The sequence below is a fragment of the Chenopodium album genome, chromosome 20, assembly GCF_948465745.1.
Source record: "Chenopodium album chromosome 20, dcCheAlbu1.1, whole genome shotgun sequence".
In the NCBI taxonomy this organism is placed as follows: Eukaryota; Viridiplantae; Streptophyta; class Magnoliopsida; order Caryophyllales; family Amaranthaceae; genus Chenopodium; species Chenopodium album.
Window position 1 is genome coordinate 5,346,517 of NC_137853.1, and position 62,696 is coordinate 5,409,212.

Genomic DNA, 62,696 nt, shown 5'->3' on the forward strand with positions numbered 1-62,696 from the left:
AAGATGGAGAAAAGGATCAATTCATTCAGAATGGATCAGAATTTTCCATTTCTCGTTTGTTTGAGAGCAGACATGGGCTGGTTGTCTCAACTGCAGTCAAAGCTTTAGCTTTCGTGTAATTTTTAAACAACTAATGGTACAATTTCAAGTAACTTTGTTGAAGCAATTAGTAGCATTTTTGTGATGCTAATTTACAGAAGAATATTTTTGTATGCAGCTACCTTAGCTTCAATCTGTACAATCTACGAACAAAAGCTATTTTGAACGTGAAGAGGTAAACTTCAGGTCTTTCTCGTATTCTGACATTTATTATTACCTTGAAACTTAGATTTCCTTAACATGCTTTCTAACGATACTTATAAATTTGCCATTATATAAGATATAATCAACAAGTTGCTCTGGTTTAATACTCATCAAGAAACTCCGTAATAGATTTACTAATTATATCATTCACGAAATTAGCAACATATACTGTCTTTAAACTTGTTTGAATTATTCTTCTGGTCTCCTAGTGTTTGTAATTTTAATCTTCACAGGTTATCTAGCTAAGGAATTTCGAAATGATCGTAGCTATAAAACTTACCAGATGATATTGTTGAAGCAATATTAGAAAAGATATTCTCTCTCATATTGACATGGAGCTTCATGGACCATATAGTTTGCTCCAACTGATACTATATCAGCTTTTATATTTTCAATGGCCAACAGGGAATGAGATTTATATGGTGCTGCTATATATGTAGGCCTTCATCGAAGCAGATTCCAACCTAAATGGTAGGATTGACCTAGATGAATGGAATGACTTAGTGTGTACTGCTGAAAAACATGAAGCTTCCTTATTAAATTAATGTATGTCTTTATTCACACATTATTATAATCATAGTCAATTTTCTTTATAATAACATCAGTGTTGAATTTTAAGCATCAGACTGATAAAAACTAAGAAGCTCGACTTTCATTTCTATATCTTTTGTAGGGGTGTTATGAGTCTTACAACTACAGCATTTCCAAGTCTTGTTTAAACTAAGAAGCCAAGTAAGATTGAGGCTCCGAAGAAATTTTATCTGCCTATGCCTGAGAAAGATGATTCCAGGGGACAGCACAATTTGGTATCATACATTTCTGTAGTCTAACTGTAATGAAAAACCGTGCTTAAGCTTGGAAGATCACCGGGCCACCGGCTACTGTATAATAGCATCAGGTTGAAATCAAATCCTTACTCCTTAGGCAGATTTTGTTCAGAATATTGCCATGCATGGAAGCATCATTCCATCAACCTAGCTATTGTATGGATATCGACAACAATTCAGATTTTTACATGGCTGTTTGTCATCAATCGACTATCAGTTGGTTATATATCTGACTATCTGTACATATTCTTTGTCCTGAAATTGTGATCATAGATTTGGCAAACAGGAATATATACCAACGGAATCAACATCACTAGTTGAAAATGTTCATTGTGAAGATATACAGCACATCCCTACATTTTTTAAGGGTTATAAATGAAAGTGAAAAGATCAAGCATGAGCTGCTAAAAATTGCTACAAGTCTACAACATTATGGATTCGATGAAGAAAAGGGAAAAAATTGCTATAAAGGGCAAGAATCAGATTCCTAACTAAATCCATATGGACACGCAGCAAAGTCACCTGGACACAAAATATTAGGAACATTTTGATGTTCAGTTAGAGGTAATAAACTAACCATGTCTACCTCATACATAATGACAACAAATTACGAAAGGATAGTTACCAGAAACATACTCCCTCCGTTTTTTGATTGCAACACTTTGAACCTCGCAGAATTTTATGTGATTGAATTGAATTTGTAAAAAATTTGAGTAAGTGGGATTTGTCGGAGGAAATGAGGATTTAAAAACGAATAAAAAAAATTACGGTGAATGACTAGTTTATGTAAAAGTAAGGGTGGATGTGAAAGATTTTAAGTGCATTTTTTTTTTTTTTTTTGACACATATTTTAAGTGCATTAAAAAAAGTGCATGTTTACTTTTTCTCTTTAACAAAAAAAATGTGTAAAATTAAGGATTGAAATGATTTTACATGAACTATATAACAAATGGGTCATTTGTATTATATCCTTATCCCGTTATGAATAGAGGCGTATAGGCATTCTATTAATATTTCATTAAATTACTTGTTAGGGCATATAACAACTTTTTCTAGACATTCTAAAAATCTAAGATAGCATATCTGCGTATGTGATAAATTATTCCAGACGGAGGGAACAATTCTCTGATGATCTCCCTTGGGCAAATACAAAAAAGAGTAATAGAAAGATTTACAGTCCCTGTACATCAATTAGCAATATTTACTGTAATAACCCATAAAGCCAAATTTCTGACTTTCCATATATTCTGTATATAATTGCTGCAGATACCACCTTCCTTTTAAACAACAACCTTTGTATCTGCTCCTTTTCATTTGAATACTTGATGAAAAACCTCTGAGCCTTGTGCTACTATTTTCAACCATCTCATAATCTTACCAAATATACTGCACTGCAAATGGTCTAAGAGTTCATGCTACCAATTAGGCATTAGTCCTCATCACAGACACAAATTTTTCTCAATTTCGCAATCTTCCTAGAGCAATCAGCCAACAAATAAGCCAATGGGTGGCTGTTTCATGAAAGAGAGGAGTAGAAGTAAAGATTCAGCTGTTTTGGCAGCTCAAACTCACTGTAAGCTACAAATTTTCTCTTACTCTTTTCAATCATATATATTTACATACCCTCGATGATTCTAAATTTGATAGGTCACATTACAGTTAGTGTGACTGAGGTGGAGAACTTATACGAGTTATTCAGAAGGTTGAGCAGTTCAATCGTTGATGACGGCTTCATTCGCAAAGTTAGATTTACTTCATTCTATTCAGATGCTTTGATTTTCTTTCAAAGCACGAGTAGAAAGTGTATAAAACATCTTCCATTTTTTCTTTAGAGGTGATGTAAGCAGTTTTACGTGCAGGAAGAATTCCAAGTTGGGCTATTCAGAGACAGAAGAGAACAAAGTATTTTCACTGACAGGGTAACTCTTATCAGTACTCACCCGCTTTTGATAAGAAGAAGAAGAAGTGCATTCAGCATTGCCAAGAGCCAGTTACTCATTTTAATTTTTTTGCTCACTTTTAGCAGATGTTCAATCAGTTTGATTCAAAGCATGATGGGTTGATAGATTTTGAAGAGTTTGTTCAAGGTTTAAGCATTTTCCATCCAAATGCACCGCAGACTGAAAAAGCTACCTGTAGGGTTGTCAGTTCTATCTCCATGATCAATTAAGATTATTTGTTCCCTGCTGCATGCATTTGGTTGACAGGTTTTAATGCTTTGTTCCAATGCGGCAATATATCAGTCACATTTCAGCTATACGACATATGGGAAACAGGTTACATAGAGCCTGAGGAGGTTTGTTGCTGTGAATTTCCTTACAGTTCACCATCACATGTCTGCAAGCATTATATTGTAGGTTGATTCTGAGAAGTGCACAAAACAATCACAAGAATTTAGTTTTTATATGGCATAATGTGCAGGTGAGAGTGATGATTTTGGCTTTTCTAGACGAGTCTGATTTGGTCCTTTCAGACGACATCATCCAAGGAATAGTTGACAAGGTTATCAACTTATCATTATGCTTGCCAAATAGTTAGAAGCAAATGATGATATCACAGATCTAATATGATTTTCATCCTTCTGTTTCCATAGACATTTGAAGAAGCAGATTCTAAAGGTGATGGGAAGATTGATCTCGAAGAGTGGGAGGGTTTTGTGGCTAGAACTCCTTCCATACTGAAAAATATGACAGTTCCATATTTGAAGTATAGTTTTACAGTTTGTTCAACTTTCACCATAAAGATTTAAAGTGTAGCATAGCTACCAGAAATCATTATATGTGTTTTCATTTTTACAGGGACATTACAACAGCATTTCCAAGTTTTGTGCAGAGAAATGATACAGACGAAAAGATTTACTAAGAAGCATATATGAAGAACAATATTATCAATTTATCATATATCTATGTAATTCTCAAGAAACTATACAAAATTTTCTCCCATAGGAGGATGTTGGTGCAGAACTCCAGAAGCTATACAGTATACTATACTTTTACCAATTTTTGTCACTTGGAAAACAAACACATGTATCTTGAGGTTGCAGAGAGAAGCACTTTCAGAGCAATATATATCCTCCGTGCTTATCTATCCAGAAGAAAGCATGTCCTTCATGTTCATAGGGTAGCACATATTTGAATGCAATCCAGACCAGATGTTATCAGCCAATATCGAATTCACTGCAGCCGTTGGATGAAATTGATCCCACCAAATGTGGGTAGAAGCATTATTGCAAGCCATTTCAGGAGACAAACACATAATCCAGCCCCTGTATCTTCCTAACCCACAGCATGCATCAGTTGTAACTTGGAGCCCTACATTAACCAATTATTTATGGTTCAGTGTTTTCAGAAGCATATATGATGGTATTGATCAATCAGAAAGATGTAATGTTTACTTACCATAATGTTCATGGTTCTGTATGATATCCATAGCACCTTCATACATATCACAGAAAATGATTTTGGAATCAGAAAGTTCCTTGTTTAGCTCCTGAATCATGTATCTCATCACAAAGTTGAACTCCATTATCATGTTGTTGATTTCTTGGATGCACTCCCCGTTCTTGCTTCTATACCGCCATAGGTAGTGAGGAGCACATCCCATAGGTGCAATTCCCATTACCACCACTTTCCTCACATGTGCAGTGTGTAGATTCTTTTAAACCATATGTTAGGAAAAAAATCAGTATGTGAAACTACTATGATAACATATTTTATATGTATATGAAACTCTAGTATGATGATAATCAGAATTACCTTGATTTCCTGCTTTAATGAGGTTGAAAGGAAATGGTTGAAACTCCAGGGACTGTACACTAATTGGATACCCGATACATTTTGAAGATAGAAATGTATGTAGTCATTGGTTCCAATAGAAATATAGAAGATTGAATCAGAGATTAGACGAACTGCAGCATCTTCTCCCATGCTCATCATGAACAGCTGAAATGTATCAGTGGCCTGCTGTATTTGCTGAGCTAAGGAGACGCGCTGTCCCTGCAAGAATTATTTCAGAAAAAGATCAGTGGATGTCAGATATCAGGATGCAGTAATTTGGACACTTAAAGACCTATGTTTCATGACCCATGAAAATCCATAAATTTACACATGGTCATGTTTACAACCTGTTGATGATCTTTCAAGGAAACATTACAGAGTAGTAAACGAATATACTAACAAAATCCTAGGAGCATCATCTGTATCATACCAAATAACACATACCTTACAAAATCGACTCAGGTGACAATACATATTCTACCCTATTCTATTTGCCATATGATTAATTACTTGACTGCCATAAATCACTGCGATTTGCAACCACTTTTGTTTTTGTAAGAAACTTAAAAATGCATCCTAGATTCCTAACATACCACTAACAGGTCTAATACAGAGTAGCATACCTTAGCTTCACAGAAAACATCTTTGTTATGACATTACTCAGTGCACAATACATTTCCAATGAAGAAAATATAAGTCACTGTACAAAGTAAATGTAGTCACATATTCATTTCCTTGTTAGTTGATCCATTTAGGCGCCAATGTTTCCTAGATTACCTAGACACTATTTCAGCAAACATGTTTAATTTCATCTTATTTTAGCATAACAGCAATGAATTATTAGTCCTGCCCATTAGGGCCTAATATATGTTCAACCAAAAAAGCATTAAATAATTAGTTTCAAAGCAAATTAGCCAGAAAATTAAATTTGTATAGGTTTTTTACCAGATCTGTTCCACTTGAGAAAATAATTCCAGCTCCAGCAGAAGCATAATTCACCCCATGAATCATATCATCAATGCTCCCTGATTGTCCTAGATAACTTGGCACAAATGGAAGCCCTAATCGCAATGCTAAACAACACAATAATCCAAATCAATTAATCAGTAAAATGAAAGGATTCTAAAATTTCAGCTACTAAAACCCTACAAAAACTCCCACCAAATAAATTTCTTCACAAACCATATAATCCCTCAAAAACCCAGAAAGTAAGCATGATTTATTGATGAAAAATTCATGAAGAACCCCATGATTCATAAACACCCAGAAGTGAATTTCATCAAGAAATGGAAAATTACAGAAACCCAGAAGCAAATTTCAGCTTAAAATCAAAACCAAGAAATAACCCAGAACTTAAAAGTAAAATAAATAAAACAATCATGGGTTAAATTGAATAATAATACCTAGAAAATCAACAGGAATTCTGCCATTACAGAATCTTCCAGTAGGTTGATGAGTATCAAAGTCTCTGCCATAAGGAAGGCGGTCGGCACGAGCAAAAGTCCCAAGAAAGTTGTTGTTTCCGCAGTCAACAGAAGAATCTCCGAGCACGAACAACGCCGGAACAAGCGTGGATCCATTGGCCGGCGACGGCGAATTGGGTGGTAAAGAAAGAGGGAAGTGAATGTTCATGTTGTATAAGTCTTGGAAGTAAGTTTCGTCGATTAGTTGTTGTGGGTATTCAAGGGAGTTTGCTGAGAGTGTGAAAATGAGGAGAGTGAGAAGAGAGAAAATGGAGGTTTTGAGTGCCATTGTTGAAGGAAGAGAGAGAAACAGAGTAAGTTCTTGGCGGGTATGTTACTATGTTTAGATGATGATTGGAAATTGAATTTGTTGTGAAGAAATGGGAAGAAAAAAAAGGGTGGGAAATTGGGATTTTGGGGTTTGTTTTGATGTTAGAGCTAATTACCCTTAATTTTATTTATTTATTTATTTTTTTTTATAACGGTAAGAGAAGAATCCTACCGAAGCTCAAGTCAGACACTTTGAGAGTGAGGGAAAAGGGTAAGGGATCCCCACCCCCAAAGTGCCTCTGGTGGGGATTGAACCCCGAACCTCAAGGTTGGAAAAAAAAAACCAAACGTTAGCAATATTCAATTAATTTATCTGGCAAGGGGGCCCACAAAAGCAATTGATTAACAAAGTTTCGTCAATCAAGCTGATTTCCTGGGGCGCCATCTTATTGCTGCTACCGTGAACTCGTGAAGTCAAACAAAGGGCGATAGGATAATTCAATTAACAAAATAACTAAAAGGGTTCATTTGACATCACTTCGGTTTTCTTGGCTTTAAAAAATAGTTTTTTTTTTGGCTTTAAAAAAAAAAAGATTTTTTGGACTAAATGCCGCCGAAATTTATTATTTTTACCAATTTGTCGCATATAATCAGCTTTTTTTAACCAAATTGTCCATAAAGTAATTTTTTTTTACCAATTTGTCACTAATGATTTTTTATTTTTTTTTATTTACCGATCTAATCAATTGACGGAGAGTAGGAAAAGAAAAAAAAAAGTACTCGTACAAAACTACAAACCCATGGGCCGATTATGTAATTTTTCCTTCCCTCTTAAGGCTTTCTCTCTCCTAGGGTTAATGGTTTTATTTATCTGATTTGGTCGCAATAAGAGAAAGGGTTGGAGAGAAGAAGGAAAAATGGTGGTGGAAAAGAGAAGAGTATTGAAGAATAAGATAATAGTAGAGGGGTTGCTGATTGAGAACAAAAAAGCAAGCGAGAGTGAGAGTGTATATACTGAATATAAATCTGCTAAAAGTTGGGATATTGTTTACAACGTTTTGGATCTCATCAGTGGTGAAGTTTCATCTCTTCCTAGTACCACCATAGATTATGGTACAATGCCTTCCATGGCTGCTGTGGGATCTCGTCTTTATACTTTTCAGAATCGCTGTGTTGGTAGGAAAGGTAATCGGGATTATAATGAAACCACTAACCCGAAACCAACCCCAACCCAAACCCCTAAAACTAGGAAAGGTAGGAGGAAGATGATTCAGCAACTAAAGGGGTTATATACATCTTATTGCCTAGATCTGACCAAACCTCTGCAAGGTTGGAAGCTAGTTAATCTTGGGGAAGATCCGTTGCTGCCAATGTCTGTCATCACGTTTGGTGGGAAGATTTATGTTTTTTCAAACCCTAAATTCTCTTTTATTTGCGAGGTTTTCGATCCTAAAACTAACGAGTGGCGTCGCTTGAAGTCGCCTCCATTCCCGCCATCACATGCCAGCGGCAACGGTGGGAATAAGGATAAGGACGAGGAGGCTCTCAAGCACCCTACACTGATGGAGCATCCAATTTTGGCGGATTACAAAAACAACAGATTGATCGCTTGCTTCAACAATATCTCAACGCTTTATGCCTACTATCCGAGTTTGGATCGATGGGAATGTGTGGTTCAAGGCTTTTCAGGATGGTGTAAGGGAAGAGACCCCGTCACTATGGCAGATGATGGGGTTATCTATCTTTATAACCCCGCATGTAAGGCATTCTTCAGGGCTTATGATACAGAAACCAAACAATGGTTGAATGTTGTACTGTCCCCTGATGCTCAGGCTGCTCATGGCGACTGGAAATCTTTTCTCCATTATCGATTTTATCATATACTACATCGGGGCAATGGCTTGCTATGCTTGGTCGCTTCCTCCCTTGATACCTCTGTTCATGTTGTCCAATTCAAAGTCAACATAAATGACTCTAAGGAGGTTCTTGTCACTCCTTTTTCTTTCCAATACTTTCATCTCAACTCTCGCTGCTCTACTTCTCGCTACCTCCCTGTCTAGGTAACCGCTTATTCTGTTTTGTGGGTTACTTTATCTTGAATTAAGCAAACATTAAGAAATGTAGAGTTGAGTGTATATGACTTGTGATGGATATTGTTCGATATTGGCATGACATCCTATTTTTGAATTTCTCTACAATTTATATGTATGAGTTCTAGCAGCCAACACCATTGATTAAAGCATCCCCCCTAACTTTTCCTATTTCATCCAACCTTAGTCAAAAATCCATCTTGTAATTGAATTTGTTTAGATGATGATTGGAGATTGAATTTGTTGGGAAGAAAGCCAAAAAGGCGGGAAAGTGGTATTTTGTACGAGTAATTGAATTGTTGGGATTTGTTTTGAAGTCAGGGTAATAACGGTTAATTACCTTATAAAGTACTCATTCCGTGCCCTTTTGATAGTCCTTTATGGGCAAATTTTAGTCCCAAAATATTCGCCCCATTTGCTTTTTCCAACAACCATGAATATTAATTTTTTTACCAAAGTTCCCTTCAATTTGCAACAATACTTGTGCAAATTTATATTTCCCATGTAAATTTGTTTTCCCATGTACTTTTATTACTTTTTCTCTCTGCTTTTTTGCATATCCAATGTCAATTTATTCTTTCAATGTACTTTAACTATTCTTATTTGTGTTTATTAATTCCCGTGAAAAAAGGAGGTAGTATAAACGTAGTAATCAAGTATTTAAATGTTATACCTTACCGAGTATGCCTTATTTCAAGTTGGGTCGTTTGGTCATTGTAAAACAGGCTTTTCTTGGACATGACTCTAAATGGACAATGTATATTGTATAAGGTTGATATAAGCCCAAAATAATAGTCCAATTCATAGAAGAAAAATGATAATTTTAAATTTTATATAGTTAAGGGTAAAGTTTAATCTTCACGAAAAAAATTAATATTCACATATCTTTTGTCTCTCTTTATTCTATTTCCTTACTTGATTATTAGTTTGCCGAGTAAAGCACACAACTCCCTAAACTTAGGTAAAAGTGTAGTATAAACGTAGTAATCAAGTATCTAAGTGTTATACCTTACCGAGTACGCCTTGTTTCTAGTTGGGTCGTTTGGTCATTGTAAAACAGGCTTTTCTTGGACATGACTCTAAATGGACAATGTATATCGTATAAGGTTGGTATAAGCCCAAAATAATAACCCAATTCATAGAAGAAAATAGATAACTTTAAATTTTACATAGTTAAGGGTAAAGTTTAATCTCCACGAAAAAAATTAATATTCACATATCTTTTGTCTCTCTTTATTCTATTTCCTTACTTGTTTATTAGTTTGCTGAGTAAAGCACACAACTCCCTAAACTTAGGTAAAAGTTGCAGATCACTTACTAAACTTTCCAAAGTTGCAAATCACTCACTAGTCACTATAACAAATTTTACCCTACAATAACAGGTAAATTACATGAACTCATTAAACTCTCTGACATAAAATAAAATCAAGAACTCCCTAAAATATTAAGACCCTGTTTGGTTTAATGGAAAAGGTTTTTTTGGAAAATGATTTTTCCATTTTTTACCCATTTTCCTTTGTTTTGTTTGTTGGGGGTGGAAAATAATTTTTCCAAGGGTGGAAAATTTCATCCTTAATGATGAAAAACATTTTCCTTCACAAAACAAGGGAAGCTACATTTCCCTCTCTCCTCCTTACCTCCGTTTTTACTTCCCTCTCATTCATCCTTACATTTCCACTCCTATTTTTTTATTTTCTTGAATTTTTCTTGTATGCAACTAAACAAAGGAAAACTAATTTGTAATTGAGTTTTCTCTTGAAAATATGTTTTCCACTGAAAATGTTTTCCATTAAACCAAATAGGGCCTAAGAGAGATAATAATTAGTGTCATAATTAGGCACTAACACCACCACCAAAACCACCCACCCACCCTAATATGCAGCAACCAATAGCCTCGCAACCACCCAAAATCCGACCAATTGCAACCTTGTAACCAGCCTCCACCAAAATATGACAAGTTAATACCTTTACATCATCCATTAGGATTTTATTTGCCCAAATTTGACCATAAAAACCTCAAGAGCTTTAATGGATATGATGACTTGTAACCAGCCTCCACCAAAATATGACAAGTTAATACCTTTACAAATATGTCTGCTCATGGATATAATGCGGAATTAAGCAAACATTACAAAATGTAGAGTTAAGTGATATGACTTGTGATGGATACTATTTTGAGAATTATTGCTCAAGAAAACAAGGTTAAATTGTTCGATATTGGCATGACATCCTATTTTTGAATTTCTCTACAATTTATATGTATGAGTTCTAGCAGCAACACCATTGATTAAAGCATCCCCCCTAACTTTTACTATTTCATCCAACCTTAGTCAAAAATCCATCTTTTAATTGAATTGAATTTGTTGATGATTGGAGATTGAATTTGTTGGGAAGAAAGCCAAAAAGGCGGAAAAGTGGTATTTTGTACGAGTAATTGAATTGTTGGGATTCGTTTTGAAGTCAGGGTAATAACGATTAATTACCCTATAAAGTATCAATGCTTGGTCCCTGCAGGCACCGGTACTTCGTACCGTACCGACTTTTCATAAACATATACGAAGTACTATGAAACAAAAGAACATGGGTGTTTAAAGAACATAACTCTAGTTTATAAAGAACGCGAAAAGGAAGGAGGTAAAAAGTAAAAAGTAAATTATTTTTTTACAGTATAATACTTTCTCTAGAAGTTTGACAAAACAATGTTTTTCTCTCTCTAGATTTTTTCTCTCTCAAAAAGTTAAAAAAAATCCCAAAAAAACTTCAAAACCCTAAGTAATTTTTGAAGTAATTTGTACTTCTAAATCCAAAATTCTTGAATATGGCGGACAAAAACTGCAAGTATAATTTTCGCAATGCCTTAGTGTTTAATTTGGAATTTGATCGGGTTTTTTTTTGCAATTCATACGGAAAATTGTTTGTTTCACTTTGTTACGTTTATTGTTGTTTGATTTTCATTTTTTTTTTTGCAATCCGTTTGATATTTATTGTGACTTTGGGTTCATTTGTTTGTGCTACAATGATAAACAAGTTGAAGATGGAGATATTGAAGACAATCAACCCATTAAAATATATAAGAAGAATGGAAAAAAGAAAAAAAAAAAGTGAAAAAGTTGCAAAGAGTGTTGAAGAAGCTATTGTGGACCGGAAAATACAAAGTAAGCACAGAGTACATTATATTATTTGTATATAATTGACTTTAGGTGAAGTTACTTTTGTTGTAATGTACATACTATTATATTGAAATGACCATATACCTAAAGAAAAAAGAACATATTTGCACCAAAAAAGAGTAGAAAAAAAAACATATGTCCATGCTCTTTGATTGTCAGTATAATGTACTTTTATTTGTATAATGTACTAATGTACTTTTATTTGTGATATGATGTTCGTTGCTTATTGCAAAATGTTCTTTGAATTTTGTCTTTAAATTATGATGGGTATATATAAATAATGTTTCATTACATAATATATCATGTTCTTTATTAATATTGCAGATGTTCTTTATATATTAAAAAACAAAAACATAAAATTAAATGTTCTTTACAATATAGTATATGTTCTTTACAAATAATTGTATGTTCTTTAAAAATAACTACATGTACTTTTCGCGTTTTTTGTCTGTACCATGCACGGTACCAACGCCTGTACCTTAAAATTTTCAAACGTAGTAATCAAGTATTTAAGTGTTATACCTTACAGAGTACGCCTTATTTCAAGTTGGGTCGTTTGGTCATTGTAAAACAGGTTTTTCTTGGACATGACTCTAAATGGACATTGTATATTGTATAATGTTGATATAAAGCCCAAAATAATAGCCCAATTCATAGAAGAAAATATATAATTTTAAATTTTACATACTTAAGGGTAAAGTTTAATCTCTACGAAAAAAATTAATATTCACATATCTTTTGTCTCTCTTTATTCTATTTCCTTACTTGTTTATTAGTTTGTCGAGTAAAGCACACAACAACTCCCTAAACTTAGGTAAAAGTTGGAGATCACTCAATAAACTTTCCAAAGTTGCAAATCACTCACTAGTCACTATAACCAATTTTAACCTACAATAACAGGAAAATTACATGAACCCCCTAAACTTTATGACATAAAAATCAGAACTCATTAAACTCTCTGGCATAAAATAAAATCAAGAACTCCCTAAAATATTAAGGCCCTGTTTGGTTTAATGGAAAAGGTTTTCTTGAAATATGATTTTTCCATTTTTTACCCATTTTCCTTTGTTTGGTTTGTTAAGGGGCAGAAAATTTCATCCTTAATGATTTCATCCTTAATGATGGAAAACATTTTTCTTCACAAAACTAGGGAAGCCACATTTTCCTCTCTCCTCCTTACCTCCTTTTTTACTTCCCTCTCATTCATCCTTTCATTTCCACTCCTTTTTTTTTTCCTTGAATTTTTCTTGTATACAACCAAACAAAAAAAAACTAATTTTTAATTGTGTTTTTCCTTGAAAATATGTTTTCCACTAAAAATGTTTTCCATTAAACCAAACAGGACCTAAGAGAGATAATAATTAGTGTCATAATTAGGCACCAACACCACCACCAAAACCCACCCACCCACCCTAATGTGCAGCAACCAACAGCCCCACAACCACCAACCCGACCAATCGCAACCTTGTAACCAGCCTCCACCAAACCCAAACCGACCAACAGCCTCTACCAAACCCACAACCCGCAACCTCGTAAACAACCTCCACCAAACCCAAAACTCGTAAACCCCCCCCCAAAAAAAAAAAAAAAAAAAAACAATCTACACCAATAACACCACCACCATGAATCATACCCACTCCATATTTGCCACAAAAAACAATCAACAACCTTAAATATGGACAAAAAAGATATATATGACAAGTCAATACCTTTACATCACCCATTAGGAATTTATTTACCCAAATTTGACCATGAAAAGTTGAAAACTCTAGATCTAGAGTTTTCATTGTCAAATTTTGGCCATAAAAACCTCAAGAGCTTTAATGGATCGGATATGATGAAATAAAAAAAAGAGAAGAGAGAGAAAAGGGATTCGATGGAAAGGAAGCGGCGACGACGACTTCTAGCCAAGGTAGCGGTGGTGAGCTCGGGCAAAGTTCGCTGGAGAAAACAATTACAGCTTTATTTAATGAAATTTACAACAAAATTTTGCAAAGAAATCCAAAAACCTGGTTTGTTGGATTGAAGGTGAGACAATAGGGCAGAGAAATGAAGAAAAGAAGGAGTAATTTGAAGAAGAGCTACCGGTTTGTTGGATTGAGAGGAGAGAAGGAAAAAGCTTGTTTATGAGAGACCCACAATGGTGTTGGTTTTTGGGAATCTTGTGATTAGATACTTCTATTAAAAAAAAAAAATCAAAAGTTTAGGGAGTTTATTACCTGGGGTAACCGGTACCACCGGATTTTTTTACCTCCGATGATCGGATGAGTGAGTAAGTTGCAAGTTTTGTAAGTTTAGGGATTGAAGTGCAACATTTAGCTAAGTTTAGGGAGTGAAGTGCAACATTTAGCTAAGTTTAGGGAGTGAGTGTGTAGTTTACTCTTAGTTTGCACATCTGAAATATTTTATACACACCCGTGCGTATTATGCACCCAACTAACCTAAATTTTTAGTTTTTTGCTATTCATTTGATGATTAAATCAAAAACAATGATTAAAATGAGAACAAAATGCTCATAAGTGATACGTACACCCGAACGTATATAACAATCTCTCCCGCACCATCTAAGATCCACATTGATTCAACTCGCTTTGAGCCATCATGAATTCATTTTTTACTATTGAACGTCCGCACCTGACCCACCCAATAACCAAGGATAGCCACAAGGCTACAATCAATAATTCAAACAAACATTAATAAAGTCCTAAAAATTCGTAAAATTGCTTGCCTATAACAGGATTAGTCCAAGACTTGGGCCATACATGTATATTGAAAACACGTAAAATTGGATCAGGTCATGCAAAAAAATAACTAAAATTCGTAAAATTGCTTGCCTATGGCTCACGGGTTTAAATCCTCTGTCCCATTTTTCATGTTCCATTTGTGTTCCACTTAATATTATTGGTTGTAATAATTACAAGGTCCCACTTCTCAAATTTTAAAAGGCAAATAAATATTTTAAGAACCAATCATATTTAATGGAACATCAGTGGGACACAGAATATGGGACAGATGATTTTCTCCCTGGTTCACCTAAAAAAAGGTTTATTTTTTGTCCAAAACCGAGATGGGCCAACGGGATGAGCTCACCTAATCACTTCTGTCTTATTTTAATAATATGATCATTATTGGAAACATTAATTATTAGGTAAGACCAATAATGAGTCAAAATATCGAGTAAAGAGAGTTCAAATTGGTGATCTAATATGATTTTTTTTTTTTTGTTGAGTCCTATTTTTGTCAACCAAACAACCTCACATTCTTCTACAAGATCCAACATAAATATATTATCACTTACAAATTAACGACAATCAAAGTTTTAAAAGTTTGACCCATATATTTGTCATGGGGCAAAAAAAGGGGGGGGAGGGGGGAATGGAGGGAGCTGTAATGGACCTGAGATCATGGTCAATGTAAAAAGGGTTTTTCATTAAAACATTATGGTAGTCATATTTCAAACAACTGTAAAATTCTCACTTTTGCTGGACATGACTCTAAATTGACAATGTATTGGATAAGGTTGATATAAGCCCGAAATAATAGCCCAATAATTTCATAAAAGAAAATAGAAAATTTTACTTGGTTAAGTTTAATATCCACACATCACTTTTTTTAAAAAATAGTTTTATTATTCGCATATCTTTTGTCTCTATTATTTAATATCTTTTGTCTTTATTCGCATATCTTTTGTCTCTATTATTTAATATTTTTCTTTTTTTTAACTCGCTTTGATCCATTACTCGATGGTCTACTTTTGAACCATATTAACCCACCCAATAACCAACAGCCGAAGAGGATGCGACCACGACCGAGGAGGAGGGGGCAGCCACAGCCAAAGAAGAAGCAGTCTCGTAATACAAAAGTTTGCTAGTCGTTTCACTTGCAACTTTTTCCAGGTTGAACTTTCGATTATATTTTCTCTATCCATTGGTCACAATTTTAGAGCATTTTAGCATTTGTATCCTCGAAACCACGCACATATTTATAAAAGTTATATGATTCCATTTTTTTTTTGTTGCAATGCAAAGCAATTTTAAAATATTAATTATGTTAGTATAATTACAAATTACTAACAAGTGTATACAATCAATTCAAAGATCTTGTAAAGTTACAAATATATATAAAAAATATCAAAAACTTTTTAAAGCGGGAAAAATAAATTACGCATATGTCCACCACACAGTAGATGAGTAGAAGGCAATGTTTCATTCTTATGTCCAAATTTTTGTCGACGATTTTTGCAAAGTTACTACCTATGATCATACAAAATTAAACGAAAATATTAATATAAATGAAGTATAAGATAAAACTACAAAATTAACCATATAAATATGATTTCACATATGAAATTCATGAGTAGCACAATCGAACATACTAATTATTTGAATTGTTGTGTTTGAAGAGCAAATTCTTATTGATACAAAGTGTTACTAATAATATCATAAATACAAAAATAAAAATTTGAAATGAAAAGGATATTAAAACTTCTTATGTGATAGTTTATACTTGTCATTATGTTATAAGCTATCACGATATAATTTTACCTTCATAACGTGATAGAATTGTTAATTATAATTGGATTACACTCACAAGTATATTCATTTTCGATACCTCAAATATAAAAATACAGATATTAGACTTTAATCCTCATCACACAAGCACACACCTTGACATTACAAGATGTAACATTTTTTAAAATTGATTTTAAATTATACAAACAAATTATATAAAATATATTCATAAATTAGCAACTTACGTAAAACTGTACATTCATCAGAAGAGGATGCGGGCACCCATAGTCAAAGACGAGGCAGCCTCATCATCCAAAATTTTGTTAGTCGTTTCATTTGCAACTCCTTCCAGCTCTGGTTGAACTTTTGATTGTTTTTTCTCTATTAATTTGTCACAATTTTAAAGCATTTCGGCATCTGTTTCCTCTAAACCGCACATATTTATAGAGGCTTCCAAAAAAAATTATTTCTTTCTTTTGCAATAACTACAAAGCAGTTTAAAAATATTAATTTATGTTAACATAATTAAAAATTACTAATAATTTTATATAATCAATTCAAACATGATCTTGTAAGTGTTACAGATATATATAAAAAAAACTATTAAAAATCTTTAAAAAAAAAATGGACTTACGCATATATCTAATATACTCCAGAAGACAAAATTTCATCCTTATGTCCTAATTCTTGTCATCGATTTTGCAAAGCTTATACCTTTAATTTATAATCATGCAATTTTTACAATTTTCATTAGTAGCACAATTAAAATACTAACTTGTATCATAAATACAAGAAGAAATTCGAAAAGAAAAAGATATTAAACTTCTGATGTTATGGTTTGTGTTTGTCATTATATTATTTGCTATCATTATATAATTATTCATGCATTACTTGATATATAATAGTTTATTATAATTGGATTACATTCATAAATATATTCATTCTTATATCTCAAATATATAAGTAGGTTTAAATAATACAAACAAATTATATAAAAATTATTCATAATTAACAAACTACGTAAAATTATATATATTACGTAAAATTACGTGTGTGTGATGTATTATCAATAATAATTTGCCTTAAAGAGAGAGAAGACAATGGATGAAGATGCTAAAAAGCAAGCAAATAAGAAAAAAATAAAATAAAGAAGTTGAGAGATGTAACAATCAACGAAGTTGAAAGTTATTTGAATGAGAAAGACACCAAGAATGTTTTGGATTTATCAATTATCTTGGTGAGAAGTGGTTGAAAAAAGTAAGGTATTGTTTGGTTGCACATAAAAAATAGAGGAATTGAAAATTCCCATGAATTTGAAAATAAGAGGTTTGTTTGGTAGACCATAAAAAGTGAGAATGTGGGAAGTGTAAAATCATGAGAATTTCCAATTCCCACAAAACATGGGAATTTATTTACCAAGATCCTCCTTGGTAATTCAAAATTCCCATGATTTGTAAATACCAATATAACAACCAAACAAGTTTAGTAAATTCCTAGGAAATTTGACGTGGGATTTTAATTCCCATGAAATACAAATGCCTATAGGAAATTAGTTCCTTTGTCAACCAAACAAGCCCTAAGTCTTTTTAGTGAGAGTTCTTGCACTTGGATTCACTAAACTGTATGATGGTGAGTGGTAAAAAGTGATTGGAATAAGTAAGAGTCTTTTTAGTGAACGTGCTTGCACTTTGATTCATTATACAATACGATGATGAGTTTATTTTCCCAAATCTTATAGACCACACCAAAAGAAAAGAATCAAAATACTATATTTAACTATTGAAGGAAAATAAACTCACCATCGTATTGTTTAGTGAATCCAATAGTCCAAGCACGTTCACTGAAAAGACTCTTACTTATTCCAATCACTTTTCACCACTTACCATAATACAGTTTAGTGAATCCAAGTGCAAACACTTTCACTAAAAAGACTTACTTTTTAAAATTATTTCTCACCAAGATTATTGATAAAGCCAAAGCATTCTTGGTGTCTTTCTCGTTTAAATAAACATTCATATTCGTTGATTGTTACATCTCTCAACTTCTTTAATTTTCTTTTTTTTTATCTTATTTGCTTGCTTTTTAGCATCTTCATCCATTGTCTTCTCTCTCTCTTTACAAGGCAAATCATTATTAATTAAATACATCACATATAAGTATATAACTATCATGGTGACCGAAAAATACGAAGAAATCATCTTAAAAAGGGGCATGCGACTGTCGCAGGTTTCCTACAACATGTCATAACATGGCTCTTGCCTTTTTTATGCAAATTGTTGAAAATGTGCGACTATTTCAAAAAAACGTGCGGTTGTCGTACACTTGTTGCGAGTCTGCAACAGTGGCATGCTTGACGTGGCTGCCACCTTTCAATGCTATCTTAATTTTATCATGTTTTACCTTCTAATCTGATTTTTCTTGCTATCTTGTTGACATTCTAGAAGTTAGATAAGACACTTTTACTAGTAAACCTAATCGGGCCTTAAACTAAACTAGACTCAATCGGGTTGAGTTTACTTAATTAAAAGGCTATTAATAAAAGTGAGGCTCTAAGTGAAGCTTTGGGAGTATGATTAAGGGCATGTGCTGATTGACTGAACTTAGCTGAACTGAACTGAACTGAATATTTTATAAAAGAAGGATATTAGGAACAAAACTGAACTGAACTAAATAGAAAATAATCTGAAGTGAACAGACCCTAAAGTCTTTGTGTGAGATGACTGAAACCTATGAGTCAAAAGAGAGAACTTCAGTGTCTAAGTCATACTAGATAGATAACTAGAACAACACTAAAGATAACAGGAAGGGAAGAAGAACATAATTAAAAAAAATACACTAAAACTGAAACTTAAAGGCAACTACAATTAGACAACTATCCTTCTTGTCAAGGCTACACTAGAGATACCTTTATGAAGAATGCGACCAATCTCTAATGGTGGAACTTGGATTAGTTCTTCTTTTTCCTCTTGAGCCACTCCTTTATCGGCGATCCAATTTGCTTCTTTATAGCATGTTGAAGCTTACCTCACAATATCCATACTCCATTATTCTACAATCTGATGTGTGAGCATTCACCTCCATACGGTTCAGAGCTTTTTAGAGTAAGTATGGCAGCTTGATTATCCATTTGAATGATGATTCTTCTCACCTTCATCCTCCTTTCTAGCTCAATGCAAAAGAAAACTGCTCTAAATTCTGCTCCAAAGTTGACGAACTTGAATTCGTGGGGGAATTTAAGTTGTGCTACGAGAGTTAATATGTTATAACATAGTCATTTGACCTATTATTAATGATAGAGTATAAAAACATATTCATGCCCTAAATTGAGGCTTAGAAATATGTTTCTATACTCTATCAAGATCTATGAAATGGTGATAATACAAATTTAACTTTTTTTTTGGCCTATCAATGAATAGTTACTTCAGAAGTTATGTGGATTGTGTAATTGATTTGCAGCCTCGTGATGACATGAAATCTTATTAGAAAAGTATGACTTGCATGCTTTAAAACAATAGTACTTAAATCAAGTGGTATGTGATGACAAATAGCAATGAAACTAGTTTTGACCAGGGCGATGCCCCGCATCATCATAAATTATAAGTTTGATCAAATTAATTTAGAAGAGTTAATGTTGAACCATATTAATAATTAAATGAAAATGTAATAAGAGGTCAATATGAAAAGTTTTTCAATTAAATTAAGGAAAATGTTATAAGTAGCCCTTAGGGCTACATATAAGCATTTAATTTACTCTAGAAAATTGTTTAAATTTAGTAAATCATCATGGCAAAAACACACTAATTACACTGATTTGCGCGTGTTTTTGTTATGAATTCCCAACTTTATACATTTTCAAGAGTAAATTTAATGCTTATATATAGCCCTAAGGGCTATGTATAACATTACCCTTAAATTAAACACTATTATATATATAGCATTAAAGTTAGACTAATAAAGATTTTTTGTTAATGACTAAACATTAATACAATTCAATGGTGAGAGAAGAGGGATGCCACATAGGATATGAGTGACACATATCATTAGCATGTTGTCCCTATGAGTTTTAATAATTTTATAGATGAGAAAAAGGGATCAATGTGTAGGCCAGGTGACTGTTACTATGTTTCACTATGTATATGCCCATCAATTTAACACCATTTTTGACAACATTACTATGGCCTTGTTTGGCAAGTGGTTGTTGGCGATTGGCTGGTTTACTTGGCTTGTTTGACCAGCTGGTATGTTTGGCTGTTTATAATGGCTATTGAAATTGGCTGTTTAAGCTGGCTGTTTATTAAAGTGTTTGGTAAATTAATTGTTGGTTGTTGGCTGTTTATTAGATAATTTGTGGGCCAACAAGCCAAAAGCCAACAAAAAAAGCTACTCAAAGCAGCTTTTTCATTTTGGCTTAAAAGCTAGCTTTTCCACTGGCTAAAAAGCCAATTACCAAACATATTTTTTGGTTATTTGACCACATAAAAAAGCCAAAAACTAACAAAAAAGCCATTTACCAAACATGGCCTATATCCTGCAACTAAAACCATCATAAATTTGGTTACCTGATCAACACATGCAATTCACATGCTCACGAAGAGGATTGGAGTGTGTTAACAATACACAAGATTTGTGAGGTGGCAAAAAATGTTTAATGTTGACTGAATCAATTTTAAATACGAAAGAAGCGCCAATTAAGAATTTGAAAGTGTCAAAACAAATTGATAGCTCAAATATATCCAAGTAAGCAAAAACTTAATGGCGTACTCACTATGGGTTCAGCTCAAGAGTACACCCGCACAACATATCTAGTCATCTATTAACACGAAATATTACTCCCTCCGTCCCTTTATTACATGCTTGTATTCCTTTTTGGGGTGATCACAATTCAGTGTCTATTTTTATTTATAGGTTGTACTTTTTGCCAATATTATTCTTGTTTTGATGATTTGTCATCATTTTTTCTTTTTTTTTACTCTACCTCAATTCCCAATACTTTCTCCTAATTCTCAACCACCTTTTTCTTTCTCTCTCTAACCCCACATGCATATTTGTACTCCCAATCTTTAGTTTTAAGGAATCTTTAACTTTCTTAATTTCTGTGCAAAATGAGAAATAAACATGTAATAAAGGGACGGAGGGAATACTAAAATCTGTGATGAATTCTCAATCAACATATCTACTTTTGAACTGCACTGCCACTGTCCCATCCAATAACCAAGTATACTCACAGCCACAATCAATTTGTCATTGTTTGTAATTTTCTGTAATTAAGGGAATTTCAGAGAGAAAATTGAGAGAAGAAAAGCTAAATAGAAAGGTGTTTTTGTATTATGATTGAAATAAATGAAAAATACAGCATAAAAAAGTATATATATCATCTATTACATCAGGAAGAATCTAGAAGAACTTGTAACAAACTTCATAAATCAGCTGTAACAAACTTTGTATGACATGGCAACAGTGGCGGAGCCACGTTAGAACATTGGGGGACAACTGTCCCCCCATTTTCGATTTTTTTTCTTTTTTTTTTGCTTGTATGATGCAGTAAAAAGATATAAATACAATACAGATATGCAATGTATCACAAAAGTGAACATGGTCTAGTGGTTAGAGTGAGTGAATATAGGTGTCACCCCTCCTTATTTTTTTTTTTTTTGAGCTTACTTTTGAGATTTCATTTAATAATACTGTAGTTTTTTTTTTTCGATTTCTTTTTTCTTTTGGATTTTATTTAATACTTGCTTTATTCCATGTATTTGGATTTCATTTTATAATTTATATAAAGTATTATAACATGAAGTTCATTACCACTCTCGTTTAATTATTTGATTAACTACTATTTCTTCAAAAAAAAAAAAAAATGATTAACTACTATTTGTTGATCACCAATGAGTTGGTTCATACATTTCATTAACGAATACACATACACCTCCATAATTTATAATCTATTTTATTATGTGTGCCTAAATTCTATTTCATTTTTTTTAATAGATTACCATTTATTAATACTTTGTAACTAAATTTCCAAATTTATTTATGTACGGGGTACAGTGTAATCAGAATCTTCATTGTGGCGTTTATATTTCTAGAATGTAATCCTATTACCCAAGCCCCTTCATATCTATAATCAAATTATTTGAAGGTCGGCTAAGTATTTTATTTTATAATAAAGTAACTGATTTGAATTTATTCCTGAGTTATGTAATCCTATTATGGAATTTTTAACTTCTCTTTTCCATATAGGAAAGATTGTCATATAAAATTTTAAATAATTAAATATTAAAAAATTTATGTGAGCAATTTTTTTATTGAGTTTTTTTGTCAAATTTTTGAACATCTAAAATTTGTCCCCCCGGAGCAAAAATTCTGGCTCCGCCACTGCATGTCAAGAGGCATAACAAACTCTGGCTGACGTGGCATTCCTCATAACAAACTTCAGCCACCTAGCCTTGGCTCTACTGCATAAGCATTAGTCTCAATATTGTTACTTCCCTTAAAGTGATCCAATTGTTCTAAAATCCAAACAAACATTAAAAAAGTATCCATCATATAGTACAGATGAATTTGGGCTTAGGGAGTTAAGGCCTCTTAGTTTAGCTGGCCATTAGACGTTTATTTTGCCTTACATAAAGTCGATCTTCCATTAAATATCGAATATCCTTTTGCAGTTGATATGCCTGTCCGAGGATGTCACTCGTTCACTCATATCAGTGATTTATTATCTGTTTAATCATGTTCGCCCGACAACACTTTTATATTTTAATTTGTATTATTAAAGATGATTACATCTATTATTCATTTTCAACATTTGGTCGGTTTGGATTTCATGAGCTTATCTGCTTATGTTATTTAATTAGGCTTGTCAGCATTAATTATAAAAGATTATTAGTAGTATACCACTACACGTGACATCTCTCTTAAAATAATCACTATAAGAATTGAGAGCATTTTTTTTTTTTTTTTTTTTTTTTTTTGAGCTGAGTCCAGTTGTCCAATTAACCATTTGGGCAAAGATAAGAAAATAATTATTTTTGGGAGATTATTACTAAATTAGGGGTCATAATCTTAAGTTACTCCGTAGAAATTTAAGATAAATAAATGAGAGGATTTTATTATCCTAACCCTAAGGAAAGGGAGTGAGTTAAATTTCAAAGTTGCATGCTTTTGAATGATTACAAGTATATATTTAAATGTTTTGACAAAAGTTATGATGAGTTTTAATAAATTAGATAAGTTCGATTTCATATGATTCATAAATTGAATGTGCCGTTACATATTTATGTTTACAAATAAAACGGTACAAAGTATTATTTAAGCATTTGAATTTTGAATAAATATTAGATTTAAAATCTTCAAAATAGGGGTTCAGTTTAGAGTCATGACAAAAATTATGTATGTACGAGTAGTCAAGTATATATTAAGAATTTGATTGAATTTAATTTATCTAAAGTACTCTAATGTTAATACTACGTATGTTATAACATGCATGTCTTAAATGAGTTAAATCAATTTGCGTCCTAAGATGACCAAACACTATACTTTAGCAAAAATAAATTTAATTCAATAAAATATCAATTAAATAATAAGTATAGCAAATTAATATATGCTCTGCCGGTTTTCTTTTAAAAGGTAGCAAATTAATACAAATAAATTTTAATCAATAAAAATAATTTAAATTTAGCAAAAAATAACTAAAAAACTCCATACTATTATAGTTCGATTTTTTTGTTTTTTTTTTTTTTGAAATAATTTATCTTCTAATTAGTTGAATAAAAGTTATAAAACAAGGTCAATATGTAGAGAAAATATCACAAATTTAATAATCGATGCAATGATGTAAATGAAATTTGTTCCCAACAAAACATACTGTACAAGATAAATGCATGATGATTTTATTTTTTTAATGGAAAGGAGAAGGATCTTGTTCGAACCTCAACCATCACGGTTTTTTTGGACCGGTATTTGCATATCAGACATTTTGAAAGTGAGGGGGGAAGGGTAAGGGATCCCAACCCTCAAAGTGTCACTGGAGATTGAATCCCCAACTTCAAGGCTGGAAGGTATAATCTTTACTACTAAACCAATCATAGCTTGGTAAATGTATGATGTACGAGTCCCAAATTTGATACCGTAATATGATGTATCATACTCGTATTTGATACCGTAATGACTAATGAGTAGTCGTAGAGTATATCTAAAACCTAAAAGGATTATGTATGACAAAAAGCGCAAACATCCATGCTTTGATTGCCAGACATCATCGTCGTTCATTGTATGTGCAATGTATACAATCCTCGTTCATTGTATGTTGGTATTTTAAGCTTTAAATGGGGGCACGGGCACCCGCCAGCAACGGCATTACCTTATTATTTAAACCATTATTATTATTCTCTTGCTTCATAATCAGAACTTCAGAAGATCTTCTTTCCTTTTCCATATAATTCTATATTCTATTGAAAACCATATCATATCCAAATCCTTTTTTTTTGACAGAAATCATATCCAAATTCTTATTTTGAGAGAAATCACATATAATTTTATCAAAAACAGCCTTTGTAAAAGTTATTTCCTTTTTCACTCTTTTCTTCGTAACTCAATTTTAGTGGGATCGATGACTATATAATTAACTACATGTTACAAAATCTAAGATGTATATAAGAATCATTTAGATTTTCTTAAAATATGTCCAAGTTTTATAACAACCAACCCCGTATTATCATTAGAGACCATTAATTATCACGGAGTAGTTATGTTGAAGAATAAACCTCTCAAGTGTCACCACATGTAAGTGTCCCACATTGGTTGAAGAAGAGAGAATTAAACACTTTATAAGGCTAAGGGGCTACTCCTCCTATTGCCATATGGTTTTGGGATGGAACCTCCTTGGACTTGTGAAGTGGACTCTCTCTCTTGGTTTGCGGGTGCGGCCCAGGCCCGCGTTTATCATGGTATCAGAGCAAGACCCACGGTATGAAACCTCTAATGGTTTGAGTATATTGCCAGGCCCAAAGTTTGGGACCTTTAATGGCATCAAGTATTCTGGGCCAAAATTGAATTGGATCAAGTGATCCTTGAGTTAAAGAAACCTTACATGTGAGGGGGAGTGTTGAAGAATAAACCTCTCAAGTGTCCCACATTGGTTGAAGAAGAGAGAATTAAACACTTTATAAGGCTAAGGGGCTACTCCTCCTATTGTCATATGGTTTTGGTTATTAGTTTTAGTCTTTTAGATGGATGTCTATAAACTTAAGACAAAATTTTCAAACAATATACGATGTTATTTTTAATAAACAATATATCCATCACGTATGATATAGTAAGTTTTTCCTCATTAACAACATTCGAGACATCATCCGCTTAATTTAAATGCAAGCATAAAAATTTAGATGCAACTAAAACAGAAAGGGACATATTCTGGGAGCCCCGCTCCTTTTGTTTAGTATCACAGTTTGACGAGCGTTTACAATTTACAACGGCAGTGTTAACGGATCTATTCTCAATTACACCGTTTACTTTATACAAACAGTTTAACAGAATTTTTAACACCGTCACTCATAGAAACAGTCTAAAAAAGTTGCAAAAACTTCACTTTCAAATTGATTGCAGGCTTTAATATTTAAAAAGAGATTGTATAATGTGTCATATTCAGTGAAAAGGTAGAGCAAAATCGTGCACCCATACAAGCTTTTACTTTTGTCTCTTGTTAATTTAACAGAAGTTTTCAAATGTTTCATTGTAGAACTAGTTCTTGGAATTCTGAATATCCTTGTAAAATAACAAGTTATGTTCACATTGCCGACTTCCTCTAGTGAAAGTGTAATATAACATGTTCACCATCTTCAATATTGTTTATACCATTTGCTTTTAGCCTTTTAGATCTATGAAATGGTGTTAATACGCTTTAAAATTTTGTGGCCTATCAATGTTTAATTTAATAGTTACTTAAGAAGTTATTCGAGTTGTATAATTGATTTGCAGCCTCTTAATGACATAAAATATTATTAGAAAGTATGACTAAGATATTTTAAAATGCAAGTACTTACTTAATTTATCAAGTGGTATGTGATGACAAATGGCAATGGAGTGAGGCGAAAGGATCAATGTGTAGACGATTGTTACTATGTTTCACCATTTCCAACAACATTAAATTACTATATCCAGCAATTGAAACCATCATAAATTTGATTACCTCATTGGCACATGCAATTCATATGTTCACGAACAGGATTGGAGTTTGTTAGCAAACACACGAGAGTTGTGAGATGACATATGTGATCATCATTTATCAACATATACTTATTGACATACTTAATACACGCAAAAATATCTAAGGTTGACTGAATAAAGTTTAAATACTACTCGTAAAAAAGTGCTAATCAAGTATTTCAAAGTATTAACACAAATTGATAGCTCATGTGCTCAACCATATCCAAGTAAGCAAAAACTTAATGACGCTCTTATTATGGATGCAGGTTAAGTATACACCCGCACAAGGCACAACATATCTATTTACACTAAACAGTGCTAAAATCTGTCTTAAATTCTCAAATCACCACTTTAACCCAGATCTATGATATATTTTGACATTAAAAAATGAAGCACAAAATTTTCCGAATATTTCGTAGTATCCATCATACATTCGGATGTAAAATGTTAGCCTCTAGCCCTCTACATCCTCCACCTATGGAGTCAATGAGTCCTCCTTAACCAGTCAAAATAAATGCTGTTAATTATCACCCTGGCAAAACAAATTAACACTAGTCGTTGCCCAAAATTAAAATCCATTATGTCTGTCAGTCAAATTTTGTACATATAAAGCCAACGGCTACCCCATACTCTCTCTTCCTCTCCCTCTCTCACTCTCTCTCTTAGCTCCATTTTCGGCGACAAATTCGTTCAATTTCGAATCAACAAAAATTCTCAATCCAAAAATGCATCAAATCCTAATCTGGGTAAAATTACCTGTTTTTCAATTGTTCGTTAATTGACTGACATCTGGGTATCTCTGCTTTCCCCCATTTAATCCCCTCATTCTCCTTCATTTTTTCCTCGATTCTTCCCGTTTTCCCTGGTAAGAATCCATTTTCTCCCTCTTCCAGAAAATTAATTTCCTCTGCTTTCAAACGCTCAATTTTTTTTAATTGATTAATTTTTCGCTTCATTTTTTGTGATTTGTTGTTGATTATCAACTGGGTTTGATTTTATTATTAATTTTTGATCGAAGAGAAGGGAGAATAGTTAAGATTGTAGGTTGAATTTTTCTGGGTATAGCAATTGAAAACTTCAGTTACCTTCCATCTTAATCAATCAAAGTTATACCTAATTTTGTTTATAATTTTTAGTTTTGCCCTTGTGTTTAAAGAGGCCATATAATAAAACTCTTCTTAATAATCTGTAAAATGTAAATTTGTTCATAGTTTTTTTTTGGAAAAATTAGGGTCTTCTTTTTTCATGTAGGGTACATTTTTATTTAAATTTTGTTTGTTATATTGGCCAATCTTCAAGGAATTAGGCCACTTCAATTGGTTGTTCTAGGCTAGAATCTTTTAATGTTGTAAATATACTCATTAAAAGAGAAAAGCTGAAAAAAAAAGGGTTCTTGAGGGTGTAATTTAAGGGGAATTTAAGGACAATGTCTGCTGGTGCTGGTATTGCTTTGAGTTCCATTCACGAAAATATGGTGCATTTCCCCGGTTATGCTGATAACCGGGTGGATTTGCACTCGAACGAGTCGATTTTAGTATATCTTAGTGTTGCCGGGTCTGTGATTCCTATTCGGGTATTGGAATCCGATTCGATTGCATCTGTTAAACTCAGGATCCAAACATGTAAAGGGTTTGTAGTTAAGAAACAAAAACTTGTGTATGGAGGTAGGGAGTTGGCCCGGAATGATTGCCTAGTTAAGGAATATGGTGTCACTGGTGGGGATGTTTTGCATTTGGTCCTTAAGCTATCTGATCTCCTAGCCATCATAGTTAGCACTGCTTGTGGGAAGGAGTTCGAGTTGCAAGTCGATAGGTATCGAAATGTTGGGTACCTCAAGCAAAGAATCTTTAAGGAAGGAAAGGGATTTGTTGATGTTAATGATCAAGAACTCTTTTGTCAAGGTGAGAGGCTTAAGGATCAAAGGCTAATTAATGATATTAGTAAGACCAATGATGGTGTTATCCATTTGCTGGTTAAGAGATCAGCCAAAGTTAGGGCTATTCCGGTTGAAAAAGATGTTGAACTTTCGGTAGTGGCAGCAGATATTAGGCCTAGGGGTAAAAGTGATGAATGCAAGAAACCATCTGGTGAGCTGCGTCCTTTATCTAAGAAGGCGCCTAGTAGAGATTTTTTGTTAGAACCTGTGATTGTTAATCCTAAAATTGAATTAACATCAGCAATACAGGACTTAATTAACTCATCATTTGATGGCTTAGATAAGGGTAAACAACCAATTAGGTCCACTGAAGGGACAGGAGGAGCCTATTTCATGCTAGATCCCTCAGGTCAGAAGATTGTAGCTGTGTTCAAGCCCACTGATGAGGAGCCTATGGCTGTCAATAACCCACAAGGCCTTCCCATCTCAGAAAATGGTGAAGGGCTGAAAAGGGGAACAAAAGTCGGGGAGGGTGCATTGAGAGAAGTTGCTTCTTACCTTCTGGATTATCCTAAGGATGGGCCTCGCTCATCATCTCGTGATGTAGTAGGTTTTTCTGGGGTGCCTCCTACTGCAATGGTCCGGTGTTTGCACAAGGGATTCAACCACCCAGAAGGGTTTGAATGCACACAGAATGATGTGAAGATTGGATCTTTGCAAATGTTCAAGGAGAATGATGGTAATTGCGAGGATATTGGTCCTCAAGCTTTCCCTGTGGAAGAAGTTCACAAGATCAGCGTCCTTGACCTGAGGTTGGCCAATGCTGACAGGCATGCTGGGAATATTCTTTTCAAAAAAACTGCCAAAGATGGTCGAATTGAGCTTATCCCAATTGATCACGGCTACTGCCTGCCTGACAGTGTAAGATATTTTCTTCCCCCTATCGCTGTCATTGCTTCTATATCTTGTTTTTGTTATTTAGGAACATCTTACCTGCAACATTCACAACTCTAAATAATTTTCCATGGGATAAAGCCCTCTTGGACTAAGAAAAGAGAATTTATTTGACTGTATCATGTGCAATATCTCATTAGTCATAACCTGCCGATGCTATTTACAATACATTATAATAACCTGCGCACATTTTTTCTATATTTATCGTGGAAATTGAAAACATACAGCTATGAGTACTTAGAAAATTTACATTATAATCTTGTGCTTTAATGGTAAGTTGAAATTACTACGTGGAATCTGGAATACAACCTTATGAACAAATTACAAGTTTATGGCTAGCCATGTTATAATTTTTTCCATGTGAATAACATTAGTGAATATGAATCTTACAAGCACCAATAACATGAAATCTGATGTTGGTTATATTCTGCTTGACCTTTAGCCATGTACATTAATAGCATGCACACTAATACTTCATCTCTATATGAATGTGGTTTGAGCCTTTTAACTCAAGCCTTCTTCTTTTGGCAGTTTGAGGATTGCACATTTGATTGGCTATACTGGCCACAAGCCCGTCAATCCTTCTCCCCGGAGACCATTAAGTACATAAAATCACTTGATGCTGAACAAGACCTTGCTTTGTTGAAGTTTCATGGTTGGGATGTACCTATTGAGTGTGCTCGTACTCTACACATCTCCACGATGTTGTTGAAGAAAGGAGCAGAGAAAGGCCTGACCCCTTTCACCATCGGAAACATCATGTGCCGGGAAAATCTGACCAGGGAATCTGTTATTGAAGAAATTGTTAGTGAAGCTCAGCGACAATCAATTCCTGAAATGAGTGAAGAAGGTTTTCTTGAAACTGTTTCCCATGTCATGGATATCCGGCTAGCTGAGCTGAAGTAACTAATGAGATGTGTTATATAGCCATCTTTACATAATACTACAGAGTATGTATTATCATTGTATTGTATGTTATGTATAGTTTGAAAGCTGTAGCAGTCCAGTTTTGGAGGGACTGATTGCCCGTGCCTTGTGGAAATGTTGATTGTCTTGATGTTATTTGTTGCTTCTGGTCTTTGAAGCGATAAATTTTAAACTTGTATCAGAGAACAGAAGAATGCCATTATGAAATAAGACAACTATCAGACCAACATATAAGGTCTGATTTCTGTAATGAATTGCAGCAGTTTTTGTATAGTTAAACCTTGCTCTTTCCTCATATTTCTGGAAAATGATTCAGTTATTATGTTGATCAAGCTCCAATTGAATAAAATCATGCTTTTGGTGTTTCCTCAGTTTGCAATAAAGAGCAGGTGAATGCATCATACGAAGTATCACACATGATGAATTTGTCAGACGCTCCACACATAGATTTTACTGTGATCTTGTTTACAATCAGCAATACACAGATTTACTTGAAGCTTTAACATGGATGACTATGATGAATAAGGTAATTCTGCAAAATGAATATTCAACATTTCTACTTGTTTTTTACTACTACAAATCATAATTCATGACTACCAAGTTTGTTTAGTTGTGTCTTCTACTCGACTACTCGTCTACTCGAGCAGACATATCTATACTTGTTCGGTACAACACACGTATATAATGCATTTACTCCGTATATATTGTTTCTACTAGTGATGCTATGCATTTACTCCATATAAGAAGTTTTATTAGGATTTTCTTTCTACATTCTTCAGCACTACAATAGAAATTTATAAAGAAATATACATATGCATCTAGACTAATAAATATCATGTGCATTGACATGAATTCTCCTTTGTATATGTTTATGGAACTAGTGTAGCTGAAAATTGGGCCTCAATTACAGACAGTGACATTTCTTGGGCTTCTACTACGGAGTACCATCTAATTGGGCCAATATCCTTAAAAAATCGATTTCTTATCTTTTACAAATTATTTATTTTTTTTTTTCTGAAAAATTATTGTTTAGAAATACTCCGCATAATACTCCATTTTCTTCAAAAAAAAAAAAAAAAAAAACAATTTTTTTTTTTTTTTTGACACAATACTCCATACAATTAATATTGCACAAACATTGATTAGTGCTTAATTAAGTACGAGTATATAAGTGCACATGATTTTATTACTAGTAATTAAAATATGATTAAAGACAACAAATTAGCATCGAGTCCCTCTCCATTGGTCCTAGGGATGGGTGATCGAAGCATAAAACTTGAAAAGTTCACCATGTTTGTCTAGTATTGCATTGTCCATTTACGGAGGGGTAACATAATTTCCAAGGCTCAAGGTTTCTCTTCACAACATTCAACAACCTAATGTTTCCCTTTTTAGCTTCAAATTTTTGTTATGCTCTGTAACTTTGCATATCTTAATCAAAAAATAAATCATACAAAGTATTATTCGTTTTTTAAGGACATGTATTCAAGATTGACATGCTATCTCATTTTAAGTGCTCGTTTAGTTGAACTTAAAATGTTAAAACTCTTTCCTTTTATTAACAATTTCTATATATATTTACACTTACTATTTGGTTGATATGTTTGCTTGAGCATAAGAGGTTAAAATTTTACAATGTAGTTTACCAAGGAAAAGATATAATCAAGCGACATTACTGTTTTATATGATGATGAGGTTGGTCTTGCTACTTGGTTTTGCTAGCTTGATATATTTGATGATCACTTGACTACATTAAATCTCTGTCGATCGTACTCTTCGGCCATAATGTATCATTTTGTTTTTAAATGGAATTTTTTTTTAAGGATTTTGTTAATAGATGTTAGAATACATCTTTAAAAAGTCAATATTTATTACTTACACATTAGGCTTTAGAATAAAGGGGATAAATTGCGACTATAAACTATATTTGTATTAATAATTATTTTTTTACTCTTTACACTTTATTCAATCAATGGGGGCACAGCTATACATCTATATACCTATTGAAATTCACAAAAAAAAAAAAATCATAGGTCTTTCAAATCAAGCCAAATCTAGTTGGATTCATGACAATCTCAATCATATAGACTCCATATCCACCTCTATTCACCACCAAACCACTACAACCTGTACAATCCAATCATGCAATCACATATTCACATCACATGAACATCATGAACTATAGATATCAACTTATTGAACATTTGAACTAGCTACTACCTCCGGTCCAATTTACTCGCAACAAAGGGGTATTATTTGTGAGACATAAATTATTTCTTTGTTGCGAGTAAATTGGACCGGATGTAGTACATATAGTCCTCCACTCCTCCCTACGGAGTACATAGAGAAATCAACACAAAACCCAAGAAAACCAAAAAGAAAAGTCACACTTTCCCACTTATTACTTGACTCTCCCCACACACTCCCCTCTCTTTTGACTTCCTCATCCACTTTCTTTTCCCTCCACAATCACTCCCCTCTCTCAAACACTCAAACCAAACCACACTCTCAATTCTCAAACATCCAAACCACACACAAACTCAACCCACCATGAACCACCCCACCAAACCACCACACCATCCAGCACACTACCACACACCACCACTACACCATCCACCACACTACCACCCACCACCACCAAACCGGCGCCCACCAAAACCCCCCAAACCCAACCGAACCACCCTAGCCTCCTGCATTGTAGCCACCATCTTCCTCCTCTTCCTCATCATCATCGTCTTCATCGTCTACTTCTCCCTCTTCAAACCCAAAGACCCAACCATCTCCGTCACCGCAATCCAACTCCCTTCCTTCACTCTCTCCTCCAACGCTTCCGCCGTCAGCTTCACCTTCTCCCTCTACGCCGCCGTCAAAAACACCAACCACGCCGTCTTCTCCCACTTCGACAACTCCCTTCAACTCCTCTACGCCGGTAATCAAATCGGGTTCATGTTCATTCCCGCCGGAAAAATCTCCGCCGGTAACACGGAGTACATTGCTGCAACGTTCTCCGTTCAGGCTTTTCCGATCTCAAGAGGGGGTCCGGCGACGGCGCCGGAGGGGAATATTCCGGCGATGGTGGGGAATATTCCGGTGACGGATGGGATTGAGAGAGTGAAGCCGACAATGGAGCTTGAAATGAGGTTGGAAATGGTGGGAAGAGTGAGGGTTTTGTGGGTTATTAGTCATCATGTTGAAATTGGTTGTGATTGTCGAATTTCTGTTGCTGTTTCTGATGGATCTGTGCTTGGTTTCCATTGTTAGAAGGGAATTGTTGAATGTTGCTAACTTTACTGGTTTTTTTTCTTTTTTTAGAAGGAATGTTTTTTGGGATTTGTGATTTTGTTTTGGAGGAATTTTTAATGGCGGATTAGTTTATTAGTTTGCTGTAATTGTACAAAGTTTAACTTACTCCATTGTAGAATATTGAATTGGTTTTCAGTTTTAATTTCAATACGGTGGGCAATGTTTTGTTTTTCTGTTCTTAGCTTAGCATTGTTATGATCCGAGTATATGGCGTAGAGTTGTAGACAACTAGCATAATTGGTTAAAATCTCGACAAATCTAATTTGTTATCAGCAGTCTATGATAGAAATTATGTCTAATTTCGGCTTTTCATACTCATATGAATCTAAAATGCTAGTAGAAGTTTTTACAATGCATAAGAAGATTTCACGTTGGATGATACATTTTTTTTTTTTTTTTTTGAAAGGCACGTTGGATGATACATTATTACCTTACTAATGGGAAATTTGGTTCCCGTTCATCTTTTAGTAAAGTTTACTCCAAAAGCTAGACAACAGTTCTACTGAATTTAAGCATCATTTTCTGACTTTTTTTTTTTCTAAAAAGGTTGTTGAGGACGGACAATTTGAGGGTGATGCTTTGATTCTTTAATCTAGGACAACATGCCATCATATATTCATTTGCATACGAGTATTATCTTGACCTTAATATCGGCATGTTATGTTCAACTTAATTTCAGTTCAGCTCAACTTAGTTCCTATTTCCTAATTTCCTTCTCTCATAAACAATTCATTTTAGGCTTTCAGCTCTATACCCAATCTATTTAGGTCAATTGTTTTCAATAAATCGAAACATGCCCTAAATTGTCTTAATTTTATTATCTTGATAGATTACGAGTATAAAATAGACATATTCAAAATTTACATATAATGTTGCTCCTCAAGAATTATACACCATCTCTTTAATTTTTTAATCTATTTGATGTAAGGTTCTTATCCTTTTGCTTTCTATGGTCGATCATATATTTGGACTTGTAATTTGTAAAGACATACCTGTGACAGGTTTAGGATAACAAAAGCCTTGTATATTCTTACTTAATGACATAATTACCCTCTTAAGATTCTTCCTTGAACAAAAAAATTATCTCTAACTTGGTTTTCGAAAAGGCAAATATGAAAATCTTCTGGGATTATCAGTTAATTAACAATAAGAAGACACAGAAGAAGGCTGCAAATGGACAGTATTTCGCATATGCAGAAGTAAAAGCAACAATAATTATACTAGGGCATAATATGCGGGGCAATTTATAGATAAAAATTCCTTAAAGTTGCTTTTCTTCTCGACCCCTCTTTTTTTCTTTCTTTTATCTGTCCCTTTTTTTTTTGTTTTTTTTTTGGGCTTTGCTTATAATTATGCTTTTCTCTTCTTTTTACTAATTTTGTGCTTTCCCTTGCCTCTTAAGTTATTTGACACTTAATTGTACTAGGAAGGGATGTTGTGATTGATTGATCGGTTAACCTTGAGTTAGTTGCATCTTTGTATGACTAGCGTTTTATATCAGCTCATTCAATGCTTTTAGGCCCTGTTCTCTTACGTTGAAAATTCAGTTTAGCTCAGCTCAGCTCCTAATTTCCTTCTCTTATAAAATATTCATTTCAGTTCAGTCAAAGAGAACAGACCCTTAGTCATTATTTCCTCTTTTATTATTAATATTACCTTTGATTTTTTTTAGTTGCAACTTTGGGGTATTATTTGAGAGATATAAAGTATTCCAAAGTTGCAACTACAAAAAATCGGAGGTAGTGATTCCTATCATACCTGTAATACGAGTATATATCTATATAAATAAATAAACAAAACAAATTCAAAACTACGTCTATTTTATACTTAGAGTATGTTCATATTTACTGAACTGAGCTGAACTGCACTGTACTGATTGGAGCTGAACTGAACTAAACCAAACTGAACTAAGCTGAAATGAATATTTTATGAGAGAGGGAAATTAAGAGCTGAATTGAACTTATTGGAGCTGAATTGAACTGAACTGAACTAATTGGAACTGAACTGAACTAAATTAAACTGAAATTAAATAAATATGAACAAGCCCTTAGTTTTGATTAACCACCTGTATCAGAGTACTTACCAACCAAGTACTACGACTCTACAAGTATATATTGTTTTGTGAGTGAACTAGATTCTAGCTAGCCGTACAACTCCAACATACTCCATCAAAGCTTATCCCTTAAAAGTCATTTCACATATAATACGAATATAATGATTAGAAACTTTTAACTTTTAATTAAAGAACTAATATAGACTTGACTAATATAACCCCACTACACACTCAAGTCTCCTCCCATTTGACCCTCAAATCCATTATTTACCCTCTTAACTAGCCAATTCCTTCCAACAACAATAATCAAATTACAACCCTTTAACAATGGTCAATGAAGAACCTCACCTTCACCCATATCCTCAACAACCACATGATTTTGATCATGATCATAATCATGAACATGAATTTAGTAACTCATCAAAATCCATGATCCTTATAACACTAACCATCCTCTTTTCAATCTTAATCTCCTTCTACATCAAATACAAACCAAGACACCTCTCCCTCTCCATCTACAACGTCCAAATCCCAACCTTCATCGGCTCATACAGTGGCTCTACCGTTAGCTTCATCTTATCCTTTGAAGGCACGATTTCGAACCCTACACGCTCCGACTTCTCTTACTCTAGCAGCTCAGCCGACGTCTTCTACGCCGGTAAACAAGTTGGCTCCTTGTTCATCCCCGGTAGATTTGTCGCCTCCGGTATGGAGAACGTCATGGAGGCTTCTATAAACGTGAACCCGGTTCCGGTGTCTGCGGTGGGCTTGGGGTATATTCCGGTCATGTATGGATTAAAGAGGGCGCCGAAGCCGACGATAGAAGTGGAGTTGAGGATGAAGATAGTAGGAAGAAAGTCTGAGTCGTGGTTTTTCGATCGTCATGTTTGGACTGTTAATTGTCGTATTGGCGTCGTTATTTTAGATGGATCTTTGCTTTATGTTTCTTGCTAGCTTACCTGTACGGTGAGGCTAAAACTTTTTTTTTTCCCTTCCGTATGGTATTTAGAGGCGGGAGGTGAGAATCAATCTTAAAATCTCCTAATATTGAAAGGGAAGCTGTAACCACTTGAGCTATCCCTCACTTTATGTCAAACTTATTTAAGTCATACGGATCGGAGTATTTGTTTGTTGAGTACTCCCTTTGTATTTTTTTTTTAAGTGAAACGTATTTGTGTGTATGCATATCAATGCAAAACTTTGACATTTCAAAAAGTATCATCCACAAGGTTATTTTTTTAATGTATAAAGTATTAACATTAGTCAAAGTAGATTAGGTAAATAGTACAAAAAAGTCAAGACGTATCACTTAAAAACTACGAAAGAATTATTTCAAATACAGCAAATCAAATAATCAGACTAGATCAGATATAATAATTCTTTCGCATTAAGGATGGCTTGAATGAACTACAACATAGTTTAAATAAGAGAAAATCCAAGTTAATATATGTGATAAACGAGTATTGTTTATATCGTGGCAAAATTGTAATAAAAGTCCATTGATTTTCGTGCTAGACCAATAAACAATGAGTTATATACAATTGAGGGTACTGATGTTTGGGGAATGTTGCAGGGGAAGTACTGAAGTTTAAAATGTTGCAGATAGAGTACTAATCTGAAAACTTACCCACTAAAACAGGTTACCTTATATTTAAAAAAAAGGTAAATATAAAATTCTGACAAAAAGTCAGAGAGTACTAATGTTTGAAGCTGGAGACTACTAATGTTTGCAATTGTTCAAGTAATTTGGCTGTTAAAATATAGCCGTTACAATCCCCAAAATTAAAACTGCCACATATATATATGCACCTCCATAGCCAAGCTCTCCTACTGCTTCTGATCAGACCAAAAAAAAAAAAAAAAATTCAGTCAATATAATTCCAGTTCTTGAAATAATTTTAACTAAATATATTTGAAGAAAAAAAAATGTCGAGGTTGAGCAACTCTGGCAGATGTCACTGTGGGTTATTGGTGTCTAAGAGCAGAGCTTGGACCAAAGACAACCCAGGCAGGAGGTTTCTGGCATGTCCTGATTATGATGTAGAGACTGACAGGAGGGGTTGCAAGTTTTTTAGGTGGGTTGACATGGAAGACCCTAATGAATGGCAGACTGAGGTGATTTTGGGGCTTATGCAGGAGAAGCAGGAACTCAAGAATGAAGTCATTGAGATGAGGAAGCAATTGAAGCAAGCAAACAAGTATGCTAAAAAGATAGAGAGTGATTATCTTTTGCTGAAAATAAAAAGGGCTGCTAGGATGAATGTGGGCATTAACTGTGACTTGTGGAAGGTTGTTATTGTGCTCATTGTTGTAGGAATTTGGTATTTAGTGAAAAATTGATAACTTGTAGGTGTAGTGAATGTTGTATTAGTACCTCATGCAGCTAATTGGTTTTCCTTTTCTTCTTGTTTGCTAAGTCCTGTGTAGTAAGAAGTGCAATTAGTGCATTGATGTAAGTGACTTTATTAAACAAGAAATAAAATTTATTTTGAATAATTTATGTACCTGCAATGCTTGACTGGAAATGATGTTGCTGTTTTGGCTTTGTTGGCTTGACATAGGGTAGTGATCTTGAGAGAAGGAGTACACAGTTTGCTCTCCTTCTATGTCTGTGTACACAGCTCTGTGTGGTTGCTGATTAGTTGGTCTAGGGTTGGGAGGCACCTAAAAAATGGGAAAAAACCATGTTAGATAATTGTAATTTTAGGTGTGAATATGTAAATGACAGAGTTACAGGTTCATACTGATGCAACTCTCTGAAAACCACTTGGATATGTGTAGACACCATAGCCCCTCATGTGCATTGGCATTGAACTGGTAGGTGCCCTAGCACTAGGTTGTGGCTCTTCTGTTGTGGATGTGTGATGGTGGGCTTCTCTCTCTTTTGGAACATTCTTACATCCCCTTTTGTTATGCCCCTGTACTCCACACAAACTGCAAGTTTGAGGGTTTCCTGTCTTCCTCAACTTTCCAGTAGATGTTGTTTCTCCTGCCTGGTATCTTCTCTTGGTCTTGGGTCTCCCTTGAATTTTTTTCAGTTTTGGAGGAATGACAGAAGCATCTGATTGGGGCCATTCTTGGGGACCATTCAAAGGTTCTAGCAGGAAAGCATATGCTTCCATGTACTTCTCTTTGCTGAAAAAATCACTCACATAGTCCTCAGGCTGGTCTGACTTGTTCCAAATAGCCACAACAGCATGCTTGCAGGGAATCCCACTCAGTTGCCAAGCATTGCAACTGCAAGTTCTTCTCTGCAAGTCAACAACAAATTTGTCCTGTGTTGCACCCCTCCTAACTCCATAACAAAACCCCCCATCCCAAAAAGCATTCCAACCCCTTGCCCAAATCTTGACTTTCTCTAGTCTTTGCTGTATCCTAGGGCATAAGACTAAGTTCTTCCTACCAATTTCATCTCTTTTTTTGTGGAGTCTTTCCATCAACCCCTCCCTTATATCCTCAAGCATTGTTATGATGGGCTTATGTCTTGAACCTAGAATGTATGCATTGAACACCTCACTCATGTTGTTGTCTACACTGTCACAACATGACATAGGGGAGTAGAATGCCCTACACCACTTCTTGTAATTTCTTTTCATCAAATCCTCAGCTGCATCAGCTGAAATAACCCTCATTATTTCAATGTTATTGATGAATTCATTCTCAGTGTTGCTCTTAGCAATTGTCCAAAATTGCTTTCTGTATTCAAGACCCCCACCAAAAACCCCTCTGAAATTGCAGTAGACATGTCTAGCACAGACCCTAGTCTCAGCCTCTGGGAAGACACCTGAAACAGCAGCTAACAAACCCTTTTGTTGGTCTGACATGAAAGTGTACCCAACTCTAGTTGCTGTCTCTAGATCATCAGCAAGAAGTGACAAAAACCAAGACCAACTGTCAGTGCTTTCAACCTCAACAACAGCCCAGGCTAAAGGAAACAGTTGGTTATTTCCATCTCTTCCTACAGCTACAAGAAGTTGGCCCCCAAAAGGTCCTTTTAGGAAGCATCCATCAAGAGAGATGAAGGGTCTACACCCAGCTTTGAATCCTTTTTTGAGTGCCTCAAAGCACAAATACAATCTCTCAAACACATTAGCATTCATTTGCAGCTTCACAGTGTTCCCCCTATTACTTCTCAGAATCTCTGCAGCATACCTTGGAAGCAAAGAGTACTGCTCTGCATACTCCCCTACAATCAAAGACTGGCCCTTCTTCCTAGCCCTGTAAGCCTTAAACCTGCTAATCCTTATGCCCTTTTCTAGCCAAATAGTTTCTCTAATGTCCTGCAATTTCATGTATGGGTTTACCCTAAACCAATTAGCATAAGTGTTGGCAATCCAAGTGGAGGTCAGCAATGACACCTTTGATTGCCTACCACAACTATGCTCTCCAACATGGGTTTTGACAACAAAGTTTCTTTTACCCTTCTCCCATGATGCCCATATTTTCCAAGAACATCCCTTATCTTCATTCCTACACTTTGCTCCCACTCTGTTTGGGTCATTCCTGTAAAACTTAATATTTCTCCCACTACCTACACAGTAGTCAGTAAGTGCCTTCCTAAACATGACTGCATTGTCAAATTGCTGCCCTAAAAAAAATTCAGATTTCCTGTTCTCACTGTTAATTACCCCTTTTTTGTGGCTTTTTCAGGTGCTACAAGATAGCCCACATCATCTTCATCATCATCCTCACTAGGGCTGTCTTCATCACTCCCACCTTCCCACATATCATCACTCATGTTCACTGATTTACCCTTAGACTCTGCTACCCTTTTCAACATCCCTAGCTCTTCCTCTAAATCAAATTCATCCTTCTTTTCTTGTGTTAGTTTGTCTCTAGCACTTACAAACTCAACATCATCTTCATCAGTTCCCTCACTGTCATAGTAAAATTGCACATCATCACCACTTACTCTAGGCTCAAAAGACCCACTAACAAATCCATTCAACAAGGAAGTAAAGGTCCCTGCACCTGACCCCTGATTACTACTTTGCCCCAAGTTTCCAACAGCAAAGGGTGTTTGCATGTACAACTCATGTTCACAGTACAAATGAATGACTCTGCACTCTAGTAACAAAGACAAGAATGGATCAAACTGTTTCTTGTCAAAAGAAAAAAACCTCACCCCATCTTTCATTGTTTTCCTAGGGTCTAAGAAGTGAAGCTTAACAATGTCAGTGTATCCCAGGGACTCTATAAGCTGCTTCACATAAGAGTTGTCAACAGTCTCTGGGATATCATCACAAACAGTCACCCTACCACCCCTGTGATACATGTCATCCCCTTCAACCCACATTCCTCCATGATGTATAACTATACAAGGTTTTAATGCATCCATACTTTTTGCCAACAAGTAACCATCTCACAATAAGAATTTGGGAAATAATCTTGAAGCATTCATAACATAAACAGCAATTCATATGAAATTAACATACATAAATTTAATAAATAGAACAAGAGTGTGTAAAAGAGGCAATATCATCAATGGCTTCATTAATATAAATAATTACCATCCATTACAAAATGGCTATACAAGCCAAGCCATTCTAATATCCCTAATCATTGTCATGGTAGTGACAAATCCCAAAATGTTGTTCATGATTTGTCACCTACACAAAAACCTACTCTACCATGACAATGAAATCCTACCATTCACAACTTCAGATTTTTTAAAAAAAAAACATAAAAACAAGCTTAATTCTAGCAGCATCTACACCCAAAAACCTGCTTGCTGCACAGACCCCCCCCCCCCAACCTAACTACAACAACCTACTCCTCCTCCTTGAACAGCAGAGGGAAGCCATCAAAGTACACGGTCATGTCGTTGTTGATCCATGCATGGAAGTCACGACCATCATTGTAGATTAGGTCGTTGAGGATCCACTCATTCACAGATGCCCGTGGACCGAAGAAGGGTTGGAGTCGGGCTAGGTGGCGAGTCTTCCACCATAGACGCCACTTCCTGCAGACCTGCTTAACATTGTCCCTACTGAGCCAGTCCGGCTTGGGAAAGACGTGGACTACCAGCAGATCAGGGTCGCTGAAAATAGGGTGAGCGTCGGAAAGCGCGTCCATACCTAGGTCAATTCATGAAGTTAGACATCGATTTCACCAGATCATACCCTACTCTGTTTCAGTAAGACCAAACCCTAGAATTTCTACCCCAATTCTACCCAATTCACACAAAATTAAGCAAAAAAAAACAAGCCAACAAGATCATCCCATCAAATAACATCATCAGGACAACAAAAACAAGCAGAATCACTTGAAGAATATTGTTTACAGAAATTTAAAAATTAAAAAAAAAAAAAACAAACTTTTAGGCCGATTACGCAACAAATTAAGCAAAAAATACACGACAACACAAGTTTCCCATAAAATAACACGATCAACACAACATAAACAACCAGATTCACATGATAAAAAAATTTAAAGCAATTTCAAAAAAAAAAAAAAACACATACCCATAGCTTTAATGGCGAAATAATGAAGAAGAAGACAAAAAAATAGAATATACCTCGTGTAGACTGCAGCTCAACTAACTTGGCTTTCTTGCTGGAGGTTTCACAGTCGCACTCCCACATTAATGGCGGAATTCTTCAGCAGTAACTTGGAGTTTTTTTTTTTTAGAGAGAGAATGCTCTGTTTAGATGAAGTAATGAGCAACAAATGGGGAGAGAGAGTACATATAAAGGCATTCAGCTTTACATTTCTCGCGCCAAGAGCTGTGTAATGATGGATTTACCTTCCCCAAGTACAGCTGATTAGACAACTCCTTTTTAAAAAATTAAAAACAAAGTAAAAAAAAGGAAAACCGGTAATAGGCAATTGCTTCCGGAGATATTACCTCCTACTGTGGGTTGAGTACCCTTTTCACACAAAAATAAACTTTAGTACTCTAAGTGCAACTTTGTCCAAATATTAGTACTCTCAATTGTATATAACTCAATAAACAATTGTTTTCTCAGCAAAAGCTCTGACATTGGGCACATGGGCTTCAAAAATAACACTTCACGCTGTTATTGCTCCATCCATCTACCTTAACCCAGCTTTGAGGGTGAGTTAAGCTCACTTTTGCAATTGTCTTCATCTTTATCATGAGAGAGAAATAGAAAAGCAAGCTCACGTAGTACATGAAAATGGCTTTGTAAAACCTTTGATGGAGAAATTGAAAAGCATGAACAACTTCAATGGAGAAGCAAGACAAATCTTGCCCATAAGGGTTAGCCATGCCCCAATTTCTCTAATTTTTCTAGGATTTTTCGTTTGATTCGGTGGCAAAACCGTTAGAAATTCTTCACCGGAAAGGTGAAAGAGGGTGAAGAAGATAGGGGACAACAAGTTAATAGGTAATGTCAAGCATTTAAGCATGGAGCCAAGGCAATTGGTGGTTTCGTATTGGTGGTTTCAATTTTTCATTTTTTTTAGATTTGGAATTGCAAAATTCCAGTTTTTGTACTACTGTTGGAGTTTTTCTAGCCTTGTAAAAGAAACCAGTCAAGTTTTTCGCTTAATTGAAGAACACAATTTTACCTGAATTGAAAAAGAAGATGCATATGTGTTGAAAGAAATCAATGTTCTTGGGTTTGGGTAAATGAGAGGCTAACAGCCACTACTATGGTTAGTGCTGTCCTCTTCCCATCAAACAGCATAAATCCTAAAAATAAATATTAACAAAATTGCCCTTACTTTTACACACGAAAACACGAATTTACCATGATATAAACACCCCTTGTTTCTATCACATATGAACCTGGGCATGCTCAATAGTGCTCCCTCCGTTTACTAGTAAAAGCTTATTTCACTCGGCATTTCATAGTTAAGGTGCTGTAACAAGGGCAATTTCGTAAAACTCACCTATAAAAAAAAAAAAAAAAAAAAGCAACAAAATTGCTAAAAATGGTAAGCAAAACCTCAGATTCCTTTATCATAACTCCGTTCGTCATGTCATTACATGCATTTAGTAGAAAAAAATGTACTGCCTCACTTACCCATTTTTTTCAAATTCAAATTCATGAATTATACAAGTACTAATACTACTTAGGACAGTACTTACATTTACATTTCTCCCATATTTTTCATCTTTATCAATCAACTATCAATTAATCCCTACAATTATAATAGAGGAAATACAAGTTACTCATCCTGAGTAACAACAAATGTAACTCAAGGGGCACGGATGTAATTTCGTACTTTTAAGTTGGGGGTAAAAACGTCCACAGAAGGTTTTTTAAAAAAAAACAAAAAAATTAATAATAAAAAAAATTTGTGTAAAATTACAATATATGCCACTTGAGTAACAAATTTCACTCAGGACTGGGGCTTGCTCATTATAATATCATGGTGGTTACACGACGACAAAGTGGCAAAGGAGGATCAACTGAAGGATTTGAAAATGAAATTGGAAGTAATAGAGAGAATCATAAGATGTTGAAGTATGCAAAAAGAGTTTGTAAGAAGAAGTCCCCTCAATTTTCTTCTTCTGATCAGGTCTTATTCTACTTTAATTTTTTATTTTAAATTGTTTGAGATATTTCTACTTTTGATGCTCAATTATTTGCTTGTTTGATTATAAAGTTTAATGCTTTCATAATTTCAGGGATTTTTGACATAAGTTCGTTTGATATATAGTACAGTCTATTTATTATGGAGTACTAAGATTCATAATTGGGGTCATATATTGTTGGAATAGTTTGTTAAATACTTTGTCTTTGTCTGTTACTTGAGTTTTTTTTTTTTTTTTTTTTTTTTTTTTTTTTTTTTTTTTGGAGGAAAAATGTTACGGAGTACTTGAGGAATTTGTTTAGTGCTATCATGCTGGAATATGCAGCAGTTTTTAGTTGAGTATGGCCTGGTCTTGTATCATATCATTAAGTTGTCAACATTGTAGTGTTAAGTTAAAATAGATACCCTTTAATGTTACTCAGATTCGGCTAGAAGTGTTAGACATGTGTGTTAAAAAATGTAAGACATGACATTCTTATGAAATATGAATTTGTGCGACTGTGATTTTGACCAAACTGAAGTGTCGAAGTGTACCACTGATTATAATCGAGTGTCATGCATCTAACATGAGTATTTGAGCTAAAATGAGTAGTCGCGGAGTATATTGGTGACTAATACTACCCTAATGTGTTCAATTCATAATTTAGAAAAGATTCCTCAATTTGACTTGTGGTAAGTTGTTATCTCGCTGAGTATGAAAGAGCTGATGAAGTTGCTATAGTTTTGTCCTGCTTAAAAGATTTTTGTACTGAACATGGGTTTAAAAATGAGCTCAATCCTCAATGGTGTTAATTGTACTCTAATGTGTATTACACAAGAGTGCTGAAAAAATTTCGTGTTTAGCTAAGTTCAATACTTAATGTTCACTTGTGAATTTGTACCTTTGAGAAAGGGTAACAATTCAAATGAATGCATCAATTTACCAGAGTTACTAATGTAGGGTAAATAACATTTCAGCCTTCAAAAGGGACGGTTTCTAATGACACCGCCATCCTGTATAAGAAGGAAACCTCACATGAAGCAAACAAGACAGTGACAAATGCTGCAAATGAAGAAGATACACATGCTGCATTTGGGTTTGGGTCTGCAGGAGGGACTCAAGCTGAGGGTCGTGTAAAATTGGAAAGTGCTGAAGTAGGATCTAAGGAGCTACACAAGTCAATTGAGAATTACATAACTCCTCTTCATCATCCAGTGCACGGGAATCTACTAACAGCTTGTGTCAATGCATCACAAGGAAACATTACTCACCAAGATGAGCAGCAGTGTATGAGCTTGAATGTTACAGAGTATGTTGAGCAAATGCACGATGATGATCCCTTGTCTGAGGTAGACTCGGCAGGATGTGATAGTAGCCTGAGATGTGTGAGGGGTTATAATGTAAAGCCCGGGTCTGTGGACCTCCTCACCTCAATTCTTGACAAGTATGGGGACATTGGTGATAGCTGCTCTGTTGGATCGCCCACTATTCGTTCATTTTACATGCAGAATATCTGTGACATTGTCGAAAAGTTGAAGAGTTCCAACTGTATCTCACTCATCACAAAATCTGAAGCTGAAAAAATGCTGGTTTTTCTTAAAGATGCTGAAAATGTATGCTTCAATGTTGGATGGCTCAAAAGGAGGATCAATGAGATATATGAAGGAAAGCAAGCATTCGCTATGCTCAAGGCACCCTCTGAGCTGAAACACTTTCATGCTGAACAAAAGGCCAAGATTCACAGTGCAAAACAAAAAACAGAAATTTACAACAAAGAGATTGCTATACATCAACAGCAGATTGATATGCATCAACAACAAATACATGATCTGCAAGAAAAAATCCACACTGCTAACACTGAGGTTGCTGTGTATGAGGAGGAAGCGCTGAACTCTGAGAAGGCAATTACTGAGTGCAAAGCGAAGCTGAGACTTCTTGTTGGATTAAAATCCTTGGATCAAGGTTTGCTTTAACTAAAATATGAGTGTCCTACCAAACTCTTATTAGATTATTAGAATGATGGCCTGTAGAATTGTTTTAACTATGCAGTTGTAGGTAGTCAAACAAGTGTTCTAACTATAACACCAATGTTGTAATAGCTAGTAATTGACAAAATGTAATATTTTAGCTGTGAATCTGTGATAACGTTCTGGAACTTAGCAGATATCTTCGAATGTCATTTGAGCACCTACTTCTTGTTAGCATCATGGTGTTGCTACCTGTGCTATGAAATGCCAGTAATTACAGTTCCCATCATCTGGTGCACTTGCAGCTCGGATGATTTTTTAACAAACTCTCAGTTGAATAAGGTACTTTTGTTTGGTATTGACAATATATATACATTCCATTCCCCCCCCCCCCCCCCACCCCCTTTTTTGTTTTAAACATTTTTCTCACAAAACACTACTTACTACAAGTGGTTAAGTAGTTAGAGCTCCCCTCCCGGTTCTAGGTGATCCTGGGATCTATTCTCATCACCCCGCCCTTGTTAGACACCCAAAAAATAAAAAATGTTACTTACTACAAGTCTACGAATTCCCACAACTTAATATTAGTAACTTCGTTTTGTAAGAGAACTTTCAAGCATAGACCAAGTACAAGTTTATACTCCAGTAATAACATAGAGTATTCCATTCATACTGAAAATCAGGGTGATGTACCATGGTATCAGGTCTGATACTTTGATTTAGACTTGAAGAGATCGCAAGCATCCAACGATGACAAAAGACAAGTTTAAAACCATAAACTTACATATTAGAACATCTCCAGTCACTCCAGTATAAAAAAAATTAGAACCAACCACTCTTCCTCTAATTAAATACAACACAACCACTCCACTAGACCACTAGTACTCCCAATTCAATGTCAACGAATGCAGATTCAATACAAAATAAGGAAAACCTCTAAGAAAGACTCCAATCTCCAGACCCAGGAATACTAGCTATACAGATAAGCACAAGTCTTAAAATTCACCTGTGACTCAGGTTGCCACCACTGCTGCAGAGCATGGGCTTTCTTCAAATCTGGAGCAGCCGCCAAGTTGATTGTTAAGCAAGCTGAGGGAAGGAGATGAACTGGCTCTGCCTCTTTCCCGAATGCTGTCATCAAAAGACCCCCGAGGGAATGCTGAGTGGCCATTTTTTCAATCTGCCCCACCCCAAGCTTTTCCATCTTTTCCCTGTGCTGAAAATACCCAATATATTCCGAACATATATGATCAGCAGGATGTACATATAGGTTCGGGACCCATGTTGCCAAAGATGAGAAAGTCTCTACTGAACGGTTCTTCTGCTGAGGCTGCTTCACAGCCATGGCAAACGCAAGTCCGGCAGTTATCACGCTGCCAGCAACTCGAATCCCATGTTTGACTCCCTCGTGCTTAATTTGTTCTATTGGAGCCGATATGAATGGTGGGTTGAAGAGGAAAGTTGTGAGGAAGGTACCCATCACGGCCATTTCCTTTCCTGCAAGGATGGCCATGGCTGCTCCTAGAGAATGGCCTGCCAACCAAACGTTGCGATGTTGAGAAGAGGCTACCGTGTCTCTTACAGCTTGGACAGCAATTCTTGAACGAGTTGCTTTGTGAAGCCCTTGGCGAAGGATATGAAGGTCCAGCTCGATGTCACGTGTTACGCTGTCTCGGCTGGTTAAGGTGCCTCTAAAGGCGATCACATAATGTGGCATTACTTCCTTTGATTTACCCGATGAGGATGTTTTCAACTCATATTCATATATGGCTCCAAATATTGAGTGATCGACATCATCAACAAGCTGTCTGACAAGTCGGAAATTGAAGAACTCCCACCAAGGGGATGCAAGAGCATGCTTGGCATCGCGGTTTTCTTGACGGTCTCGCTCAAGGATATAGACCCCAGCAACAAGGGATGCAGCAACAGATCTCCGGTGATGTTCATTATCCCTAAATATGGTCAAGAGCAATAATTAACCTCCCATTCATCATAAAACTAAAAAATAACTTCCTTTTAAAAAGTTTACAACAGTTGCTAGAACACATGGTCAACTAAGCAAACAAGAGTAACAAATTCATGGTAAACACCAAAGCTCAATGCTCAAACATATAATATACCTTGATTTCTGACGTGTTAAAGACCTCAATTTTAATTAAATGATTCTTTGCCAATGGCACACTGTCCCAGTGGAAGAGCTAGCCACTTATCTATCACAACAATAGGGTAAGTGGTTGCCTTCTTAATCTATTTGTTAGGGGGCATTTAATGAGCTGTAGCACAATGCCAATAGTATGTTTTACTAAAGTTATCAAGGGAAAACAATAGAAAGAGGAAAACAAGAGGCTAGAGAGAAATACACAAAGCCAAAATAGGGGAAGGTGACAAAGTTACACATATGTAGGAAAACCTACACATCTAAACTCCAGCCGTGATGTAAGCAAAAGTGACGGCAGACAAAAAATCTGTGGAGCTCAAAATTATGAGAGCCACACCTGCTGCTCTATACATAGATTAAAGCAGACAATGAACCCAAAATTCAAGATAACCGCATAACGTTTGCTGTTTTGCAACATCCATCAAAATAAACATGCCTAAATTCTTCAAAAGAGTTCCTTCCAAGGCAAGGTATAAAAGAAGGTCATGCGTACACAACCATACCCCTGTAATAGATCCCAAGCACAAATGCCTACAGCTTAACAAAAAAATTGAGAAGCATAGACTGATCATAGACATTTGATTTACAATTCAAGGACAAAGAATAGTAAGTCTTTTGGCTCTGTTGCAAATGGACTGAAAAGTAAGACGCATAATTTGTCACCTATTTTTTGGTAGCATATAAATAAAAGCATAGATAACTTTTATGTAGCAATAGCATAGTTTACTCAGTAATTAAGCAATTAATAGACTTGACACTCTCAATCTACCATTCTACCCTCGACACTATCAAACTAAATAGTCATGAATATAAAGGTCTTACCAATCAACAACTGTAAGGTGCAATGGTCCAATGGAGTAGAAATTCTCCCTGTCATATACAGGTGCTACAATAGCCATGACAAGTTTACGGTCTCCTTTCTGATAACCTCTGATGTACTATCTGAACTCCTGAAGACAGGATAAGGGGTTAGAAGTAGTCTCGCCATAACAAGTCAACAACAGACTGTGAGCAAACAAATATAGCTATATTCAACAAGCTGCATCATGTGCACATTTTAGAACTATAAATAAAAATGTTGACTATTTTCCCCTTAAATATGATCGTACTTAACACACACACACACACAAGTACTTGATTTATCTTAGGCTCTTAGCATAGTTGAGTGCACGCTATACTATGAGTTTACGATAATTGCCACGTATCATAGGTAGTTTCCCCTCAAACTATATAACATCATTCCCTCGTTGAAGAATTAAATCTTCATCAATTACCACATAACATACAACCTAGAGAAGTGAACCAATTTGGCATTTTATGTACACATTCCACAGCCTATTAGTGAACTGCAAACAGCACATCATCTCAACAAATCAAGTCTGTTCCAAAAGCTGATTAAACATATTCACAATAATGAAAATTAGCTAGAGCTAATTAATACAGAAAAGATTCAGCAAACAGCCAAATATCATTAGGCATAATCAAATCACATATTCAATAAACGAAGAGCTAAAACAAATCAATGCTATATGCTTTTCAAATGGTTCATTGATTTTTCTAAAACTACAATCACATTAGGGTTTTCTTAATTCTATCTGGCTAGATGCGTTAACAATATAACAGCACCAAAGCCTCGAAATTCGTTCAAGTGCTAAACCTTAAGAATAAGTAAAGTGCTAAGCTCCATAGTCCAAAACACCTAAGATCAAAACAGTAATATTCCATGCTCCCAAAAAAAAAGAAACATCAAATGAAATCCCAAACTAACAATCATAAGAAACTTGCCAATCAATGAACATAAAAATGACACTTATTAAAAGAACCTAAATCATTGAGCCTTAAAACCCAGATTTCTTCCCTAAAGTTCTAAACTTTAGATGCATTTCACTCTATTGGTAAAAATGAAAATGAGGAATTACAACAAAACATAAACAACAATGTTCAAATTGATTAAAAACCAACCAAATTCAAAGAGGGGTTGCATAATTAAATAGGAAATTTGAAATGGGGTTCATCAAATGACAAGAATACCAGAAAATTAAACATTAACACAATAAAAACAATAAAAGGGGGAGTAATTTACCTTAAAAATTGAAGAATAAAACCGACAATAGTATTAGTTATAAAAAGGGGTTGATGTTTGAATGTCGTATTCAAAAAAAAAGGGTGGGAGGTTTAAGATGTTTCAACCTGGAATTACAAGGAGATGCACAGAATAGATCCCAGGAATGAAAGTGATTTTTGTGTGTTTTTAACGTTACTTGATTTAATTGAAAGGTATATAACGAAAATAACTAAACTGCGTCGTATTTGGAGTTTATTACGGAGTAATTCGTAATCATATTCAGGATAATTTTGTTGCTCTTTTATGCCATGGTAGAATATTGAGTAGGATTCTAGGATCACCTAATTTCGGCCTTTTAAGAATATCTTTAATTGGGATTGATTTGTTATATTAGTACTTTGCTAAAATTTGTAGAATAGAGATAATACGAGTACAAGTTTTATCTTTTTGAGGAACTGGAAATATAAATCAGGTAAATTTTAGAAAAATTTATTTCAATAAATTCATTAATCAAAAAATTAAGTTTTAACCAGTAAAAGTAGTCAACAAAATTAGTATAATAATATTAGTGAAATAATTTTAATTCAACAAAAATAATATGAAGAGAACATAGCCTTAGTAATATAATTAACACAAACTTTTAAATAAAACGGATGTCCAGTAAATTACTGAACATCCGTTATAAAGTGACAATAAAATGTGCAAAAGTTACACTAAAATGCACAAAAGTTACCCTGACATATATAAGAGATATTTATGCTTCATTGATAAATTTGACAAAAGTGACACTAAATTTGACAAAAGTAACACTAACTCTGACAAAAGTGCACCCGATGTACAGTAAATTACTGAAAACCGGGTGTATACAAAAGTTTTCCTATAATTAAATCGCTCGGCTTTCACTAGTAATGGCGCTCAAATAAGGCCCTGTTCTCTTACGTTGAAATTCAGTTCAGTTCAGCTCAACTCCTAATTTCCTTCTCTTATAAAATATTCAGTTCAGTTCAGTTCAGTTGAGTTCAGTCAATGAGAACATACCCTAATTGTGCGACATTAATTTAATTAATTTAGGGTCTGTTCATATCAGCTTAATTTCAATTCAGTTCAACTCTAATCAGTTCAATTCAGCTCCCAATTTTCTTCTCTCATAAAATATTCAGTTCAGCTAAAATCAGTTCAGTTCAGTAAATGTGAATAGACCTTTAGTTTTCACTTTGCCTAAATTTCGTCATCACTATTCAAACTTGTATGATATTATTAGTCCTAATTTGTCATCTTAATGTATGTCATCTAAGCTTGTTATCTTAATGTATATCATCTAAGCGACTAAGCTTGTCATCTTAATGTATATCATCTAAGCTTGTCATTTTCGAACTTGTGAAAATAAGGTGACAAGAATAGAATGTTGAACTATCTTACTTAGTAATTCTTGTCAATGTACTATGTATATAACTTATTAACCATAATCTTATACTTCCTAGTTCCTACGTTTCACAATAATCACATCATTTTGACCTTAAATTTTTGTAATAATATTTCAAATAAAATCCCTTTTTTTTCCAGATAAGGTGTATTGTTGTATTGTGATTAACACCACAACAATTAAATCAATGACAAAAGGAAATTTTAGTAAATATGTCTCCATTATTAGCCTAACTCACTATAGAAGTATAGAGTCTAGACCATGTTAATTAATGCTTATGGCCTAATCCTCTTACCTCTTTAACAAAAAATCAAAGAGGGCTAGCTTTTAACTCAGACCAGGCCAGCCCGTCCAATAATTAGGCAAGATTGACATTTTGGAATTTTAGAAAATAAACAAATGTTTTAAACAATTTGTCAATTCCACAAAACAATACTCTGTATTGGGTTATTAACTAGCCTTCTTGACTAATACCGCACGTTCTTCGCATGTTTAGAACAAAATATTAAGATATGATATTTACATACAACGCATTTTTCAATCAAATACTTGTCACATAGTAGAATGCACGCAATTAGCACATCATTATGTCAGAGAAACTAGAATCAAATCATAACGTTGTATCATGGAATTAATTTGAAGATTAAAGAAGAAAATCGGCAACTACTTCATCATGAACAACTTTCATTATCTTATTCAGATAAAACAAATCCAATATTTGAATTATTGTAGTACCAATAAAGAATCACGGTTCACTGTAACTAAAAAAATAATATTAATCAAATAATTAAATGAATCAAAAATAGCAGCCTAAACAAGGCAAAAATATCACTATAATTGGTATCTAAACAATAATAATCCTACAATAAACGCCCGAAAAGGCAATCGGAAAGTCGAGGGGGGCGATCGAGGGGGAAGAGGGCAAAAAATTAATAACGCATCCTTTCAAGTTGTTGCTCAAGCCATCTCTTCATTCACTAGCAAGCAGCTTCAGAATAGGTTGTTGAGATATACCATAACAGCTTCAGGGTGACTTGGATATTGAACTTTCCAGCAGAGGAAACTCAAGAAATTTCCAACAAATTACAGCTTGCAGAATTCAGCCCAAAAGAGAGCACATGCAAAATAATTGATCTTCTCAATAGAATATACTTTTTTTTTTCCTATTAAAAATTACCTATAAAATAAATTAGATAGTTACATGACATTCTTAGCCCATTTACACTAACATAATACTATATGCTTCACAAATAGGCTTTTTATATTACTAGCATTATTTTCATGCTATATTCCTAGAGTTAGGCTGGATGAAACTGTGGTGTATGGTGGTGTAGCAACAGGTGGTGGCTGTACCAATGGGATTAGATTGTACATAGGTGTGTGTATATTTGTTCTCTGTGCTGGTTGAATCAATCAGTCCTCGTTATCCGGTGAGCCATAACCATAAGGATTCTTGCTAGCCCAGTTCCATTGATCACGGCACATCTCATCGATCCCAAATTTGGCCCTGCAGTTGCAAAATATTATTGTCAGATACCAATGTTTCTAGATTAAAGATCAAGGTAATCTATAGAACAAGTGACTTTCAGTTGATGACTGTCATAAGTTTCATTGAATCAGTCAGACTTACTTCCAATTTAGTTCTCGCTCTGCTTTTTCTGTTGAGGCATACACAACCTCAGCATCTCCAGGGCGTCGCCCAGCTGTTTCAATAGGAATTTTCTGAAAAAATAATAGTAGTTAGTTCACCAAGGTTTCAAGGTTTGAAGCAAATGGGGATCCCCATGATATGTTCAGATGCAAGAAAATGCATGGGAGTTGGGACACAAAATGGCAGAATCAGTGTGTTTGCACATATGACATAAAATTGACAAAAACGTGATCTTTACTAATCTCAACAGAGGAAACAGTAAAGGAGCAAATTTTCTTGCCATAAAGAAGAGATAACTATATCCCACATAATAGTGAAATGGAAGTCAAATGAAAAAACAGTGAAGCCAACTACTAAGAATATGCCAGTCTAAGTCCAATCAAAGTTCCTGGGTGAACCAAGCCTGCAAGTAAACAACTTCAGAACACCAAGGGGAGAAGATTCTGCCCTCTAACAACATAAATTCTGATACAGTAATGTCAACAACAGTTCTTAAGGATATAACTACATATTTGTGGCCAAAACAGTAAACACTTAGCAGTACAGAAGAAGCAAATATGATCGATCCAAGAAAATAGAACAGAAAAATTCAATTAAAATGGCTATGATGAGAAAATTGTTTGAAAGGTCTTTACCTTTCCCGATGCTTTCTCAAATGCTGCTACCATCTCCAAGACTGATGTCCCCTTACCAGTTCCCAAGTTGTAGACTTCACAGGCTGCAAATTAATTTCCTTGTTTGTAAGCATTTACTAGATATCAGAACTAACTTTGTACGGAGTACAAGTTTACTGTTTTTATTTATAATACATTGAATTGTCCAGGCATCTTATGAGAGATAAGGGGGAGAAACTGCTAGTCTATATTTATGGCTTCATGCCAAAAGCTCTAATAAGAGGTTTTTGACAAAGGAGAACGCAAAAAAGATAAACTCACTGAATAAAGAAGTTTACTTTGGGAGTTTTAGCATACACTGACCTATGTTAGAATCAAATAGCTTCTGCAGTGCCGCTATGTGTCCATCAGCTAAATCAACCACGTGAATGTAATCCCGAACCTGGAAGACAACTCTTCTTAGAAAACATAGATTGCAGTAAATTCTAATCTAATTTCACAGAACCTCAGATACTTTGACATGTAAGAAAGATAATCTAGCCCAACAACAGGAAAAAGAGAATGAAATAAGTGGCTTCAGGCAATGGAACAGAATGATATGTTTAAAGGTTTTAAATAGTGGACCAAAAAAAAGCTCCTAAATTAAACAGGAGGACACATTAGCTAGACACACAAAGGTTCAGAACAATTGGTTATCAAGATTCCTGGTTAACATACCCCAGTGCCATCTTTAGTATTATAATCAGTTCCATACACCGTTAAATGAGGTCTTCTGCCAACAGCAACTTGCTGCACGTAAGGCATAAGGTTGTTTGGAACTCCTCGTGGATCCTCACCAATATGCCCACTGGGGTGAGCACCAACTGGATTGAAGTATCTGAGAAGAATAATCTTCCATTCCTTATCAGAATTCTGAACATCACGGCATATTTCTTCAATGAATAGCTGAAACAGGATAGCAAAGCAGAGATAAGTTTGAGGAGTTGATCATTGAATTCAAATGAAGGTACCCATTGAATTTCTGACATTTGGTACAAGCAAACAAAAATGAGAATTTTTTATATATACTCTTAAGCACACCTTGGTTCTTCCATATGGATTTGCTGCAGACAAGGGAAACTCCTCTGTACATGGGACTTCTTTGGGCCAACCGTAAACAGTTGCTGATGATGAAAAGACAAGCTGAAATGTATAGAAAAAGAAAATCAGCAAAAATAACTATCACGAAGTTACAATATGAATTTGTTCTGTTTGCTGGCCACAAGCAGGCATAACAAATAGCTGCAGGAAAACCCTATGAACGCAACCTGGCATAAAAAGCATATTTTTCATATGGCCATATATTATGTATTCAGCCAAGCAAGAACACAAGATCAAGGGAAAATATAAGGTTGCATATGCGATAATAAATCTACAATAAAGGAGGAAAATTATACCGTCTTGCATCCATGAGCAGACATAACTTCCAGTAGATTAACTGTACCAATGATGTTGTTATTGTAATAAAGCAATGGTTTTTGCACACTTTCACCAACTGCTTTCAGTCCAGCAAAGTGAATGACAGCATCAAATCTAGAACCAAAAGGGCAAAGAATGTAAATGAGACGAAAATAAAGCAGGAGAGAAATTTGTATTATAGTAAGAGCTAGAGAAATTGACAATGATTATACAATGGCCTTACTTTGTTGAAGAAAAAACTGCTTCGAGAGCTGGTTTGTCCCGGAGGTCCACCTGCAGCAAGGTTAAAATTTAAAATAAGAACTCTGTTGCGTAAAGAGGATTATGGAAAATAACATTCTGAAGAAAAATAACAGCATAAAATTGATGACCGGCAATGTGCAAAAAAAATAAATTCAAAAAGGCTTCAGGACTAAGTGCAATGCAAGAAATCAAAAAATTATTGTAGATTTGAATTGCTGCAGTCAACATATCTGTAGGGAGGTTCACCTTTACTTCAATTAACAGTGATCATTTATAAATCTAGCAATTAAAGAACAACAAATTGCTTAAGTATATCACATGGAGTGGTGATGAAACATAGAAGCAATGAAAAGCTACTCTATATGATAATGGTCCCGTTTCCATACCATCATTACTCGGACTCTTTATTTCACATAGTGACATGTTTAACAATACTCAACGCTTCATTTGTTCCAAAAATGAACATATTTTGCATTAAAATAGCTGACCATACCACCGGACATAAGGTAAATGAATTCAATTTTAGCACTAGAATTGAGCTGGAACGACATAGATCTAGACAAATTAGTTACTATACTTCATTCTCCCATAATCTAGCATTATAAAATAACTAATGATGACAAAACGTAGAACTCGAACAAAGCTGATTAAAATTGAATTACTAAGATCAAACATAACATTGGGAGCATTCCATGATCATTTTTTTTCCCTCTAATATAATCACGCGAATTTTAAAATATACGAATTATACTATATATGAATTAAAAAAAAATCATCAGCATAAAATAATTTCCTTCCAAGAATATTTGTTTCCAGAACAGAGGATTGCTTACTAATTACTCATATTTTTACATGATTATACCTTAAGAAGTAACTAGTAATTTCTTGACAAGTGTACCATGAGCTTAGTATTATAAAGTAATCTAATTAAAAACATTTTTTAATCAATTATATACTCCAACATTATGAGAAATGCTGTATTAATAATCAATGTTCAACCTCAATGAATGTTCAATATTTTTTAATCGGTTATACCTTGGCATTACGAGATATATTAATAATCAAAGTTCAACCTCGACATATAGAGTTATTGTGTGTTTTAAACACGTACTCAGTACTTTGTACGAAGTATTATACAAGTCTACACCCTATTCGTAAAATTACTAAGGTGACAACCAAATAAAGCTAAATGCCAACAACATAATAAGAATCTTCTAACGCAGAGAAATTAAATTAAACAAGTCAGCGTTACAATAATAAAATAAAACCCAAACTTTATTATTAGTAAATTTATAATCACAAATAATAACAAAACGTAACTTTTTTTCCAATAATATAGTAACACCATTTTCATAACTTCCAAATGTAATGGAAGAATTTATTCCACCACCCAAAAAAATAAAGCAAATTCCATACAACCCCTAAAAGACTAAAAGTATACAACAACCAAAGAACGTGAAAACAATGATTATATTCACAAGATACCACATGCTTCACTATTTAAAATTTAAAATTAAAATAAAAGTAAAAAAACAAATTCAAAATTCCCCCAAAATTAAATTTTAAAAAAAACGAAAATAACCCGAAGTAACGCGTTCAAAATTCCACAATTATGAAACGAGCATTTCCTAAATTAAAATTAAAATTAAAAAAAATTAAATTCAAGAATTTACACGATCCACCGACTAATCGATAAACCCAAAATTAAATCAAAAATCAATGAAAATTCCACAAAACAAACAAATTAAAAATCAAATGAATGACCTGGTGAAAGGAGAGATTGGAGGAGAACTCAGCGGTGAGTTCCTTGACTCGGTGAAGAGCGATTTCCGAGGAGTTATCGAGATTATCAATGACAACTACCTTATAACCGCCGAGTAAAAGCTGAACAACGGTATGACTACCAATGTAACCGGCACCACCGGTGACGAGAATATTCTTAGCCATTGATTGAAAGACGAAGTAACAGGTAATAGCCGGTGGAATTGGGTGGTTCTAGAAAGATCTATCTGAGAGTAGGAGTTGAAATGGAGGATGAAGAGAGAGAAGGGGTTAGAGAGAGAAAGAGGAAAGAGAGAGAAAAAAGGTGGTTGAAGGGTGTAAGGGAGAAGGAGGAGGAAGAAGAGTATATATAACAGAACATTCCCGCAAGGGCGCAGCTAATTGTGTTGGTTGGAGTTATTGTTGATTGTATAATTTGTATTTGTTTGTTTTTGTTGATCAAAAGTTTTGGGGTGGGATGGGATCCCAATGGGGTTTTGTAAATTATACGGAAATTGGAAAGACTACTAGACTTGTTGAGAGATACTTGCAGATTTATTTGGGGTTTTTTTTAATTTTTATCGTTTTACCTTTTGTTATTTTAACTTTATTTTATCCGATTGGGTGTTTTGTTTGTGTGTTTGAGTTGGCGAAAGACTTTTGACTTTTCAAGTCCGATGTGGTAAGGCAAGGCGACTAGGCTAGGCGCATTATGAATTTCTCTCGTAATTTATTTATTCTCTAAAACTAGAATTTTATGAAACTAGGGTATCCTACGCGCGCATCCGGCTAGCTCTTGCGGAGAATTTTTATTGACATGTATTTATACCGTTGGTTTAGGTGGTAGACCTGGTAATTTTAATACGTTCACTATCTACTTTATGTGTCTATGTGGTATATTTGTAGAATAGTATAAGAAAGCCACAAAAAATATTTTAAGACAATTATTTTTTAGAACCCTAAAAAGTTTGATAGTGTTATTTCAAAATTATTATTAAATAATATTTAATTGATTTGCATCCCTTCATATTTTAAGCGTCGAGTGTTAGTTTAGAACTCTTAGCTTTATTGATGTGCATGTTTCAATAATACTTAGGGTTCGTTCACATTTACTTAATTTCAGTTCAGTTCAGTTCAGCTTCAATCAGTTTAGTTCAGTTCAGCTCCTAATTTCCTTCTCTCATAAAAAATTCATTTCAGCTCAATTCAGTTCAGTTCAGTTCAGCTCTAATCAGTTCAGTTCAGCTCAGTTTAGTAAATATGAACAGGCCTTTAGTGTAATATTTTTAGCGTGTTTTTCTTCAAATGGTTTTTTTGTGAGTTGTGGACCTGTGGTCATATGGACTATGGAGTAATAGTTGTAAAATGTTGCAGCTAAATACTTAATAATATATAATTTTTCCTCTATCTTAAATTCTCTCAATAATTAATACTAGCTATTTTTTTTTCCTACCATCTATTGATTTCCCTTGATTTTAGAAATTTTAAGTTCTTTATACCTCTTGATAACATTCGTCTGCTCTAATATCACTGTACTATTTAATATGAATCTCATTCAAATTCTATTATGTTTTTTATATGTACTATTCAAAAGCTAATAAACCTTAACGTTAGTTGTAATTAAAGGATAACAAGATAGTAAATAAGAAGAGCAATTACAAATGAGTAAAAATAAACAGTATCTTGGTTATAAACCGTCTCTTTGTATATACAATTTTTTTTCTTTTTAAATAATAATAATATCATATGAAGTGTAAAACATTAGAATTTTTTTATTTAAAAAAAACATTACATGTTTTTTGTGTAAAAAAACTGAATTAATTGATGATATATGAATAAAGAAAAAAAGCATTAAATATATTAATGATAGTAAACATATTAATGAGGGTAAAAAAGTAAATACACATTTTGCACACAATTTGGTACACATTTTTGAGGGTATAATTGGTAGCACACTATTCCTAAGAGTTATTTTCTACTTTTAATTGGTAGCACACTATTCCTAAGAGTTATTTTCTACTTTTTATAAGGTAGGGATTTATCTTGTAACTTTTTTATGATTTATTCTCTCTATTTTTGATAGTCCAATGAAAATTCTGTTGCTACTCCTCATTAAATTAAAATCGATTCGTTAATTGAAAGTTATATAACAGATGGTACATATTTTTTATTTATTGTGGGGTTTAGAGAGTCATAACTCATAACACAAGGCGGATAATGAGATTTGATTTCATGATCCCCTGGAATCGAGCGAAAAGTTCTAACTAGTTAATCTATCCTTCACTCTCACAAATGGTGTATGAAGTGAGACTGGAAATAATAGGAGTATCAAATTGACTAGATGAAATTGTCATATTGTTGTATTACTTGTACTCGTCTACGTATATAAGATTCAACAAAATTACGGTACATTATATATTTATATAAGATTCGACAATTACACGCCAACAAAGTATCTTAAATAAATTCATGTTTTATGCTCTATATAGCCTTTTTGAAATGTATTTGTTGTCTTTCTCTTTTTCTTTTTTCTTTCTTTCTTTCTTTTTTTTTTTTTTTTTTTTTTTTTTTTTTTTTTGTAGTAATTTGGATTTGAGTTGATCAATATTATCGTGTTTTTAAATTTTCCAATTCAACTGTATGGAAAAATTGCTTGATTGTCAGATTGTGTAACTGTGCTCAGCTATTTGGCTAAAACAAGCTTTAGTGCTTGACTATGGAGAATAATAATAATAATAATAATAATAATAATAATAATAATAATAATAATAATATTTATTATTATTATTAAAGGGTGTTTGTAATTGATATATAGGGCCGTTTAATTAAGTTACACATGTTGTACAAAGCTGTTATTGGATACAATTGTGCAATTGGGCAATTGTACGTAGTTAAAGATGGTGTTAGTATTTGGTTGAATATGTAACAATAATTGAAATATGGTTTGTTTAACACTCGACTAAATGTCTATAAATTTATATATACGGAGTATTTTATAATTTCAACAAAAGTGTTGTGGCTCTGTGGGTGATACTTAACAAACAAAAGTGTTGTGGGTGATACTTAATTAACTAGCTATGCCACGCTCAATCCCTCCATAGGTGTAGTTGTAGTTGGTTTGTTTTGGTTTTTGGTTTTTGTTTTGTGCTTTGCTTGATATTACTTTGAAACTCATGTTTCTCATATGAATCAAAAATAAAAATGAGGTTAGGTATTAAAATAGTGATTAAGGGTCTGTTCACATTTATTTAATTTCAATTCAGTTCACCTCCAATCAGTTCAGTTCAGTTCAGCTCCTAATTTCCTTCTCTCATAAAATATTCATTTCAGCTCAGTTCAATTCAGTTAAGCTCCAATCAGTTTAGTTCAACTCTAATCAGTTCAATTTAGCTTAGTTTAGTAAATGTGAACAGACCTAAGGTTGAGACTTATTGTACAATAGGTTATAGACCCTTACAATACTTGTAAGCTCAACTCTCCCACCCTAACTTTAACTTGTACTCGTATTATCTTGTGATTTATTTGCACAAATAAATATCTTATATTTTTTTAATATCATTTGCCTTGGTTGACCTGGCTTTATTTACACAATATTAATAAATAAAAACACAAGATTGGACACTTCCAAATTTCCACACTTCAAGTTGTTTGTATTGTTTAAGAGAGCGACAAATATAGCACAAATGTATGTAGTATTTGTTAGAGTAAATATTATTATATACTGTACTTTTTATTTCGAAAGAAATATTTGAAATATGTTAAGAGTTAATTAAATTAGTCAAGGTGTGAATGTCCACACTCCAATTCTTCATTGCATTTAATGTAGTAGCCAACCCTAATTGCCACCCTCTAAGGTTATAGCCCACAATGTAATAGTGGTTCTTACTACTATAAATAGCCATGTAATTTCACTTGTATGATGCACAAAAATATTACTAAGAGTAATACATAAAAGTAGTAATACTTCTCTTATTACCTTCTTCTCTTAATCCTCTAATTTCTATATATTTCATAACACGTTATCAGCACCATCTTCAATCAGGTATACTTATACCGATTATCCAATTTTTACAAAGATTCAATTTCCTTCACAAAATATATTTTGAGGAGTATGCTCTATAGTTGCCCATATGGGATCCTCTATACCAGAAACTCACAATATATTTCTCCACAAAATTACTCCACATTATTAGCCATGTTGATTAAAAATGAGGATATCAATACATACCTTATTTATGATACTTAGTTTGGTAACTCTCATGCATGGTTATAGAAAGTAATATATAATTACTTTTGCATGTGGAAATATTTGTTGTATGCATGTTAATAGAGTAAATTTCATGGTCACACAAATCATGTTTATACTTACTTACTTGTGCATAATTACTAAAATGAAAAAAATGATGCAGCCTTTATATTTATTTAATTTTTTAGATTACACACTTTTATGTTTCTTTCAGTTTTCGAACCCTTGACCTCATGAATAGATTAGGGTTCTCGGACCACTACGGCTTGCATCCCAGTGTGATACTTATTTACGTTTGTAAATATTAATAGTTTGATTACGATTATTTTACCAGTCTACTAGAACATTGTATGATATTTTTACAGTAGTGTAAAGCTGAAACGGATAATTTACCCCCCTATAAAAGGCGGATTACACCCCCTTATTTCACCATACAAACCTTATCCCCCCCTTAAACTTTACCCAAATTATCTCCTCTTCTTCTTCCTCCATCTACACCGGTCACACACCATGTTCCCCGTCGACAACCAACAACCACCACACCCCTTTACCTTTGAAGAAGATTTAAGGAAATTAAAACTATATTTAGTTTTAATTATGGCCCTAGTAGTTTTATTAATGGCAATGATGATTTTCATCATTTTACATAAGTAGCGCTCGGTTTTTCGACAAAGAGAATTCATGCATGTAATCTCCGTAGTACTTCAAGTTTTTTTTTGTCTTCTAGGTAGATTATAAGTGCATTTTGTTATAATAAATATTTCTTTTGTCTTATCATTAATGTATGTCATTAATATTATTATTATTATTATTATTATTGTTGTTGTTGTTGTCGTTGTCGGTGATGTAGTGATAGTAGTAGTATTTATTGTTATTGTTATTATTATCATTGTTATTGT

The 62,696-nt window shown here is 34.2% G+C and overlaps 8 protein-coding genes across 9 annotated transcripts; 4 read left to right on the plus strand and 4 right to left on the minus strand.

Moving 5' to 3' along the window:
* Nucleotides 1–2,633: 2,633 nt before the first annotated feature.
* On the plus strand, nucleotides 2,634–4,065 carry LOC145597348 (calcineurin B-like protein 3). The gene is made up of 8 exons (XM_081653500.1): nucleotides 2,634–2,703; nucleotides 2,790–2,872; nucleotides 2,990–3,049; nucleotides 3,157–3,265; nucleotides 3,374–3,426; nucleotides 3,552–3,632; nucleotides 3,724–3,836; nucleotides 3,929–4,065. The coding sequence occupies exons 1-8, from the start codon at nucleotides 2,634–2,636 to the stop codon at nucleotides 3,990–3,992; spliced, it is 633 nt and encodes a 210-aa protein (XP_081509626.1). The 3' UTR covers nucleotides 3,993–4,065.
* A 149-nt stretch (nucleotides 4,066–4,214) lies between these two features.
* On the minus strand, nucleotides 4,215–6,864 carry LOC145597346 (GDSL esterase/lipase At5g08460-like). Its single transcript, XM_081653499.1, has 5 exons — nucleotides 6,310–6,864; nucleotides 5,852–5,979; nucleotides 4,886–5,125; nucleotides 4,529–4,784; nucleotides 4,215–4,441 (listed from the first exon to the last, which is right to left on the minus strand). Exons 1-5 carry the CDS (start codon nucleotides 6,656–6,658, stop codon nucleotides 4,215–4,217), a joined length of 1,200 nt encoding a protein of 399 aa, XP_081509625.1. The 5' UTR covers nucleotides 6,659–6,864.
* Nucleotides 6,865–27,226: 20,362 nt separating this feature from the next.
* Nucleotides 27,227–30,642, plus strand: LOC145597746 (phosphatidylinositol 4-kinase gamma 4-like). The gene is made up of 2 exons (XM_081653987.1): nucleotides 27,227–29,410; nucleotides 29,975–30,642. The coding sequence occupies exons 1-2, from the start codon at nucleotides 28,040–28,042 to the stop codon at nucleotides 30,347–30,349; spliced, it is 1,746 nt and encodes a 581-aa protein (XP_081510113.1). The 5' UTR covers nucleotides 27,227–28,039; the 3' UTR covers nucleotides 30,350–30,642.
* Nucleotides 30,643–32,775: 2,133 nt separating this feature from the next.
* Nucleotides 32,776–33,865, plus strand: LOC145599317 (uncharacterized). The gene has a single exon (XM_081655715.1). It carries the CDS (start codon nucleotides 32,921–32,923, stop codon nucleotides 33,629–33,631), a length of 711 nt encoding a protein of 236 aa, XP_081511841.1. The 5' UTR covers nucleotides 32,776–32,920; the 3' UTR covers nucleotides 33,632–33,865.
* Nucleotides 33,866–36,053: 2,188 nt separating this feature from the next.
* Nucleotides 36,054–36,680, plus strand: LOC145596668 (uncharacterized). Its single transcript, XM_081652887.1, has one exon. It carries the CDS (start codon nucleotides 36,054–36,056, stop codon nucleotides 36,678–36,680), a length of 627 nt encoding a protein of 208 aa, XP_081509013.1.
* Nucleotides 36,681–38,109: 1,429 nt separating this feature from the next.
* Nucleotides 38,110–40,291, minus strand: LOC145596669 (uncharacterized). Its single transcript, XM_081652888.1, has 3 exons — nucleotides 38,471–40,291; nucleotides 38,232–38,390; nucleotides 38,110–38,145 (listed from the first exon to the last, which is right to left on the minus strand). Exons 1-3 carry the CDS (start codon nucleotides 40,289–40,291, stop codon nucleotides 38,110–38,112), a joined length of 2,016 nt encoding a protein of 671 aa, XP_081509014.1.
* Nucleotides 40,292–46,869: 6,578 nt separating this feature from the next.
* On the minus strand, nucleotides 46,870–50,674 carry LOC145598788 (GDSL esterase/lipase At4g10955-like). Of its 2 annotated transcripts, none has more exons than XM_081655178.1 (3): nucleotides 50,420–50,674; nucleotides 49,159–49,278; nucleotides 46,870–48,130 (listed from the first exon to the last, which is right to left on the minus strand). In XM_081655178.1, the coding sequence occupies exons 2-3, from the start codon at nucleotides 49,233–49,235 to the stop codon at nucleotides 47,149–47,151; spliced, it is 1,059 nt and encodes a 352-aa protein (XP_081511304.1). In that variant the 5' UTR covers nucleotides 49,236–49,278; nucleotides 50,420–50,674; the 3' UTR covers nucleotides 46,870–47,148. The 2 variants fall into 2 exon arrangements, with proteins under 2 accessions (XP_081511304.1, XP_081511303.1); XM_081655177.1 differs by having other exon boundaries at nucleotides 49,159–49,286; nucleotides 50,420–50,672.
* Nucleotides 50,675–52,582: 1,908 nt separating this feature from the next.
* LOC145597607 (UDP-glucose 4-epimerase GEPI48-like) lies at nucleotides 52,583–58,025 on the minus strand. The gene is made up of 9 exons (XM_081653810.1): nucleotides 57,555–58,025; nucleotides 55,771–55,820; nucleotides 55,526–55,661; nucleotides 55,170–55,271; nucleotides 54,807–55,034; nucleotides 54,453–54,531; nucleotides 54,111–54,193; nucleotides 53,455–53,546; nucleotides 52,583–53,331 (listed from the first exon to the last, which is right to left on the minus strand). The coding sequence occupies exons 1-9, from the start codon at nucleotides 57,735–57,737 to the stop codon at nucleotides 53,238–53,240; spliced, it is 1,047 nt and encodes a 348-aa protein (XP_081509936.1). The 5' UTR covers nucleotides 57,738–58,025; the 3' UTR covers nucleotides 52,583–53,237.
* Between the last annotated feature and the right edge of the window lie 4,671 nt (nucleotides 58,026–62,696).

Excerpts from the sequence above, each read along its gene's own strand:
- LOC145597348 (XM_081653500.1), top strand. The coding sequence starts at position 2,634 with ATGGGTGGCTGTTTCATGAAAGAGAGGAGTAGAAGTAAAGATTCAGCT. Across the intron at positions 3,266-3,373 it reads GCAGACTGAAAAAGCTACCT|TCACATTTCAGCTATACGAC; the intron begins GTAGGGTTGTCA and ends GCAATATATCAG. Across the intron at positions 3,837-3,928 it reads ATGACAGTTCCATATTTGAA|GGACATTACAACAGCATTTC; the intron begins GTATAGTTTTAC and ends TCATTTTTACAG.
- LOC145597346 (XM_081653499.1), bottom strand. The coding sequence starts at position 6,658 with ATGGCACTCAAAACCTCCATTTTCTCTCTTCTCACTCTCCTCATTTTC. Across the intron at positions 5,126-5,851 it reads TCTCAAGTGGAACAGATCTG|GGACAGCGCGTCTCCTTAGC; the intron begins GTAAAAAACCTA and ends TAATTCTTGCAG. Across the intron at positions 4,442-4,528 it reads ACAGAACCATGAACATTATG|GGCTCCAAGTTACAACTGAT; the intron begins GTAAGTAAACAT and ends TGGTTAATGTAG.
- LOC145597746 (XM_081653987.1), top strand. The coding sequence starts at position 28,040 with ATGTCTGCTGGTGCTGGTATTGCTTTGAGTTCCATTCACGAAAATATG. Across the intron at positions 29,411-29,974 it reads GCTACTGCCTGCCTGACAGT|TTTGAGGATTGCACATTTGA; the intron begins GTAAGATATTTT and ends TTCTTTTGGCAG.
- LOC145599317 (XM_081655715.1), top strand. The coding sequence starts at position 32,921 with ATGAACCACCCCACCAAACCACCACACCATCCAGCACACTACCACACA.
- LOC145596668 (XM_081652887.1), top strand. The coding sequence starts at position 36,054 with ATGGTCAATGAAGAACCTCACCTTCACCCATATCCTCAACAACCACAT.
- LOC145596669 (XM_081652888.1), bottom strand. The coding sequence starts at position 40,291 with ATGTTTAGGAAGGCACTTACTGACTACTGTGTAGGTAGTGGGAGAAAT. Across the intron at positions 38,391-38,470 it reads GTTTTCAGAGAGTTGCATCA|GTGCCTCCCAACCCTAGACC; the intron begins GTATGAACCTGT and ends CCCATTTTTTAG. Across the intron at positions 38,146-38,231 it reads TTTCCAGTCAAGCATTGCAG|GACTTAGCAAACAAGAAGAA; the intron begins GTACATAAATTA and ends CTTACTACACAG.
- LOC145598788 (XM_081655178.1), bottom strand. The coding sequence starts at position 49,235 with ATGGCTATTGTAGCACCTGTATATGACAGGGAGAATTTCTACTCCATT. Across the intron at positions 48,131-49,158 it reads CACCTTACAGTTGTTGATTG|GGATAATGAACATCACCGGA; the intron begins GTAAGACCTTTA and ends GACCATATTTAG.
- LOC145597607 (XM_081653810.1), bottom strand. The coding sequence starts at position 57,737 with ATGGCTAAGAATATTCTCGTCACCGGTGGTGCCGGTTACATTGGTAGT. Across the intron at positions 55,272-55,525 it reads CTGCTCATGGATGCAAGACG|CTTGTCTTTTCATCATCAGC; the intron begins GTATAATTTTCC and ends TATACATTTCAG. Across the intron at positions 55,035-55,169 it reads ATCCATATGGAAGAACCAAG|CTATTCATTGAAGAAATATG; the intron begins GTGTGCTTAAGA and ends ATCCTGTTTCAG.